General features: G+C 46.0%; 1 protein-coding gene and 1 pseudogene across 1 annotated transcript; both read right to left on the minus strand.

The window, feature by feature from the left end:
• Positions 1 to 1,372: 1,372 nt before the first annotated feature.
• LOC135908807 (U2 spliceosomal RNA) lies at positions 1,373 to 1,552 on the minus strand (annotated as a pseudogene).
• A 22,415-nt stretch (positions 1,553 to 23,967) lies between these two features.
• On the minus strand, positions 23,968 to 41,967 carry LOC135907836 (arylsulfatase J-like). Its single transcript, XM_065439592.2, has 3 exons — positions 41,783 to 41,967; positions 30,888 to 31,018; positions 23,968 to 24,354 (listed from the first exon to the last, which is right to left on the minus strand). Exons 1-3 carry the CDS (start codon positions 41,866 to 41,868, stop codon positions 24,104 to 24,106), a joined length of 468 nt encoding a protein of 155 aa, XP_065295664.2. The 5' UTR covers positions 41,869 to 41,967; the 3' UTR covers positions 23,968 to 24,103.
• Positions 41,968 to 72,089: the final 30,122 nt, after the last annotated feature.

Raw genomic sequence — 72,089 nt, forward strand, 5'->3', positions numbered from 1 at the left:
TGATGCTGCGCACAAGGCTGGAAACGTATCTGTTTTGTGCGTTGTAATACCTTGTAGCAAAGTTGTATTGCCGCTACAACTCGCTTACTGTTGTGGACCGTCGCGAAACATTCAGCTTCGACACTTCGTGCGCTATCGGTGCAGTCCGTCATTTATCGTGCGCATAAATTCAAGTGTTCGCCCAAAACCTTATTGACAAGTTGGAGACAGAGTGGGTGTAAGTTTCCGTGCCAGTACGGGTAATTGTGTGTAGACAACGTGCGGGGAACATACTTTGACAGGACGCGACGCTACGCCCTTTTTCATTGTTTAACGAGTAGTACTCACTCTTGCCGACGTTCCACGGCTGAAGCACTTTTTTTTTTCAAGGTTAGCTATACAACGCTGGCGGGTGAGCAAATTTCTGGATCCTGGAGGAAAGCCGTACATATCGAAGTGCCAGTAACACGTAAGGACAGTTGCAGCAGGGGTCAGCGAACTTCACCCCACAGATTTATTCCATTCCACAATATTCGAGTCACTATTTTTGCAGCCAACTACTGCACACGTCTTCAATCCACATAAGGTAATCAAACAGGATTGGAGCACAGTGCCTTAGCGAAAACTCAATTACATTACCGACAGTTGCTCGAACAGAAGCAAGGTGAAAGCGGTAATGGTTTCGTATTCATGGGCTGTCACTGAGGCGACATGCGGCGCACCGCCGAAAGCGTCATCTCATTTCTCTAGAACATAGTGCTCCACGAAAGGGGTAACTAGGCTGTATAACGATGGCCACTTCGGCTGCTGATGCCAGCGAATCACCTATGGAATTTTTTTTTTTTAGTTTTCGCTAACCCTACCGTAAGTTCCTTCCCCTAGTCCAAGCGACAATGAATTCCTACAATTCAAGGAAGAACCAGACATGAACATCGGGACAATGAGTTACCATAATCGTTCGCACGATGAGTTTGTCTGTTACAACACCACCCTGCCCTCCAGCACGAACATCTATCAAGTTTACAGTGTTGCTGCTGATAAAAGTTTAACAACAACAAAAGAATAACAAAAGTTTCGAAAACAATTGTTAGTAAATAAACAACGAGGAAAGGGCTGTCGGAGACGAACTGAAACAACCATGTCCGCTTGTTTTATTTACTGTATTAGTGCAGTGATAATGAACGTTGAGAAGAAAGCAACTAAAAACAAACGATTACTTTTAGCAATTGCTCCATTACCTTAATGCGACGTTAATTGGCCGCTGTTTTCAATAGCTTCGAATGAAGCAACTCTAATTGTAATCAGCCACTTTTTTACAGTGAAGCTGTATATGACTAGGTTCAGGAAAAAATTGAATGCGTCTATCAAGCCGCGTAGATCGAGAGTTTCTCCCCATATGTGCGCCGACCCCAGGGATAGTGCAATAACGGGCCGACCCGGGGTGGAGGTTAAGCACGCTTTAAGTACTCATCCAACTTGGAAAAATAAGTTTAATATCTTACGTCCAAATACAACCCGTATCAGATGTTAAGCTGATCAGAAGAGATACTACACTTTGACCCGCGTCAGCCATGTCTACGTTCGCACAGCCCTCTCTTTGTCGGCGTTTTAAGCGCTTCCGTATCTCATTTCCTTTCCTTCAGTTTTTCCGTGGTAGCGGTCCCGTAAGCTTACTGCCCGTTAGGATTGCGAGGCGGACAAAAGATGCGAACCGTATATCTGGCCCTATCCAGCAAACTTGGAACGTTTCATCGGAGCAACGGCCAGGTTTGCGATGGAGTTTGCGGTGAACCAACTTAATGTGGACTGTGTTGTGTGTGACGGTTTCTGCTTTTCGAGTGACCTCATACCCATCATTGCACTGCGGGACGTCGACCAACGCACGATCGCCTTGACTACGGTGAAGCTGTGTGTGTCCTCGGAGGCCTGTTCTGTGCAACGGGATTCGTTAGTAAAAATTGTCGTACCATGTTTATCAACAACATATTGGTACGTATACCCCCCGGTGCCCCATGATTTTCTGAGGCTCGACATCGTGAAGGAGCGAGTAGTCGCGCCTTGCTTTCCATTTATGTGCATACGGCGTTTGATGGTGGTGGTGGTGGTGGTGGTGATGTTGAAGCAGGCACGGTTAGCCTGGCATACATAGCCGGCAATTGTTCCGCCTGATCCTCCTTCGAGTTGAGATCAGGGGTGTGTCACCAGCTGTCGATGAGCCCCGTGTCTTGCAGGAAGGCTATCAGCAGTCGTTGCACTCTCTTCCTGAATGCCGCGGGTCCACCGTGGAAAACAACGTCCTCAAAGGTCCTGTGCGTGAGACCACTTTTTTGTAGCTTGTCGACCATCGCTTTTCTCTCTGTGTCAAACTGCGGGCATAGCCAAATGAAATGTTCGATGTCGCCAATGTCACCACAGAAAACACAGAGTGGGGAAGCGCGAAGCCCAGTCTTGAATACCCAAGCTGGGGTGTACGCGGAGTCGGTCCTGATGCGGTATAAAAGCGTCGCTTGTTCGCGTGTAAATCCATGAGTCACGCAGGGTTCGTGTGGATTCTTGTGCATCTCTCTAAAGTGAAGGCGGATTGCACCCTTAGAGTTTTGAAAAGGTTTTGGAGCTTTCACTTTTGGGACACATGTCAGCGCTAGGCGTGCAAGGGCGTCAGCTTCCTCGTTTCCATCAATTCCTACGTGTGATGGAATCCACTGAAACCTTATGTTGAATCCTTTGCTCGTTAGGTCGTCAATCAGTGCCAGAGACTGCCTTGTAAATTTCTCTAGATGTAGGCCCCGATGTAATCTCTGTAATGCTGACTTGGAATCCGTCAGCACCACGACATCACGTGCAGAAAAGGTCCGTAGTTTCCGCAAAGCCGCGGTGATTGCGGCGCTTTCTACTATTGTAGAGGAAACTACGCGATCCAGTCGGCCAGACCATGACACATCAAGGGATGGTATGCAGAATGCCGCTGCACAGCTATCTGTTTGTGCGCACACCGAACCGTCTGTGTATACTTGTAGGTGGCTTTGAAACACAGTGCTCAAGTGGTTCAGCAGAATAAACTTGGCTTCGGCACATGAAATGGTGCGTTTCGTCGGTAAATGGGGTACATTAAGGCTGCAGGTAACGTCCGGAAAAGACCATGGCGGGTCAAGGCGGCTTTATTTAGGCCATTCCAATCCTAAATATCGGAAGGTGTTCAGCGCCGCATGAAAATGTGAGCGAGTTCTTGCTCTTAGCCGCCGGAGAAGCGCCGTGCCTGCGCGTGACTCGCCCAGCCTTAGTAGCTGCGTCAGCAATGCCTGAGATGCCAAGAGGCGGAGTGGGAGAGACTCTGCCTCATTAGTGAATTTCTTGTTTGAAGCCGCCGTTGGAACTCCCATCGCCAAGCAAAGTCCCTTTCTGTGCACTGCCTCCAAGCGCTCGAATTGACTCGATGACGGTGATATCAAAGGGAGCTGATAGAGAATGTGGCTTGTTATCAGTGCAGCGGCGACTTCCAAGAAGGTAGAACAAAGGTCTTGCACTGGTAAGGTGACGTGAGGTATTTCTCGCCTGATGTATCATCGCACTTCCGTTTGCAAATGATGGTATACGCGGATTTCCATGTCTGATGTACCCTGGGATCGTCCTTCCATTTGGGAGACCGGCCTCCGAGAGGGCTAGAATTGGTATAGGTATGTCTCGAAGGAAAAGGCTGAGTTCAGAAAGACGCTGTAGAATGCCGGCGCAGTTCCATTGCATTATTAAGGGCACTTTTGGACGACGGATTGGACCAAGTGGGCGAGAAGCTGCCATTATGCTACTGAGGGTACGGGGAAGTAGAGCAGAGTATTACTGACTCAAGAGCCAGCACTGCTTCCAACATATCCTTCGTTGAGCTAGCAGGCATCTTCGCGACGTGGGAACGTAGTGCCGTGAACAAGGCGCGTATTACATGCTGGCAGTTTTCCTGCTGACTGTTGCCAAGTGGTACTTGAGGTCGGTTTACTGCGGCCGCATAGGTGCGTTTCTCGGACTCTTTTCGAACAGGTTTCCCAGCCGCTGTGACCGTTTGCGTTGGCTCAATAACTTCGTTTATCGGTGTGAGACGCGGGAAATGAGATGCGTACTCTGTTTCCAAACCAGTTAGTTGTGGCGCTCTGGACGTCTTCTTCGTGTTCGATGGTGCGCTTGCACTCTTTGGACCCAGAACAAACAACTTATTTCTCCGCTGAGCAGCTGTCCGCGCAGGACATCGACCGTAGCTAGCAGGATGGTCACCGCCGCAATTTGCACACACAAAGTTGTCTTTACTTGCACAAGTCTTAAAGTCATGAGGTCCCCCACAGGGCTTGCACCTCTGTTCCCCACGACAGTACTTAGCGATATGTCCGAAGCGCTGACACTTAAAACAGCGTGGTGGTGTCTCCACGTAGTCGATAAGCTCGTGTCTGGTGAAACCAAGGTTGATCTCCTCCGCGCGTTCAGAATTTGGAGCAAATGTCGGAATCACCGAGTTAGTGCGCCTTGACTCCCATTCAGATGACGAGGTTTGGACCCGACGGGTGATTCTTCTTGCATGGAATACTCCCTGAGGTCTCAGGTAGGTGAGCAGCTCTTCATCCGAGTACCATTTAGGGACTCCTCTAACAATGCACGTGTTTTTCATATAACTGTGCGGGACACGGGCAGATACGTCTATGCCGCCGATATTCTTGGTCTCTAGAAGGACGCTGGCTTGTCCTTCTGTCTCTACATCTAATAGCAATGCTCCCTGTGCTGTGAAGTGGCTCTTCACTGGTACTCCACCGAGGATCGTTTCAAGCTCAGAATACAGGGCAATAGGGTTTACTTGCCTTAGATCAGCTCTTTCGGATGTTGCAGTGATTAACACTGGAATGCCCTCCGCCCTGTCTTTACGATGGCGCACAATTCGGAAACCACCCTCGTCCATGTCCAGGTCTGAAGGGTTTGCCACGTTGTCGCCCTCGATGATAGTTGACTCGTCTTCAGATTCACCGGTGTCTTGTCGTTTGCAGTCAGGCTGGCTTGTACAAACCAGCTGGCGTTTCTGACCCGGTGTCAGCCCTTGGGAGGTCATGGCGGGGTGCTCGTCGGGGCCAGCTTGGTTCCTTCTAGCACCTTGTGAGGCGGCGGGTGGCGCAGCACCCGTCGGTCTCCGATACGGAAGGTACCTTTTCGAGTCGACCGACGTCTTGAACCGTTCTGACCAGTAATACAAGCAGAAAATAACGAAAATAACGATAAATGTTGACAGAGCTACTCAGACAGGTTAGCAGCAGATTCGTCGTCTTCTTCTTCTACGGCGTTTGACGCACAGCAATCGGCATTTCGCCAATAAGGAGCCCACATACACAGCTTCGCTGGTCATGCACCTTTACAGAGCGGAATGGCATTGAATTTTTTTCTGTAACGTGTAGAAATCTTGTTGCTAAAATCGCTGCACTTGTCAAGTTGCCTTGAATAAGCGTCCGGCGTACGTTATTTTGGTGCTGGCTCAAACAGTGCGGATTGTTACCGGCTAGGCGAGAATGCTCACGAAATGGCCTTCGCCTGAGCATCTTGCTGGCTTTAGAAAACAAAGCATGTTCAATGGCGACACCGAAGCAGGAAAATGAACTGAACAAGAGGTTCAGTAAGACGAAGAACTGGGATATTTAGTGTTCATTCATCTTGAACTATGCTGAATGACACTGGTCACGGTAATGAAAGATAGAAAGAAAACCGAGAGCCCAATTTTTTTATTAGTCATATCTTAAGAAGTCAACAAAAAAAGACGCCAAGGAATAATTATGGTAAATAACTCAAATAGACGCACAACAGAGAAGTGATTCTGTCTGGTGTGTCTGTTTTCTTACTTATCGTGATTAGTACCACTCCACGCAGTTTAAAATGAATGACACAAGACCTTGTAAAAAGAGCGGGGTATTTTGCACAGCATATAAAACCTAAGGATTTTTTTAGACTGGTTGCAGGGTTTTGTGAAAAGTTCCGATGTAGAATAATAAAATGGACAGTGAAAGTGGTATCTTAACTGCGGACTGGAAGAAGACCATGTTTGAGCTTTTAATTCAAGACTGGACAAAACGAAAAGAAAGATTATTGTGCACTTTCATTAACCACAACAATTCTCACCTACAACCTGGTACGTCACCCCGACAGCCAGAATGAATGTTCGTATCCAAGGTGATTGCAACAAAATAAAAACTCAGTGCCCTTCCACTCCGTGAAGAAGGATGCCCAGTGAAGCTGTGTATGTAGGCCACTCAATGTCGAACTGCACCTCCGCCGCGGGTCGGCCTTGTATTGCACCATCTTCGGGATGGGCCAATGTATAGGGAGTGCTTAACGCCTGCTTCACCTCCGCCATGGCTCGACCCTGCATTGCACTATTTTTGGGTTGGGCTCACGTATGGGAAATGCTTAACACCTGCGTCACCTCCACCACGGGTCGGCCCGGCATTGCACTATCCTCGGGATTTTTCGCTACACGTGGACATAGCAGTGACGAAAGTATCCCTTCACAGCCTAGCTGTAAAAAAATCTTTATTGCATCACAAACACAAGAACGCCAAAACCTCCGAAACACTGAGAATATGTATTTTAGGCTCGTATTTAGCATCCTTAATTATCATGTGCTGAAAAATGTGAGCATGCTTGGTTTGTGGTTATCCAGTCACACAAAAATATTTTGTAAAGACTAACGACTTCTTTAAAATTTGAAGTGAAACACGAACTACTGATGCCATACATTACGAAATCTTGAGAAGCCTTGGGAATGTTGAATAGAGCGAAAGCTGGCGTTGCGTAATTAGGAATGACAAGTAATCAGAAATTAGGAAGCGTGCTGTATAATTGGGAATTAAACCACGTAACGTGGGGTGACACTGTCTTAGGATGCGGCAGCAATTTCGTGCATTAGATGTCGCTGATTGTAACAGAGGTATAACGCCAATTCAAAGAAACAATGTGTTCATTGTTTAAGTCACGCGAAGAGGAGGTCCGGACCTAAGAAGTTTGCGAGCAAGAGCTTGGAGTTATTTACCTTCAATCCCTCAGTCATCCGCAGACTGCGAAAATAGAACGCGCCCCAGGTGCTGCAACCTACGCAGTCCTACGCGAGACCCGAGCAGGGCGTCTACAACTTTTGCCGTAAGTTCAAATATTTGGTAAAGCTGAAAGCTTGCTTAATTTGCTCAGGTTAGAAGTGAGCTCGCGAGCATATTTGTTTTTCAACTCGATTCAGTTTGCCGGCTTCTTTGTTACAATTGAGAAAGGACAGGTTTTTTTTTGTTTTGTTTTAGATGCCCTGGTAACCACCTGAAGTTCCAGACTTTCCACGTTAGTGGATAATGTAGCAGTATCTTGTTCCCTGTCGCAAAATTGTATCTTCTTTCTTATTGTTTTGTTTTGCTTAGGTCAAGATATGAAGCTGTGATCTTCCTCGCGCGCTAGATACGCATGTGGCTTCTTCATTTTAGGCTCTCATTTCACCTCGTAGAATTCGGAACGCTCTTCAGAGTTCCTGTAATCCTCTGTAAAGATGCAGCCGTCTATATCTTGCCGGTGTATATTTTTTACGAAAACTGACGTGAATAACTTGCCTAATCTACTTTCTTAGGGTTCCACGAGCATCCAACTTGACATCGGGCATGGATACTTTAAGCAGATGCTTCCGAGGTAATTCTGAAAATGGTTTAAAGCAAGGTACCTAAAACTGGGTGCCTTGAGACTAAGGAGGGTAAAGCAATTTTAAACGACACTTATCTGCGCGTATTTAAAAAGTGCGCATCAGTAATTCAGGTGCGACGACGGTCTGAAAGAGCGAGAAATTGCCGGTGGGCCAATACCATTGCTACATCGCTATCGTGTGAGGAAAATCCAGCTGTCTTTCGAGCGTCGGCAACTAAATGAAGCAGCAGATTTTTCGGCAGGAGACTGACGCCAGTATTCTATAAGTGGGCTTCTTCGATTTTCCCCTTCGCTGCCAGGCCAGCCAGAGCGTCTTCGTTTTTCTCAGGTTGTTCTGCCCGCCGCTCGACGCACTTCCGCCGGGCTGCCAGAACCTGCCAGGACGATTTTAGTCTGGCTGCTCTCTGGATGTTCTCTGGCTAGCAGACGACTAAAAGAGGCGACCGGCGGTCGCCGCCATCTTTGCGGGGACTTCACGGATTGCGACGCAGGCGCTTGAGGACTTAAAATTTACCTCGCTCAGTCAACTGTCTATGGTCATTAGCGTTATCTTTTTAGGTGCTAACGCTCCATTCCGCATTGCGAAGCTGCGTGATAGGAGCCATGGTGAACGGTTTGAAGCTTTGTGTGTTTGTGTGTGTGTATGTGTGTGCATCCCCTTATGGTTTCGTTGTGGCGGTGATCAGCATGCCACGCTGTCATGCGTGTATGTTATCTGTATCGTGTTCCACGCAAGTTGTAGACGCTCATTGACACATTGCGGTTACATTCTGGGTTCGTTTTTTTTTTCTGGTGGCTCTTCTTTTCACATATCTCGCGTATGTATATATCTAGCTCCTTTTTCTGCAGTTAGCGAAGGCTTCCTAGCTAGCCCGTGTTCGCTCCGTCTATCCGTCGTATGCTTAGGTGGCAGCTCAAAACGGATATGTGTTCGAACTGCAGGCCGTTGTTCTAAGAATACACTGATTTCACTCGGTACGTTAGACACACATACATTGGCTTATGGCTCTCATGATCGCGACCAATGTTGTTTTTCGTGTGAAACGTTTCTCTGGTCACAGGCGGCGTGCATTTTCATGCTCCAGGCGCGTCCCCAGCTCCTTAGGGTCAAAATGAGAAGCACCGTCAGCTACAACAAACTTTCTGAAAGCGAAGCCCAAGCAGGTCGGCACAAACTTTTATGCGTACGATAAGTACCTGATAACCTGCTTTTTCATGTCTTGTGATGACACAATGCCAACTCATCAATGTTGCCGGTGAGCGACGTAATCGCTGCGAGCAGGGATCCTCGAGCTATCGCCTTCGAGTATACAATCACTTACGCGCGATTTCGCGTCTTGTCATCCGCCGAGTCTGAGGCCATCTGTTGCGCTGCGCAAGGTGAGGTTGGCCCAGTGCGCGTCCTGCGCCGAGACGCGCGAAATCGCGCAATAAGGATCGTATTCCTGAATGCAGCTATATAATTTCAAGCTGGCAACGCATACATGGGCCGACTACGCCGAGCGCGCCCCGGCCTCGCTCGGCGCTGCCATGCTGGTAGCTTGTTTACATTTGGCCAGCTGTACCGCCGTTCGATTTTTCAAATTTCGGGCAGGTTCAGGTTGTCTTGGGATCCAGCTCACCTGACTTCCTATCAGAACTGGAACTAGCTGGCTGCCATCTGGCTGCCAGTGGGCTGCCAGAACTCCGAAAATCGAAGAGGCCTAGTGTTACTCCAGTCAACACTCCACCTTAACTAACATAAACAGTGTCCCTGCACATAATCCTACAGGCAGCGAAGTTGTACAAAGGTCCACCATTTTGTTACAACGCTATGTGGTAAAGCTACTCCATATGCGCGCGGGAGTTAAACTTAATCCGGTGGCAGAAGAGACTGGCAGCATTCCATTTTAATGCGAAGGATTGTATAAAAAGCGCTAAGCAAGGCCACACAATGTCATGTTCAATTTCGTGGGTCAGCTTAAAAAATAAATTTCGCGCTTACAAATCCGGGAATATAGTGCTGTAGTATTAAACCAGACCAAACACGTATTATCTATATAATTTCTTAATAATACTTATTTCATAATAAATGCCTATTAATTAAACGGAATCTAAATAAATAAATTTAAAGTAAAACAAAATTTCTTGGTTTTGTGTGTAGTAGCTAACTTCTTGGCGGAAATAGCCAATTTGCATTCTTATGTTCAAGAGTACTTCTAGGGGGAGACACGTAACTAATTTGCCGTGACGGAACGATAATTTGGAGATCCTCGGTCCTCTGGGAACGAAGGCCTGGTCAACCGCAACAACGTACAAAGCTCCATTCTCTTGACGCTCTGGAGGCGGAGCTGTCATCCAAATGGCGCACACCTTCCGCTGAGGCGTGAGCTCGTTGCTGCAATGATCGGACATCGTGTGGTGCCACTCGCCAATCTCCACAACTGCTCCAGTTCTTGAACTACAAACGCGTCTCGATCAAAGCATCAAAGCAGGTCAGCGTTGCTTCTACTTCGTGCGACAAACAGCCAGGGACCGGCAGACCTACCCTAATTTAACGAAAGACGAGCAAGAGGCCGGGCAAGAGCGGTGTACCCTCCTACACGGCCGTTGCCTCGGCGTTTAGTGTGCGTGAACTCAAGGCCTGATACAGTTTCGCCGATTTCACTCTGGCGGCATCGCATTCCGGCATGGTTTGCTGCCGCATGCACACCATGCCCACCGCGTCGTGTTCTCCTTCGCGAGGATCGCAGCATGTGGTTCCTGCTGACAGTGTTTCTGTAGCTGCTTCAGAAAGGCTTCCGTTCTCTAATTCGATGCGTCCGATGTAGAGGCGCGCGAAATGTATCGAAGAGGGTCCACTACTGGAAGGGATCACTCGAGAATAACATCCCTGAATACAACTTCGGTTTTCCTGCGCCATCGGGGCTTATATTGCTTATTGTCATCCCGAGAAAGCATTTGCCATGCAGATCTTGCATGGGTGATAGTGGTGCTGAAATGTTGCCTGTGCAGCTTCGTCAACTGCAGTTTACACACTTTGTTTGTGTTGGCTGGTCCACGTCGCACCTGCCTGCTGCACCGCGGTCGACGCATGCGCTCTGAGAGCTGGGACTGGAATAGATGTTTTCGGCCTTCCTCTGCTGAGCGTTGCGTACTGCACAGCCATTGCTCGTATTCGAGTACGTATTCGAGCACACGACGGCCATGAAACGCATTGGCATTCATGGAACAGATCGAATCACATGCACAACAAGAAAGCGCGCCTCAAGAGACGCCCATGAACTTGCGCATGTCGAATGAGCGACGCGCATGGGCGCCTATAGGAGTCATAGGCGCAATTGAGAGATCAGCGGGAGTGTTCTATAAGAGTCCACCTAGTGGACTGTCCATTTCGGCCGCTGCTGATTGGATGCAGCTGTACGAGCAAGGAGGAGACGAGCAGCCCTAGCCAATCAACTGCGGCAGAAATGGGCAGTCCACTAGGTGGACTCTTCCAGAATACCGCCCCAGCAAACGTGCACGGTTCTCCAACGTTCGCCATTTCCCAAACAGTGCCATTTTGCCGTAAGGCGAACGCGTCGTCCGCTTAGGCGCTAATAAAGGGCTGCTAATGAGAAAATTACACAATTACCAGCCCCGCGGCTTGGTCAATACTACACTGATAGTACATGCTAAGCATTTATAGGCAATTTAGCCCAAGTGAAATTTCTTTGCAGTTGGCCTTGAGAAGCATTGTCCAGATCACAGCACGAGAGGGAAAAACAAAAGCACACTTCGAAACTTAGAAATGAAAAAAATTCACCAACCATTGCGACACCCCGTAATGCTAAATTTGAGCGCAACCTTGCACCTGGTTTTTATTTCCCGATACATTGAATGGCGCGTACAATCCGTCTCGTGCGATCCATTGCAAATGGAGCGATGAGTGGCGCGAATGCCTCGCCAATCAGGAGTTCCCGATAGGTGCCGCGTGGGCAATGCGTGGGCGTGACTCACAGCAGCCCCTGCCTGGAACAGTGTGTGACCGGTGCTGCGGCGATCGGTAGCGTCCCGGCGACGTCGAATGGCGAGCCCGTCGAGGTATCCACGTACTTACTGCGACGTAGTCGGCGATCTCACGTCGTCGTTCGCCTTGCATCGGACGCAGTGCTTTGACGGCGAACCCTCGCATACGCCCATCTATCGTGGTTTGGGAATCAGCGGTTGACGTGACCCGCTTCTCCGCAGGGATAGCACAGCAGGTGGTAGCCCGGAGCGCGCCAAATGTCCGTCTTCTATGAGCCGTTGCGATAGCCGACGGGCGGGTGGGCTGGCTGGCTGCCACCGCGCTGGCGTCTGGCCCCATCACCACACAGAAGCCTTGGAAGCGGATGAGGAGCATCCTTGCCGCCGCAGTGGTGGCACTGGCTAACACTTCTAGAGTCAGTTCTGATATCTAAACATAAGCAGTATACGGCGCACGGCAACGTCTTTGTCACCCTTGGACTTAATGCAGAACCTCACGGCGACGGCAAAAATGTATCTGGAGTATGCATATAATTGCTATACGATGACGATGCGTCCCCCTCTTATCTTCTGGGGATAGTGTAGGGAGGGGGCATGTTTTACTCCGGCCGGCCCGGCCCCCTATATCTTGAAAGCGACCTGCGACGGTGACAGAGTCTACAGTGCGCTGTGTTTTCGCGGCCTAGTTCGCGTGGGTCGGAAACGCAGCACGAAGGTCCTATCGTGCGCTGCTGCAGCGAGTTTTCTCGGTCATTGAATGAGGCGTGCTCATGTTTGCTTGTGCGCGTGGCACCGTGCTTGTTAACTTAGTAAGTGTGCCCATGTTTGCAAGTTTGTACAGCTGATAAAGCTACTATCCTTGCTTCGTATAGCTGTCCACTAATCTGCAATCTCAATCGATGCTTATCCTGTCACGGGAACCTGCGATGTTGTTTTTTTTTCGGACCCTTGTGTGCATTGCACGTGCTTCGTTCTTTTTTTTACTATATTTTTTTTCTCAAGTTTGAGTGCCTCGTCCTCGTGTCTACGTTTTGGTTCTCTTCTCTCCTTGTTTTGTTTTTTGACTACCACGTGTATTACGTTTCTTGACTTCATTTTTTATCCTTTTAAAAGTCGTGTATGCGTCGCGTGCAGTCTTTTTTTACGTGTCACAGCTGCGCTGCGCCTTCTGGGTGCAAAAAATAAAGTCAATTTTTTTCCCGAGGAGGATCAAGCTCTGCTCATCGAGTTGGAGTTGGTGTAGACATACGTGGACGCCTTCGGAAGTGATACAACAGATGCGGTGGCTTCCCTAACCTTGTGTGCGCTGTGTGTGTGTTGGCTCTTGGTATTTTTTACGACTCTCTTGCGCCTTGAGCATGTTTTGTTTGTTAACTTTTATGAGCATCGCTTGCGTTGCGCGCGCTTCTTTTCTTTTATTTTGAGTTCCTTACTTTTATTTTTTCCCTAGTTTGGGTGCCTCGTGCTCGCACCTGGATTTTATTGCGATACCAAACACATGGGCACTCCAGGCGCAATTCTGCCGTTGGCGTCGGAGTGAGGTTCCGTATGAAGTCCGTGGGCGATAAATTCGTCGCCGCGCGCCATGTGCGATATGCGCAGGTGAAAGCGTGTGAGGGTGAACCAGTGATCGCGGCTTAATCTCGCGCACGCAATGGCGGAAAGTGGGGAGGAAGCGCGCCGCCTTCCGTCGCGCGCAAGACTTCGGGAAGAAGGTAGGGAGCAGGTAGACGTTCTACTCCGGGCGGGCTAGGCGGCCGCGCGATCCCGGCCGGGCCGGCGTATTTAGATTTGTTACTAGGTAAAACGGGGTGTGGTGTTTCTCGCGGCGCCCGACGTTTCTGCGCAGGCGCGAGTTAGAGTGGGGTCTAGAAATGAAATCTAGGAGTCTTTACTCCTTGAATATGCGACTGCCTAGGCACTACGTGAGAGGTTTTTTTTTGCGCGTGTTGTGTGCGTTTGTCCCCTAGACATGGCGGCATTGCGGAGTGTGATTGAGTTTGTTTACGCTCCGCCGCTGCATGCCCACGCGGTCAGGTAGTGGGCACGGACACTCCATTTGGTGATCGCTGTGTTTGAAGGGGCAATGTTCTGACTGGCGTTGTATAAGCCGCGGCTCGATTTTTTCGTCGCGACGATAGATTGCGTTTTTTACAAGCACTGCTCCAGGAGGGCACATGTAACCGGCAAACGGAGGCCTCAGGGGGGCTATAACCTGAGGTTATAGTAAAGCAGGCGGCACAGAATCTCCAGGGCACCCAAGGTGTAGCGGGGCGATCAAAGCTGAAAGCAGGGCAGCCCGTTCAGAGTGCAATTGATGTTGCAAATTAAGCAGCACCTGTGGTTGCAACCTCGCATGCAGCGCTTCGGAGATGCAGGTTACTGTCAGCCGACAAAAAGCTAACAAATTTATGAGTTTTCAATTTATAGGCAGTGGTATACTATGAGCGGCATGCGTGGCAACTGAACGGCATACACGGCATACCAGAGTGTTGCGCTACTAACAGAGTTCTCAATCATGAGAAAAAGCATGCTGTAAAGGCAGAGTAGCAACTCCCAGCTCAACACCCTTGCCCCAGGCGAAAAGGCAGCGGGAACCGAGTGAACGGTGATCTGGCATAAAATAAAAACAACAGAAATAGTGGGAACTTTGTACTTCAGCACAATAAACTGAACAATTCACAGGAATTCAATAGGCCGGTTAAAAAATGAGGAGGCTGACTGCTCTCTATTTCGATCAACGCTACTGCTCGCGTAAAAGGTTCTCAATTTCCAATAAATGTACCTTTACGGCAAAATTTCGCACCACACATCATACAAGCACATGCCCGAAACGAAGAGACAAATGGGCCATTAGCCGCTACTTAATAAAGCGAACCATAACTAATGTTCTTACCTCAATATTTCAATCGTCCTTGAACAGCAGGCGAGGGACCGCAGCATATTCATTATCCATGTGGAAATGCTGCTCTGGAGCCGTCAGACCGAGGAGGATTCTCTCACGTAAACCCGGCAAAGTGCATAATGTATGCATACACCACCGACGTTGTACGTCACGAATGTATGTAGAAGTGAACACGGGGATACATACCAACTCTGACAACGTGACCGGAAGCTCTGTGCTGCACCGAACGAACGTCGATCGTGGCAGTCCGCCCGAAAATCTACAACCGAAAAGGGCCACGAGCAGTCTTCAATATACCCCGCTCCCCTACAGCCTCCCCAAGAAGAGTTTCGCATCGCCCGCAGGGCAGCGAAAAGAGGCAGACCATTGTTCCGTCTCGTCCACCTACCGCGAAGATGACGTGGTATATCACGGATTCCCTATTCGGATATTTATAAGGGTGATGGAAAGTTCCCGCGCGACCGCTTTGCCGGAGCTTCAGTGTGTGATTTGCGTTTTTCACGCGTACGCGGCTCGCTCATGCTCGCACATGGCAGAACCATGGCAGGCAGTCTTGTCCTCACGCTTACGTGATGGAATGTCATGCTTATTTTCAGTCACGTGGTGCTTGAAACGTCATCCGAGCTTCATTTACATGCGCGTCACGCTTACACTTGAAGTTTAGAGTGAGATTTCGGGTGAAAGTTTTTCGAGTAAACCGCCTCCGCTGCCTCTCAGAAACATGTGCGTGCAAACAGACTGCAAAACACTCCCTCTGCATTAACGTTCCAACGCCTGCTGTAATCAATTGCGTTACGGTTTAAATTTGGCGCTTTTTCACGTCTATGTACCCTCTGCCGGGAAGGTGCAAAACGATTTCCTGCTGACGTGGGACTTCAACGCACATCTCTGACCAGAACACTGCTTGAACGCGCCACCAATGGCCCGACTATAAGTGCAATAATTCATATGTTGTCCTGAGGGATTACCTTCTCGTTGTAGTCAGTTGAAACTTTTTGATGTTCGTCTTGTATTCTGAAATATAATTATTTTTTCCATTGAGTTACATTTGTACATTGCCGTAAAGTTCCGAAAGAGATTGTCCAGGATTGCTTGACGTGGAAACGCAAGGACCAACTACTTTATTTTCTGGAACACAACGTTCGAGAAGTTTCCACCGAGTCACGCATAAAACTGCTCAACTTGCTCCGTATCGGAGGTTACCATCTCGACGCTCGAATGAAAGCAATAATATGCGGAAAATTTACACACTTCTATTTCTTAAAATTTCGTGCCGTTAAAAAATACTACAGGTACATACATGGTGCGATAGAATTCTCATAAAGCAGGTGCGAATGGTTGTTGATGCAATTCAAGTTCATAAACTTAGAACTTATGTACCCAACTGTGCACCTCTTTCTTTACAATGTACTCTCCTACGTTATACTAGAAACACCTCAGCTCCACCGTACACCATAAAAGTTGTGCGGGAACACGGTCTGCATTCCTGGTTAGACTTCTGAGCGATGGTCACATCAGGCTTGGTTTCATAGCATCATCAGGAATGAAAGGAGCGCAGACAGACAGACAGACCGGAAATGGCTGCAGTGTAGGCAAATAAAGCTTTTCTCTCTAATAAGAGCTGCCTTGAAGAAAGCGCTGGATAATTTTTATCAGCAATTCGTAACAGAGGGGGTAGTCCGGGCCCGATTAGATTTGGGTTGGGTGAAAAATACCGAAATGTTAGGGCGACCGCTTTGCGCCAGATAAATTTATTGTTTAAGAGTAATTATAATACATTCTGTGGTTTTGCGAGCAAAAACGAAACTCTGACTATGAGGCACGTCTTAGTGCGGCTGCCGAATATTTTTGACCTCTGGATGTACTTTAAAGTTTGACACAATGCATCGTACACAAGCGCTCTTGCATTTCGCCCCCATCAAAATGCGGCCGCCGCGGCCGACATTCCATCTTCTGCCATCGGGCTTAGATGCACAAGGCCAAAGTGACTGTGTTAGAGTGGCTAGAACTGGGAGGGTGTGAAAACAGACCTCTCCAAGCTTGCCGGGATGCGCAATCCCTTCAATGTGGCACTGTCGTCAGGGGCGCTGGGCGACTGGAAAGCAATGAATTAGGGTTGCGTTTATCCTACATTCGTAATAGACAAATGAAACAAAAGAAGGTACCGGAAATGACTTATACGGACGACATTCTGCTACTAGCGGACAATGCAAGAGGTTTACCGGTACTGGCGAATATTTTTGGCAACACATCGACAAATATAGGCGTTAAGTTTAGCAGAGCTAAATCGGGAATTATGATCTTTAATAAAAAGATTAGTAATTACGTGGTATTAATTCAACAGCAAGTCATAGCCATAGTCAAAGAATGTAAATATCTGTGCATATATATAAACGAAGGACAGACTCAAGCACTCACCAATATAACATGAGAATGAAGGGGAAGTGGAATGCAGCAATAATCAAGCGATGTATTTTGGTGCCACAACAATTATGAGCTAGTGCGTGGAGTCAGGACAGGAATAATGGTGCCAGCATTATTGCTCGCAAATGTCATTCAGTGCTTCAAAGCAGATATCTTGTTCGGGTTGGAAGTTAACCGAAGATCGGTAGTGAGGTTGGCTTTGGAGGGGCCCACGATAAAACCACAAATGGGGCAGTGCAGGGTGGCATGGCTTGAGGCTCCTTTGAAGTCATACAAGAGGACGAGCAGGAGGAGGAATGAACGTTTATTGTGTAAAACAGCGAGAAAGTGAGGAGAAAAAATTTTTTTACAAGAAAGACACAGGAACGTGAATAGAAATAAATGGGCGGCTCAAGTGCACAAGTAACTGTTCTTGAAAAATTGTGGACCCAGAATGGAGGAAGAGGTCTAGAAAGTTGGCAACCAGGTACAAGGTAACTGAAAGTGTACATAGACAACCAGGAGTCATCAGAAAGGAACTACGGGAAACAGAGACAGCGAATTGGATGGAAAGGAATGAAACAAAACAAAAAAAAGACTTTAGAGAACTATAATAACGGCAAGAAAGGAATTAGAAGAGAAAATCTGTACAATAACAGTAAGGGTCATGCTATTTGAGGCTCGAGTTGGTTGCATAAGGACAAAATCATACCGGAGCAAGTATTTCCAACAAGATGATGCATGTATATGCTGTGGCCATATGCCGAGACCATTCAGCACATCCTTATGGAATGCGAAAAAATTCACCCATTCACACTCAAAGGTAACCTACACTCTCCAGAAGAGCTTGGATTTAAAGTGGACAAGCCATCGATATTATCAAGAGACGTCTGAGCATTGATGGAAAAAAAAAGTAGGGATGAGATGGATAGGACCAGATTCGTTACAGGCTTTGGCGGCGATATGATACAGAGAATGTATGGGGGGAAAAGATAAAGGAGATGTATACAAAAATGTTAAAATAAAAAACACGTTCGGTATACCTGATTAAATCAAGCAGGTCATTTGTCTATTTCCCACCAGCCCGTTTCAAAGGGGATGCAAATAAATCATCCTCATCATCATGCCCAAAAAGCGCCAAACATAAACTGTAAATCGATTTATTAAGGCTTGCATTGGAATCGTAATGGCAGAGCAAATGTCATTCAGACTGCTTGCACAACCAGCTTTTTTAGAGCAGGGAGTGAGGTCAGAGAGTTTATATGTGGGTACGTCTTGAAGCGTGCGCGTGTGTATACTTGCATTTGCATGTGCGCGCGTGTTTTTATCTGCATTTGAAACTGCGTAAGCAGGAATGCGTTATGCGTGTGTGAGCGTAGGCACGTTTACGTATGCATGCATTTCCGTGGGCCTGTGTAGATTTTTGCGCCGGTGTGCATGCTTGGGCATGTGTAAATGCGTACAGGGGCGAACGAGTGTCGTATGTGTGTGTGATTGTATGTGTATGTGCATGTGCATGTGCGCGCGTGTGAGCGAGCGAGCATTTCCCTGCTTGCACCTACTCTTCGAGACAAATGAGATATCGAGTTTTTTCAAAGCCTTATTTAAATCCATGAAACAAGAATGAATGAAACTGCATTTATAGCATTATATTTTTTTAATGAGAAACCGACGCAAAAATGCAGCGCAGATGTCAATATCCCCGTCCCAGATTTCGACACGATGCCACCATCACCATCGGCATGGTTCGCCTAGCTCTTCACCTTCTTTATTTTCCTTGCCATGGCCGCAGCGGCTTGTCTTGAGGGCAATGGCGCACTAAATGTTCACCATCATTGAGTTGTGAATCGTTTCTGTGGCCAAGCAAGCTTTCAAAAACTGCTTGTCTTCGAACAAAAAGAAACATAAAAAGATCGCAAGCGGACTGGCCGCAACAAGCATGCTCAATGGTAATATCTGAAAAGGTTACGTGCAGTCAGATCGACCTTGCAGATGTTCTTTTTCTGCATCAGTTATGGTTTAAGGGACCGTTTATTTCGAATCTATTTCTTAACGCATGTTCAATAAAAATTATCTTGCTTGGCTAGATAATCTCGACGACGGGCTCCAAACTGTCGTTTGCTTTAGCAATCTACGGTCAATTATTGTTATGATAACGTTGCTTCATTATTTACCCACGTTAATTACCCGGTGATTCGTTAATTAAGGTGTGCGAGAACATTGTGTGCGCTCCCATTAGATTTCTAAGCGTTGGTGGCATCATGCTCGGTTTCCTGGTGTCATTAAAAATAAAGACAGCTGCCTGGAAGAAAGCATTGGATCAACTTGTTGGTATTTTGTAACAGTAGAGCAGTGCGGATGTGGGCGCTAGAATGAATTGTACTGAAGTTTTAGGTTGAATGCTTTCAGGCATTCTTGGCTGTCTAATGTTAACACCTAAATAAGATAATTAATGGTGACGTACATAGAGTGACGTGAAATATGAGCTCTGACACAGTGGCCGTGATGGACCTGGCCCCTCGACTACAGGGCTACATTGGCACATGAAACGATGGTTTATTAAATGTCAGTAATCAGGAAGTGTTTAGCTTTTTACGTTTGGTGTGTCAGCACCTTTATGCAGTCTTGGGCGCCCCTCCTACCACGTGCACAATGTGTCAGCTAATATTTAAAGCAAGTGTACATTTTTTCTCCGTTTTCGGTGAGCTTTCTTTAGCGTCGAACTACTGGTACAAGTTTTCGCTTGACTCAACATACGCCTACATGTATTTCAAATATTCTAAACGTTGTTACTGATAGAATGGCGAAAACCCGTTACCTCATCACAATGCGTGAGTTAAGTCAATACTGTTGTACATTCTCGACCACATTGAGTGAAAACGATTCTGCTGCAATGTACAAGCATTCAAGTCTCATGAGCCGATGAATTGATCCCTAGAGTAGGTCCTGATGAAGGACGGCTTTGTGAGCAGTCTTCCTTTTTCTTTGAGTATTTTTTTTTTCAACACAAGCTCTCCTAATAATGAGTTGGATCCAAGACTTCCCCTTTTGGAGCTCCCTATTTCTTCACATCACTGCAACGTGACAGTACAGAGGCGCTGCATTTTCATTGAGTGAACACTGGAAAATGGACTAGGACTTCTGTTGCCTGTGCGTTAGTGCTTTTAACGAAATAATTTCCATTCACAATTGACCTTTTAACTGCAGAAGGGCTGCGGATTGAGTGAGTTGGAGTTGCATGCTACCAATAAAATTCAAACAGCGCTAAACGACAGGACCAGAATGAGGAGGAGACAAACACGGCGCTGAACTTACAACTGATTTATTTGAAGTAAGAAGTCAACATTTATACGTACAAAACTGCGCACGCATGCACCCGGTCATACATCGACGATCAGATACAAACTCCGGACAGGCAACATTCGCACGCGTTGTACCTGCCTTGCAATCTACCCTTTATGCAGCAATGCCATTTCTTTCGCTGACAAGATTAAAGATGTTTTGCTAACGCAGCCATTAGATTTTCTGATGATGTGAAATGTTTCAGCGACTTCTCTGGTAGTCTTGTCACTATGAAAAAATAACAGTTTTGTATCGTCAAAGAAAGGTACGCATTTACAAATACCGCAGTGCTTTGCCAGGTTAGTGTCTTTTTTGTCTAATGAATTGGCATGCTCCATTAGTCTAATATTGATGCAACGGCCTGTCTGGCCTATGTAAGTTTGGCCACAAGATAAAGGAATTGGGTATACAGCGCCCTTCTTGCAACTGATGTACTTATTGACATGATTTACCTTGCATGCAGCATTGCGTTTAACGCCTTCCTGCTTCCTCTGAACTGCTGCCCCTAATTTACCCAGCTTCATCGGAGCAGGAAAAACGACCCTCACACCATACTTGGCCCCTACTCCATTAAAACGAAAAAAAAATTAAATTCTGGGGTTTTACGTGCCAAAACCACTTTCTGATTATGAGGCACGCCGTAGTGGAGGACTCCGGAAATCTCGACCACCTGAGGTTCTTTAACGTGCACCCAAATCTAAGTACACGGGTGTTTTCGCATTTCGCCCCCATCGAAATGCGGCCGCCGTGGCCGGGATTCGATCCCGCGACCTCGTGCTCAGCAGCCCAATACCATAGCCACTGAGCAACCACGGCGGGTTCCATTAAAACGATGTGACAACGCGTGCTCATAAGGCATGACAACAACTTTTTTTCCCCGCGACATTTTCTTTGCGCTGTTCCGAACATTTCAGCGTTTTTATAATCTTATTAGCACCAGCCACAATTACAGAATCTGGAAAACCGGCCTCTCTGCATCTCTGGGCTTGGACCATCAGGCTACTGGACATTTGATGAGTACACCATTTTTTTGACAGCCATACCAATACATCCTGTTACAATTCCCAATTTAACAAGCTTGGAGTGGCAAGACGCGTAGTTTACAATAGGTTTTTCACTCCTGGGAGCATATCGCCAGCATACATGGTTAGACAAAAAGATCAAACTCAGATCCAAGAACTGCAGGACGTTGCTCTGTGGGATCTCATGTGTGAAGCTCAGTCCAGACCCATGCTTAGGAAAAACATCGAGTAAGTAATGTGTGCCTGCTTATTGTAGTGTATGACGGATTATTTGCGCGCTTGAATATTTATTTTGTTGATGTTGATGTATCTAATCATCTCTGTACATAGTGTATCGTTTGTTTTTGTATTGTGCTTTGCTGTACCTGTCCGAAGTGCAGCACGAAGATTAAGCCTAGTCAGGAGACATATTGTCTCCTTTTGTCTGTCTTCGTGAGCGTTTCTTGACAATGGCTGAATAAGAGCGAAATCTAAATCTCAAGCTAAAAAACACCGTGGCCCGTAAACGCTGCTGGAAGTAGGTCGCAATGCAAGCGCTACCACCTTACTGGCCTCATAGATGTCCAGGCTTCCAGCCAGCTTGCCTACAATTTAGCTCAATGACAGAACAAAATATACATTATTCTCGTGCATCAAATACACGTGATCAAGAGTGCAATCCCTTTATTAAAAGAAAACTCCGCAACCTTTTCATGTTCACTTTCATAACTTTTCTGTGGGCAAAAAACGTCGAAGAACGAGTGCAAGACACTTCCAAGCCCCATACAACCTTTATTACCCTTATAAGGATCCACATTACCGCCCATGTTGGCTATGAAGTCACTCAAGGACAAAACAAATGATACCTAAAGATGTTGATCGCTAGAAATACAAGTCAAACGCACAATTCATTGAATAAAGCACACCGTTCGAACCTTTCTATGCCTATATGCCATAATCATTAGGTATGCACAGAGCGACAAAATAACATATCGCAGATTTGCTTCATGCTGATTGCGAGACGCACATACATGAGACAGATTTTCGATGTAGCTTGGCATAGAATAATGTGCTAAGAAACGTGGCACAAACTATCGACGATCATTGTCAAAGTAAGCGATAGCTTCCTTGTGTAACCTGCTTCATATGCCCATGTCATTCGTGAATCACGAAACCTTGCGTGCGCGTCGGCAGACACAGGAAACTGTAATCTGGCAGCCAACTACAATGCCAAATGATACACTGGCACACTACATATCATAGTAATTACATCACCTGAGTCGAAACCTTGTAAAAAAAGCACTATATCCCAGTATACTGGTTGCAACTCTGTTTCAATGGCTATCGATCAAGGGGGCTGTGCTTCATGCGGAGCTGTCTGTTGCGAAGGGGGTGCTCAGAGGACAAACGCACCCTCCTAATTTCCCCCTTCCATAGCGCATGGCGTGACCCACGCGCGTGTAAAGCGTTAGGTGCCCGGCGTTCCGCGGCAACTGACGGGAAAAGGCAACACATCAGTATGACATAGGCAGTGCCGAAGTTGTCTGTACGGGAACATACACAGTAATACAAGTCGTTCACCATAGGACAGAAGCCGCCGCCGGTAATACTCTTGTCACACGGGCAGCCTTAACCGCAGTTATACCCAACCGCAGTAACCTGATGTAAACCACAGTTAGCGTAAACCGAACTGCGGCGCTGCTACACGTTTGCAGATATAGGAGTGAGGACGATCACGTTGTTGTGGCGCATTCGTACTTGTTTCACTGGTTTAACAATTTATCGACACCAAAGGTAACCTTTCTTGACCGAAAATTAAGCGGACGGAGGGTAAAGAATACCACTCACCGGTATTGTTTGTGCAGATTCTGAATCTACTGAAGAACTTGCTTGGCATTTTATTAACCTTGCTGCGGCGGCAGGCCGGACTTGACAGTCTCCTCCATGACGTTATATATTCGCGAATTCAATGTCTTGGAACGCAGAGTGGTCAGTTTGCCCTACCAAATGCCTATCAATGCTTCCGTCGTCACTACAGGCCAGCTGACGCGCTTTTGGGCGGGTGTTTCGCTGCGAGCCGATCTGCAGGCCTCGGAGCTAGGTGCCGCCATTTTAACAGTTACAGCTCTGACTGAGGTGGCCAACGTCAGTTTGCGACAACCATGGTTACCGGAATGACTACGGTTAAGTTCGCCGTGCGACTGGGTGTTCTGGCGGCTAGCCTTAACGGCCGTCAAACTCGTATGCGGTTACACTAACCATGTGCTAAGGGTATAAGTTGTCTTTCTGGGCTCGTACATAGTGGTCCATGTTGTCTGCTCGGCATAACCGCAGTTCGCACATACCTATAGTGCCCCAAGTTAACTCTCTTCTTCGTATTTATTGTGCGTGCTCAACCGAGGTCCATTCGAAGTGGGCGAAGTGGCTAGTTAAAACTACCGCTTTAAAATGCGATACTGAAAACGTTTTGTGAGGGAAGCATGGAAACAAATTTAAGACGAGAACGTAGATGTCTCTTTACGAAAATTAAAACCAAGTAAACCACTAACGTCACCCCTTCCTTCGTCCCTGCCCTACCCTACCTCTTCCTCAACAGCCGCTGTAAAAGCATCACACTAGAAGTTGTGCTTGGTCATGTTAATGTGCACTGCCGTAGCAAATTACAGTAGTAAGTATTCTGCAGGTCAGTCTCAGTACGACATCCTGGACAAGTGCCCGAACCCTGCCGTTATTGATATATGAAGAATCGAGACATTCCGAGGTCCCTCTAATGACAAATATGGACACACTTTGTTTAAGTATTCGCTACGTCGCAGTGACAACTGGAACATGGTGTCCCTGTATCAGGCTGGTTCCAGGCGGGGGCCGTGCACCAACCGGGACTGTACGTTCCTTTCGGCTCCTGCTGGCTTGGTATGCCTCTGGGTTCGTCGTCCGGACTTTGCGAAGGCACCATCAGGCGGACCTGTTTCCCCAACTTGGCCTCTAAACGCTTGGCTTCTTTCTTCAACTTTGAGAACAAGTCCACCGTCTCGTTGGGGTCAGCTGCATTCGATGACGTCAAGTTATGCAGAAAATTCCCAATAATCGGCAAAGTTCAAGTGTGCGACGGTTTTATATAGCTATATACTGCGCGTTGAGATATGTGACGCTGCAGCTTCAACCGAAATGTTTACACAGAAGCCATCAATGGCGCAGAAAGATATGGTTGTTGAAGGGCATTTTTCTCTTACGGCGAATTAGTCAGAAATATTTGTGCACCATAAATCAAAAGCATATGTTGTGCATTAACCTGCCACAATATTTAAAAAAATATAGACTGTGTAGATGCCACAGAAGTCATTTCCGGTAGGATGAGTCTCAGCGAAAACAAAAGTACCCAAGTGGCTTATGGAACACACACACACATACACACAAAAAAATGTTCATTTGTAATTTTATGTAGGCATCCAGACGGTTTTTAGCTATGAAATTTTTAGGCTTTACGTCGAGACTAACCCAAGGGTATTATACCGCCACTTACCAGTCCAAGAACTCCTCCACACTGGTACCAACGCTACGCTTATATAGGATGGTCTTTGGCACGAGTCCTAACAGATTTATGGTGTACAGCGCTAAAAACATGCCAAACAAAAAAGTAGGGGCGACGCGAGCGCAATCCTTACACTTAATGCTTAATGAAAACATCTAACAATCATATTACGTGGACATATATGTCGCACTTTACGTCGCTATTACTACATTTGCTAGGATACAAGGGAAAGCATAGACAACCAGATAACTCAAGAGAAAAAAGAGCAAGTTGAAGCAGCCAAAAAGATGGAAGCTACGGAAGGTGCGTGGACGAGGCATGTGCGTAACTATGACTACAGGTTTTCCCGCTCAATTTAATCCAAGCGCCAGTCAATTTAATCCGAGCGCCAGTCAATTTAATCTAAGTGCCACTCAATTTAATCCAAGTGCCAGTGATTTTAATCCGAGCGCCACTCAATTTAATCCAAACGCCACTCAATTTAATCCGAACGCCAGCCGAAATAATCCAAACGCCAGTGAATTAAATCCAGACACAACGGAATTCAAGAACCTTTGGATTTCAAGATTTCTGAAAATTTGTGAACATATTATGAGTTAACACCTTGAAAATGAAAGAGCGGGGTGGTAGACCAGTAGCTATCCTGCCACGGGACTAACGGCAACATTTGGAGGTTTTGAAGCGAAAAGCTTCAGCCGGCGTATGTCTGAATTGGCTCCGTAAGCATGTTCGGAGTCGAATTGGCTCCGTGAACAAGTTCGGAGTAGAATGGGCTCCGTAAGCGTGTTCGGAGGCGGCGCAGGTGGCCACTGCCGCGCGCTTGGCGTCATCGTTTGACGTTCGCCGCAAGCGCGTGTTTATCGCAGAGGCCGACTCATAACCGCTTGCCGGAGAATAGACGTGCGCTTTCAACATGGAAGAAAAAGAGAGTGATACTACCGATACAGAAAGCTGTGTTTATGGCTTTACAGAAATCGCAAGACAATGTGCCCAACAATGATGAATAAAGAAGTTTAATATACCTGCATAACTTATGGTATATATCATTGATAAGCAATTCGCATGACTAAACAAGGCACATGTATAGCATAAACATAAGCTAACCAAAGCATATCCATAAGTGAAACCGTGAGCATAACCATAAGCTAATCCGTAAGCATATCCATAACTTAAACCATAAGCATATTCATAAGTTATACCGTAAGCATATCCATAGGCTAAATCATAAAGCATAACCATAAGCTAAACCTTTAGCATAAAGGCTAAATCACAAAGCATAACTGTAAGCTAAATCATTCGCATCACCGAACCTTTTCCCTTTGAGATATCCAGGCTTAACCTTAGCTAAGCCCCAGCCAATTTTTTGTGTATTTTCTACTTAGTTATGAGAGCGACACAGCAGATGACAATTGTCGAAATTAATTGAGAGGAAACGTCAGCATGAGCACGTCGAGTTAATAGTACACATGCGATTTGGTCATGGCTATCAAACGAAACAATAAAGGTTGATTCAATGATAATCACTAGGCCCTCGCCAGGGGGCTTCGGTCGCTAGCGAATACGATTAACTATTCTACTGCCATATCCGCAGCCTCCAATCAAAGACCTAGTCATCAGTACCGTTAAAACAGTCATGAATACCATTTAATTGCATAACTGATATGGTCGAGTCACTAGTGATCGCAAGTGAAATACAATGTGCAGTTCGTGGTTCTTGGTGTTTCGCGCAACATAACGTCATATACATGCAATGAAATACCATGAAACGAGTGACTCACTATGCCTATATAAACTCGTATTCTTAAGTCACTGGTGAATATTATTCGCCTATTTTACTATGCCTGAGACAGCTTTCCCTCGTGAGTGCCGTTAGTAGTATCAATGAAGCTGCAGAAAGACGAGCATTTTTGCGTTACCACTGCCAATTGATACCGCCGAGTTTTTATCATAACTAAGTGATGCGCTCATTGCGATGTTCTAGAATTTTCATGCCGAATAGCGTCATAGATAAAAAAAAAATGTCATTCAGACGGCTATTCACTAACCATAATTTATTAACTATAGGAGATACTAAGATTGATTCACTCTAGAGATAAATAATTTGTGTAGTTTGATGGTCACAGCCATCATATATGCACGCCGTCAATAGTATAAATTAAAGTGTCAATAAATGATAGTTTTAATGAGTCAATATTGCTAACTGACATTGCAGAGCCATTAATGATAACTAGCGATAAGCTCTGCTCGGTGTTCTCGCACTTTTATGATGCATAGCGTCATGCATGTCAAAGGAAAGTTTTAAACAATAATCCAATTATGATCATTTACGATCAGTGAGCATTTGGTCTCCTACCGTTGCTACCTGATAGTGAAAAGTGCTTTGTGATCACTAGTGAAACAATGTTGTGCCACTAGTTATCACTAGCGACTAGTGACGTTATGTTGCGCAAAACACCAAGAACCACGATCTGCACATTGTATTTCACTTGTGATCACTAGTGACTCGACCATATCAGTTATGCAATTAAATGGTATTCATGACTGTTTTAACGGTACTGATGACAAGGTCTTTGATTGCAGGCTGCGGACACCGCAGTAGAATAGTGAATCGTATTCGCTAGCGACCGAAGCCTCCTGGCGACGGCCTAGTGATTATCATTGAATCAACCTTTATTGTTTCGTTTGATAGCCATGACCAAATCGCATGTGTACCCTTAACTCGACGTACTCATGCTGACGTTTCCTCTCAATTAATTTCGACAATTGTCATCTGCTGTGTCGCTCTCATAACAAAGTAGAAAATACAAAAAAAATTGGCTGGGGCTTAGCTATGGTTAAGCCTGGATATCTCGAAGGGAAAAGGTTCGCTGATGCTTATGGTTTAGCTTATGGTTACGCTTTATGATTTAGCCTAAGGTTATGCTCACGGTTTCACTTATGGATATGCTTTGGTTAGCTTATGTTTATGCTATACATGTGCCTTGTTTAGTTATGCAAATTGCTTATCAATGATATAAACCATAATTTATGCAGGATTAATAAACTTCTTTATTCATCATTGTTGGGCACATTTTCTTGCGATTTCTGTACAGCCATAAACACAGCTTTCTGTATCGGTAGTATCACTCTCTTTTTCTTCCATGTTGAAAGCGCACGTATATTCTCCGGCAAGCGGTTATAAGTCCGCCTCTGCGATAAACACGCGCTTGCGGCGAACGTCAAACGATGACGCCAAGCGCGCGGCAGTGGCCGCCTGCGCCGCCTCCGAACATGCTTACGGAGCCAATTCTACTCCGAACATGCTTACGGAGCCAATTCTACTCCGAACATGCTTACGGAGCCAATTCGACTCCGAACATGCTTACGGAGCCAATTCAGACATACGCCGGCTGAAGCTTTTCGCTTCAAAACCTCCAAATGTTGCCGTTAGTCCCGTGGCAGGATAGCTACTGGTCTACCACCCCGCTCTTTCATTTTCAAGGTGTTAACTCATAATATGTTCACAAATTTTCAGAAATCTTGAAATCTAAAGGTTCTTGAATTCCGTTGTGTCTGGATTAAATTCACTGGCACTTGGATTATTTCGGCTGGCGTTTGGATTAAATTGAGTGGCGTTTGGATTAAATTGAGTGGCGCTCGGATTAAAATCACTGGCACTTGGATTAAGTTGACTGGCGCTTAGATTAAATTGACTGGCGCTCGGATTAAATTGACTGGCGCTTGGATTAAATTGAGCGGGAAAACCTGTAGTATCACGTGAGTTTTAAATAACGTCATACGCCTCAATACCAATCACATATGTGCCTTTTACCACGCAACCTGTCATTCACATAAAATGTCTCACCAATAGTAACATAATATTCCTCATAACATGCAGCTTCTGAATTCGAAGCCACATCAGACGAAGCGTAGGAAAAACTGCAATCCGTACAATGTGAATGTTGATACACATGGAGCACCTTACCCTGATTTATACGGTGTTGCCTCGTACTACATTGCTTTCGGTTTTTCACCGCTTTTTGGCTGTTTTAACCAACACCTTTTTTATTTTTTACTTATCCGCATTTTACCCGGTATAAATATTCTAAAATAACCTTTCTTCGGGTAAAGGACGGAACTCGCGTAATCCTCGTTCTCACATTTGTGCGTGCGCGCGTGCGCTTGTGTGTGTGTGTGTGTGTGTGTGTGTGTGTGTGTGTGTGTGTGTGTGTGTGTGTGTGTGTGTGTGTGTGTGCACTAAAAAAACGGTCAAAACGCAAGAGAGAACATGGTTTCTTAACATAATGGACGTACATTTTTGCTCGTCACCATCACCAAGGTTACATGTGCCGCTGACTGTACCGAACTAGATTGTATTCAGCTCATAGGTAGTGAGTCATCAGTCATCTTCAGGAATAAAGTTTACCGTGCAAGGGTATCCTTAATTAGGAACTCAATTTCCCTAATTGTTTCGGCCCTACCTATCCTTCGGCATTCTTAAAACCCATATGGGCACTTCTTAGACTTCCCTATAAGGTTATGAAAAAGATAAGAATGTCCATTTGACTTTACAACGTAAAACTATTCCAATCTGTTCGCATTTCAATCTCCTGTCATCAAGTTTACGTAACCACCAACGTAGGCATCGGGCGGGGACCCACAGCGTTGTTTGAACTGCGCAATCAAACGTTCTCCTTGTTTATAGGAGGTCACTTTAGTTCGATTTCAACGCGAATAGCATTGTCTACTTCAACGGTTTTATTTTTTCATTCAAATTGGCTGAGAAGAGGCGAGGACCACTCAAAAATTAAAAGCTTTCAGTAACGCTGAGCTAGCGCACTGTAATAGATAAACGAATGGGGAGGGTGGTGCTGGTGCCTGGAATTCGCCTGCTTGTCCTTGCTCAGCTTGCGGCGGCTCGTCAAAACCACGGCGGCAAGCAGGGGAACGTTAAAAATTCCGCTAAGGACCGATTCCCAGTGAAGAACAGTTGGAAGAGCAAGGTCGAATACGTACCGAAAGAGCTCGACAACCTTGTACTGCAACGTAATTTTTTTTATGTTACGCAAATTGTTTTCCTCGGCAGCACAGAGCAGCCAGTTCAACGGCGATCCTAGGGCGACAAGTTCTTTTCCTTTCGCAATCGAGCAGTTTTCGGCTATTCAGAAAAGTAGTTCAGTTTTGTTCGGCAGGGTAATGCGTCTTTAATCCGTGCGCGTCACTTTGACGTGGTAAGTTTTCGTAGTTTTGTGAAGTCGCATGACTAAAAGGCGAAGTGGACGCAACCCACAAAGCTTTTGACCCATAATGTAGGGCTGATGGCGAAAATGTGTGGTGTCCGAAATACTGGCTTTTCTTTTCCTCGCTCTAATCTCGCATAATCAACGTGCCCAAATCATGTTAGACGGGAAGTTTTCACAGTTTCCGTGACGTCGCGTGACAGGAAGGCGAAGCGAGGACAGCCCGAAAAATTCTGGACCGATCTTGGAGGGCTGATTGCCTAAATGGAATAAAAAACAGTTTGAAATAGCTTTACATTATGACACTTCTTATTTTTCTGAGCCATCGGTTTAAATTGAGCGTGTACCAGGGTTGCAGAATACCTGCGCGGATACACTCACGACTAATAAAAACATAGAAGGTACGCGGCACGACGACAAACATTCGCACGTGCATTCGCGTGTTCTTTTATTTACCAGTGAGTGCAATTTTAAATAGGCATATTTGTTAACTTTTTCACTAATTAGAGACCTATATACAAAAAATTAAAATTAAATTATGGGGTTTTACGTGCCAAAACCACTTTCTGATTATGAGGCACGCCGTAGTGGGGGACTCCGGAAATTTCGACCACCTGGGGTTCTTTAACGTGCACCTAAATCTAAGTACACGGGTGTTTTCGCATTTCGCCCCCACCGAAATGCGGCCGCCGTGGCCGGGATTCGATCCCGCGACCTCGTGCTCAGCAGCCTAACACCATAGCCACTGAGCAACCACGGCGGGCAGACCTATATACAGTAGTTCCTAGTGCATCTCATTAGTGACTGCAATAAGGAAGAACGCTTACCGGTGATATTGTAGAGCGCCGGGGACGACACATTTCCCATCGTTTCCACCCTGTCATAATTAGCCTCGGGCTCTGGATACCAGCCGCTAAATGCCGACGACGGTCTGAGAAATAGCTTGAGGTCTCCTTCTCTAAAAGAGAAATATAAATTGTATTTCATCAGGAGTTATTGTGGCCCCCCTTGTTGTTTGTTACAGTCTCCTCATTAAGAGAAACATTTCACTGACTTTGTGGTACACGCCTAATTCTTTAGCGTCATTTTTGCTTCCTTCTTTCACAGTTACGATGGTGCCTGATGTGATGATAAGATAAGAGATCTGGTAATAATACAACTGCTAGAAAGCAAATCATCTGCGGTTACATTTGTGGTGTAAAGGTTATAAACAAAGAGATTGTGCCTGAGAAAGTATCGCCAACGTTTTGATAGGAGGACCTATCTTTGTCAAAGTCGGATTTGTCGTCCTCGGCAGGTTAGTTCTAGCGTATTAGTAGTGACGACATGTGCGGTCGTTCTTGGTGGTGGCTGGCTGTAAAGGGAGGAACTGCAAAGAAAATTAGCGCTGTCGGCTGATGTCTCTAGGCGTTGTTTCTAAGACAAGGGGACAAGAGCGGCAGAGTGGGAAGGCGAGGAAAGAACTGCAAGAGAAAAAAAAACAAGAAAAAGAAAGGCGTAGGAGTGTGTTGGCACAGTTAGAGGATAGGGAGCCTAGGTGGGCGTCGTTGGCGCTATGTATGCTTTTGCGACTTTAGATGAGTCATCAAGAGCTTGGGAACTTCCAAAAACTGTCAACCAAAGCATATCCACATTATTATTTATAAGAAACTACGGGTAAATACGTAATAAACGCTTGTTCACTTAAGTACTGTAAGAGCCCATTTTTGGTTTCATGTCCCCTTTCATTTGATGCCTCCGAGAATGATGCGCGTCATCAGGTCGGCAGTGTTACGTTTCGCCTACGACGCGCGGTAAAGCCAGCGCGGATGCAACGTACGCCGGGGCTTCGTTCAAAGCGGCGGACATTTTGGCCCGTTCGGAGCGGCCGCGACGCATCCCCGGCGAGCGCGTCCCGGCATGTTCAGTGCCACGTGTCTTTGTGTGTGCGTGTGTGTGTGTGTGCCCACGCTTGTCAAAGCGCGGCAGCCGGGGAGAGGAGCTCCCCCAGTGTGAAGCGAGGAGGTCTGACCGGCGCCGGCCCGTCTGATGCGTCACCTCCTTGTTCCAACGTGTCTCTCAGTCCGTCCGTCGCCGCTGTCACGTGGTGTCATCTCGTGACCTTCCTTCTTGCCCGCGACCCCAAGAGTATAAGAGCAGCTGCCCCCGGACGCCAGAAGAGAGGCTCCGATTTCTGCTCTTGAGTAACGTGCTCTCCCGTCTCTCTACTTCGGTCGACCTGACCGCCCGCTCTTTGCGATGCTAGAATAAACAAGTTGTTCTGTTAGCAGTCGCCTCATGCTTTGCTGGGACCTTCGGATGCTTCCAGTGTGCCCCAGGCCGCCAGGCCAACGCTACCCTTGGGGCTTGCGACCCAGTTGCAATAACGGGCGTCAGCACTGAGGTTCCAACAGCTGGTGGCCGCGCTGAGATTCCAACAGCCGGTGCCATCGGTGCGGTTCAAACATCTGGTTGCCAGCGGTGAGATCGCGACAACGGAGGCCAGCAGCGAAGATAGGCGGTTGCCTGTATGCTGAGCAGCACAACGACCATCCGGGAGCAGTGCAACGAGCCCTGTGTGATGACTGGTTGCCTGCAGCGGAACGACTGCGCTGAAATCTTGGCTGCGAGGTTTGGTGAGTGCGGGACTTTCTTCTTCTGAGTTTTGCCAGGCTTTTGTTAGTGTCAGAAACAGAGCTGGTAATTGTGGTTGTCGTTGCTGCCGGGTTAGTTGCGGCAAGACAATAGTAGGCAGTAGAGAAAGCAGCATTCAGAGCAGCCATGGATTTGAAGTCGTTGCGCAAACCGAAATTGTTGGAGCTTGCAAGAGAGTTGGGTCTGGATGTCTCAGACAAACTCAGAAAACCAGAACTGCTAAGTGCTATTCTTGAGTTAGGAGCTGAGGATGACGAGCTGTCGGAATGCCTTGAGACCATTGAGGAAAGGGCAAAAAGACAGGAGCGTGAACGTAAAGAACAGATAGAACGAGAGCAACAAGAGAAAGAAAAAGAGCGAGAGCAACAAGAGAAAAAAGAAGAGCGCGACCGTCAACACGCTTTAGAAATGAAGCGTCTCGAGGTAGAGATGGAACGCGCTCGTAATGGAAATCAGGCACACGGTGCAGGAGAACGAGTATTGTTCAAAATGACTGACCTGATGCGGCCGTTTAAGCTTGGAGAGGACATTGGTTTGTTCCTGGTTAACTTTGAGCGAACGTGCGAGAAGCAGGGGTTCTCTCGGGAAACGTGGCCACAGCGCTTGCTCACTTTGTTACCCGGCGAGGCGGCCGACGTAGTCGCTCGCTTGGATAGAGAGGAGGCAGAGGATTTCGACAAAGTGAAATCGAGTCTGCTAAAAAAGTACAGGCTGTCCGCGGAGGCGTTCCGTCGGAAGTTTCGAGAAAATGAGAAAGGCAAAAGTGAGTCATATACAGAGTTTGCCTACAGGCTAATGTCAAACATGCAGGAGTGGCTCAAAGAAGAGAAAGCGTTTGGTGACCACGAGAAAGTTCTGCAGTGTTTCGGGCTAGAACAGTTTTATAGTCGGTTACCTGAGAACGTGCGGTACTGGGTCTTGGATAGGCCAGACGTTAGTACGGTGGCTAGAGCCGCTGAGCTAGCCGAAGAGTTTGTGACGCGTCGGGCTCGCGGAGCTAAGGACGGTCAAAAGGGTGAATTTGGCTCCAAGTTTGAGAGGCCGAAGTTCACGCCCATGAGAGCAAAGGGGGACACACGTAGTGCGGATGCGAGTGAAAGCAGTCCGACCGAACGTAAGGAGACGGCGGCAACCGAAGCCGAACGCAGAAAGCGGTTCGAGGCGAGGCAAGCGCGCGTGTGTTATACGTGCCAGAAGCCGGGTCACTTTTCGGCGCAGTGTCCGGAAACAAAAGCAAAAGTAGTGTTTTTGTCATTATGCAGCACTGACGAGAACATGAAGCTTCTCGAGCCTTACATGCGAGACCTCCTCGTGAACGGGAAGGAGTGCCGAGTGCTTCGCGATTCCGCAGCTACGATGGATGTAGTTCACCCTTCTTACGTAGAACCCGATATGTTCACGGGCGAGTGCGCATGGATCAAGCAAGCCGTGGAAGCTCATAGCGTGTGTCTGCCCGTAGCAAAAGTGCTTATTGAAGGACCTTTCGGAGCGCTTGAGACGGAGGCCGCAGTGTCATCTATGCTGCCGCCCCAGTACCCGTACCTATTTTCGAACAGGTCCGATCACCTCCTGCGCGAGAAGGGGCTTTTGTTTGGTGAGGCTAGCGTTCAGGCCTTAACCAGATCGAAGGTTCGGGAGCTCGCTGCAAAGGCGGTAGTTGCGGGGCCGACGTTGTCGAACGGTGAGAAAGGGTCAGAGGCGCAGCAAGCTGATATTCAGAGCACGCCCGAACTGAATAAAATTGAGTCTGTAGCGTTAAACGCACCAGATACTGGAGAGGAAATTCCCGATGCGGGAAAGTTAGAAGAGCTATCTGAAGATTTGCTCATCGCGCCTACGTCAGACGGACTTAATAGGTTGCTAAAAGTCAGCCGGTCGGCTTTGATAGCCGAGCAAAAGAAGGATGGCAGCCTAGAAAACATACGCTGCATTGTCAAGGAAGGTGTCGCCAAGAAAAATGCTCGCTTTGTGGAAAGAGGTGGGGTCCTGTACCGGAAGTATATAGACCGCAGGGGAGTGGAGTTCGATCAGCTGATCGTGCCTCAGTGCTATCGTCAGGATCTGTTGCGCTTGTCGCATGGGGGTTCGTGGTCCGGACACCTAGGAGTTAAGAAAACTAAGGACCGTCTCTTGCAAGAGTACTATTGGCCAGGGTGTTTTCGGGACGCAGACCACTTTGTGAAGACATGCGACACCTGTCAGCGGGTCGGCAAACCAGGGGACAAATCGAGGGCGCCGTTGAAGTTGGTACCTATCATTACGGAGCCTTTTAGACGGCTCGTTATTGATACAGTGGGACCTCTGCCGGTAACAGCCACGGGGTACAGACACATTTTGACTGTGATCTGCCCAGCGACAAAGTTCCCTGAAGCAGTGCCGCTTAAAGAACTCAGCTCAGTTGAGATAGTCAATGCACTACTGTCCATATTTGCGCGAGTTGGTTTTCCTGCGGAAATCCAATCAGATCAGGGCACCGTGTTAACTAGCGCTTTGACGACAGCTTTTCTCGAAAGGTGTGGGGTAAAGCTGTTACATAGCTCAGTGTACCACCCACAGTTGAATTCCGTTGAGAAGCTCCACTCCGTCGTGAAGCGCGTGTGGAGAGCATTGTGGTTTGAACAGCAAACTGACTGGGAGCTGTTTCTGCCTGGGGTGACGTTTGCATGGAGGACCGCGCCGCATGCGGCTACGGGGTTTTCGCCAGCTGAGCTAGTGTACGGTCGCTCGCTGCGATCTCCGCTTCGCATGCTTCGAAACGGATCACTGCCCTCTCCAAAGGCTGCAGACTATCTGTTTCACAAATGGCCGCCTCCTGCACTGGAGCCTCGCTTTGCAACATTTTTTTGAGGTGCGTTACAAAAAGGGGAGTCTCAACGGTAACGCCGATGGCTTAAGTCGAAGCCCCTAACGCGGGAATCAGCCTCAAAATTGTTTGTTATTGATGTTTTTCTTCCTGAGGCAGGATTTTTAACATATTGCTTTTGTGTAGTGTTTCAAAGTGATAATGTGCTTTCTAGTGCAATTTTCCGATTTGTGGACGCGTTCTGAGTGCTGCTAGACTACTGTAAGGAACTAGGCAGTAGTATTAAAGGGGAAAGAGCCTGGCATGGCTTAGTGAGGGTTGTGCCGTGCTTGCTGACTGAGCGGCTGAGTTTCGGCGTAGTTCTAACGCTTGCTGGGAACCAGAGAAAAATGAGAACTCTCCCGAAGTCACTTTGCAGTGTCCTCTGTGAACCTGAACGTGAGAACGAGGCCTTCTCGGTGCGCTGCGCTCAAGAAACGCCGAGGGACGACCGACTTCGGTTATGAGCATCATCGAGCGACATCCCTCCGGACAGCGGATGCAGTCCCCTGACCATCGGGATCTCCCTCCCCCGGCGGGGCGGTCTGTTACGTTTCGCCTACGACGCGCGGTAAAGCCAGCGCGGATGCAACGTACGCCGGGGCTTCGTTCAAAGCGGCGGACATTTTGGCCCGTTCGGAGCGGCCGCGACGCATCCCCGGCGAGCGCGTCCCGGCATGTTCAGTGCCACGTGTCTTTGTGTGTGCGTGTGTGTGTGTGTGCCCACGCTTGTCAAAGCGCGGCAGCCGGGGAGAGGAGCTCCCCCAGTGTGAAGCGAGGAGGTCTGACCGGCGCCGGCCCGTCTGATGCGTCACCTCCTTGTTCCAACGTGTCTCTCAGTCCGTCCGTCGCCGCTGTCACGTGGTGTCATCTCGTGACCTCCCTTCTTGCCCGCGACCCCAAGAGTATAAGAGCAGCTGCCCCCGGACGCCAGGAGAGAGGCTCCGATTTCTGCTCTTGAGTAACGTGCTCTCCCGTCTCTCTACTTCGGTCGACCTGACCGCCCGCTCTTTGCGATGCTAGAATAAACAAGTTGTTCTGTTAGCAGTCGCCTCATGCTTTGCTGGGACCTTCGGATGCTTCCAGTGTGCCCCAGGCCGCCAGGCCAACGCTACCCTTGGGGCTTGCGACCCAGTTGCAATAACGGGCGTCAGCACTGAGGTTCCAACAGCTGGTGGCCGCGCTGAGATTCCAACAGCCGGTGCCATCGGTGCGGTTCAAACAGCAGAAAGGGGCGGCTGTTGTCGCTTGAAAACATCTTGGACCATTGTCAAATGAAGCGATTGTTACCTACAACTGTGACTTTCATACACTGGTTCCCTACATCAAAACTCTCATGACACTTTTGCGACACCGGACACTTTGCTGTCAAAATCGCTGTCCAATCAAAAAGCTCGCTCGTGCATTTTTTTTAATCCTTGGATATCCTTTCGTACGGAATTCTGAAGAGGCGTACTGCTCTGAGAGCGAAACGCTTGCCGAGCCTCTTTTCACGGCGTTCGCCTCAAACTTGAGCTAAGTAGTACAAACAATTGCTCGTACACCCAACAGTTTTCGGTTGAAGCCATTAAAAGATCACGTTGCATTACGGCACCCGAATTCGTTGAGTAAACAAGGAAATCCGTCTCAAGCGAGGAATCGTAGCTCCTCTACTGTTATAGTGCTGTTGGTCGATACTGACGAAGTTTCCGTGCATGCTACTAATGATATCTGTGATTGATGATTCTGTCTTAGAAAACATTTTTCACAGCACTCTAAAATTTAAGCCGATCTAAATGTTTTCGCTGTGTTCTATATAAAACTGTCATGCCTTAACCTAGAAAATGTTCGTAATACATAGAAAGAACAGGCGTTTGTTTTCACAAGCAATATTTCGCACAGAAGCAAGCGTTTTCCTTGAGCCCTAACTACACTAAGCTGGCGCTGTGAAAAAAACAACAGCGAGTTAATCTTCGTTTTAAAAGGCATAGATGCGGGGCGTTCATAGACGTTGCACTAAATAAACAGTCACAAGGGAGCAAGATGGGAAGCGTCGTCTGCGTTGCCCACTGTTTAGCGTGGGCATCTTATTTGACTGGTTTAAGCAGTGGCCATTGCAGAATAAACAAGCCTAGCTTGTAGTCTGCGTTGCCACAAATTATAGGAATCGCAGATAGAAGCAATGGACAGTGGGATGATACCACAGAAAACGAGCGAAAGCAGCCGCTATGCATTTATCTATGCTGTCGTGTTAGCAGTTTCCCTTTGCTATGCCTGCGCCAAGATGGCGGATGGCGCTTTGCTGCAAGCCAATGGACAGCAGTTCATATCGTAAATATCATTGGATGCGGGAACTGTATAAATTAGCTGAACATTTCTTGAAGGGCCCCTCACCAAGCCGCATTGCAAATTTTGTTGATATGCTGGAAATTGTTACCTGCCCTCTATAGGGAGCGTTCTGCCGCAAGTATTTTGCAAATGGGCTCATTCACAGCCGAAATAAAAATATTTCAGCGCCGCAAACCCTTGATTTAAGGAGGCGAGCGCCACTACCAGGTAGACACTCTCTCCACTAGCTCTGTCTAGCCTCAGCAAGCGAAATTCATTACCTACTTTCTCTTACATCGGGTCTCGAAGATGGCGTGACGCATTGGTTACGGGGCCCCACCTTCATTCTATTCCTCACTTCTCTACTGGACAGCGCATGTCCGCTGACGGCGTGGCGCGCTAGTTGCATTTGTCTCGTTTCGCTCATGCAGCGCACGATTTTTCGCGCTGTGCACGAGAACACCCTACTCGCAGTATAAGTCAGTGCTACACGAATACTGAGGCAGACATAAGCGGATCACAGAGCATGATCGCGCGCTGGAACGCGCTAGAAATTAGCATGATTTCGTTGTCTCAAGGCGTGACTGCACGACGCGAAAACAAGCAGATAAAACGAAAGTATACCTCCATGGGCGGATGAGATTAAGAAGTTTGCAGGGACGGCATGGCCACAATTAGTACATGACCGGGGTTGTTGGAGAAGTATGGGAGAGGCCTTTGCCCTGCAGTGGGCGTAACCAGGCTGATGATGATGATAATGATGATGATGATGATGATGATTATGATAATACCTCTCTTGCTGCGGTGCGAAGTACAACAAGAACACGCAGACTTTCGGTGTGTGTGTTTTATTTTTTCCCTAAACTTTAATTCGTCTGTTGAAGCAAAATGTTGCGCATGTAACTGATGTTGCCTCGAATAATTCGCGAAACCACGTGCTACTATGAGTGATGTCACACAGCTGCCATGTATGGAGGCGCACTTCTTTATTATGCGTCCATCTGCGGTTGGAAGCGCAGCAGCCGCGAGGAGAAAGGCAAACGCCGTTCGGTTTGAAATTTCAGCTCTTTCCGCGGCGGGTATGGATGAATTACTTAGCACACACAATCCTTACCGGGCATTATGTGCGCGGCACTTGTCAGCTCAAAATGGTCAGACCTGGTGAGGGGCCCTTTCTTGCGAATAGCATTCTTTGCCAACTAAAGCCCGTGCTGAGCGCATTTATCTATCTAGCCGCTTACGCCAACCCAGTGTGCTAATTTGTCTGTCTGGTTTGGCCACTAGATATGTGTTTCTAGTCGTGATGCCGTCATGGTAGTTCCATTGTCTTAATTCAAGCTTCGCAATCTCACTGTCGTCACGTTGTCGTCATCTCGCCTTTGACACCGACGCAGCGGCCCAAGTTGTCTGATGGCTTGGGCCACTAGGTATGTGCTCATGGTCGATGCCGTTGTGGTCGTTGTATCGCCGTTATTCCACCTTTGTCATCGGGTACTCTTCATGCCGTCATCATCACGCCATCGTCGTCATACGGCAGTCGTATAATTTTACCACAACGCGGCAGTGATGCGGTTACCTTCGTTCATCATCGCCAGTACAGCTTCGCAAATCTGACTCTCGTCATGCTGTCGTCGCCATGCCTTCTGCTCCCACCAAGTAGTCCAAGCTGTCTAACAGCTTGGATCACCAATTACGTGTTTGGTATGGTGAGGCCGTCGTGATCGTTGCCTCGTCATCATTCCAGCTTTGTCATCACTCTCGTCTTGCTATCGTCAACCCGCCATCGGCACCGCATGGCCGTTTTATCAATGTCGTCACTTCAGTATTGTCATCCCACTGTCATCATGCCATCGTCGTCATACCACGCTCGTCGATCCGTCGAAGTCATTCCTTGTTCTTCATTTTATCGTAATCATATTGCCACCATTAAATTGTGATTATGCCGCTGTTGTCACGCTATTGTCGTCAACGAGTCAGCATTACAAAGACGCTATAATCACATTCGTTGTCATGGCTTCATCGTCATGCCGCCTTTTTTACGCCATCGTCGTCGTCCCCACTTCTTCATCCGGTTGTCGGCATACTCTCGTCGTCACGCCATCTTCCTTATACAGGGGTTGTCATCTCAAATTTTCTCATTTTGTCGCCATCACGCTGTCGTCGCTATGCCATCTTCATAATGTAATAATTTTATCCCAGTTGCTCTGAACCATTTGACACGCTACGCCGGAATTGCTGGTCTACCAAATGTTCGAGTGAGGGACGTAGCCTCTTTGTCGTAGATCGTTTCATCCTTCGACATAGCGCCCCTCAAGAACTCCTTACGGATAGTGGTCGCGCCTTCCTCTCTGAAGTCGCCGAACCTTTGCTTTCAGAATGTCACATTATTCATCGAACGAGCGCGGCACACGATCCGCAAGCCAGCAGGCTCACAGGAAGGTTTAATCGCACTTTCGGTGGCATGGTCGTGATGCACTTGGCATCTGACCTGCTAACTGAGACGGCGTTCTTCCTATCGCTACGTTTGCATACAACAACGCGATACAAAGTATTAAAAGATTTTCACCTTTCTTCCTCTTGTATGGACGCGAGCCTTCGTATACAATCGACACTATCCTTCCATACCGTCCTGACGCTTCCGAGTGCCCAGCTGAGTTGCCGACAGTTGGCCGACAAGCCGAAGAATGCCGCCAGCTCGCCCGCACTTTTACATCGCAAGAACAACAGCACCAGAAGGAAAACCACGCCAACTGATTTCCAAATACCACCTATAGCCGAGGTTCTCTTGCATAGCTGGCTGTTCCTCATTCAACTCCACGGCATTCCCCGAAACTTCTCGCAAAGTACGAAGAGCCTTACCGCGTCTTGGAGCGGACGTCCTCGATGAATTTTCTCATTGATCTAATTTCTCCATCTGACTACATGCGCCGGCGAGAATATGACCTCGTCGAGGTGGCAGGTCTCAAGCTCTACCATAACCCTCTGCCTCCAACCTCTTAGGTAGCCAGAATGGCTCTTTTCCTACGGGGGCGTTTGTGAAAACACGCGCCTCTGTCCAGGAGGATCGGTGACGCTTGGATCGCTCTGTTCGCGCTGCTGGTCGCTGGTGTCTTTTGAGACAGCGCCTCGCGCTAGCTCACCATTCTTACTTGTAGCGTCCTTGAAGGAATGCAACGCCAATAAACATTTACCAGAATGGACATCTCACTGTTGTTAAATCATTGTCGTTATACGTCTTTCTCCATCGATATGACGGACAAAGACGTATTCATCATTCCATCTTCACTGCGGCTGCGTCATAAGGACTTCGTAATGCATCTATGCTTTTCTGTGACCTTGGCAAGCGAGTACGTCAGCAAAGTAAGATGATATAGTAGTGTGTGGCACATAGCCGAATCAGCGAAAGTATCATAATTGCCACTATAGGTTAAACTTGAAATAAGGAATATAGTCCGTCGTTGCATTCCTCGATTGCCGTTCGCTTTACTGTCGACAGTCATCGTGGGATGAATTCTGCCCTAATCTTGTTGATTTAATTTTTTTATCCGACATTTTATAATAATCCGTCAACTAAATAAAAGCACGTAAACAATGTGGCAGATTATTTTGGTTTTTATACTGCTTACTTACACATAGGCTATTTCGCGCATGCCCGATGGAATGTGCTAGTTGTTAAGCACGATCAATATTTAGAGCATGTGCTTGTTTTAGAAGAGCGCAACAACATGCCTAAACAAGTCAGAAAAGAAAAGAAAGATTCTTCTTGTTCGCGTGTTGCAAATTTATTTTTCGCCTTGTCTCGATTGTGACAATGCTTGAGCAACCAATTAGCCGCATAAGCACAAGCGTAAGCATGTTGGCAGCCGAAACATTTGTTCGACCCTTTTATTTTGGGTATATATTAGTTTTCTCATATGTCACTTCATGACAGACTCTCACCTTATTGCTCCGACAAGCTTCCCGTTCTTGCAGTCCAAGTTGTAAATAAAGTCCGATCTTGGTCCTGTCTCTGCTCCGTCCCTCATGGCTGACCACTGGTCGATACCATCAATTTCCTCCAAAGCGCTGTTCTCCAATGCACCAGCCACACTCAGAAGCGTCGGGAACCAATCGACGATGTGCACAATACTGTAAAGATATCGACCCGTAATTATGTATTATTGGCCAGCACGAGAGCATTCCTTTGCGTGAGAAGCGTGTGAACAAGAAAAAGTGAGTGTAATATGATCATTGAAATACAGCTCTTCAGAATAATCACGAAACTACGCCTGTTAATTTGGTATTGTTTTTTGGCTTACATCTCTCAACATCACTGGGCTGTCTACTTTATGCTAGTTCGCTGCGCCGTTCTAATTTTAATTTTGGTAGTAAGAGGGAACAAATTGCTTCAGGGTGATACAATACAGCTGTTTGCACAGTGCACCTTAGATAAAATTTACCACCTTTATCTTCATAGCTACAATTTTCAAAGTTCCAATAGATATCGAATCGAATTTTTATTTCAAACTGCTATGGTGGTTGCTTTACATAATGCTTCCAGAGGGCTCTCATACAAGTTACCTGCTACAGGCAAATTAGGCTAACATGTCTAAGCCGTTACATGTTCTGCGAAATTGTGAAGTTGGTTATCAATTGCTGGTGAATAGTACATGTGCACTACTGCCTTGCAGGATCAGTCACAGAATTTTGTCCACTTTTGAATAAAGAAAGTAATCGTAGCGTTGCGCTAAACCTCTACAATGAAGATTGTCTCACCCATGCACTGGTTTAAACGCTTTCACCTCCGGCATTACCCTGCAATACTTTCGCGTGCACCACACCGGCTTTCGTTGCCTCTAGATATAATATTGCTTTTAATGTTCGCAATTATTGGATGTTTTAATGGTCATAGGAAATGCGGAAAGCTAGAGTAATTCTCACGGTGGCGACGCTGTCTCTGTGTCGAGGCTGTCTCTTCATTTAGGGCAAAGAAAAATATGCTTACCTTAACTTTGCTTATCGATAATAGAAATTATAAAGATGATTTTGCGAAAGCGGCACGATTTCCTTGTTACGATGAATTTCTATGAGGTGGACATTACCAGTACTAGAAATCAACATCGCATCGCTAAACTACTCTTAAACTATTTACTTTACGTACATATTGCAAGTAACGATTGGTTGCCGTTGACATCGAAAGTGATAAATCCAAATGAATTCTGTATCTGACATCAGCATCGACATTGGCGGCGAGGAGTTACGGAGCCGCCATTTATCGGAAGGGCCTCGCTGGCGTAGTATGAGGGATCACGTGGCGCGCTCTTCATAGGTTTTGCTGTCAGCGCTCACTGAAAACACCACGCGCGAGCTCTCCCGGACATTTCTGTAAGTACTTTAGAAACGAGAGAAGTTTTTTACTGTCTAAATAATAATCTTGGGCAAACTGAAAGCACACAATCGTTTACAGACGCTTTCTCTTTACAGAATACGTACAGTGAACGCCACTGCGCGCGGTCGCCGCGATGAAGTATCCCGAACCAGCTTCTTGCGTGAAAGGTAGGTAAACGCTGAGAGAAAACTATGTGAAATATGTTCTTATAGTGTTTGTATAACTAAATGGAGCGTAATAGAACGAAGCCTCAATGCAGCGATCGCGCAGATTCGCAGCGACCGATTGCGCGTCTGCATGCTTGTCCGCGCACTGTTTCGCTTTCTCCGCGCGCGCGTTTTCGTACCGTGCCATGAGCTTTAGGCCGCAGAATATGAGCATTTCACAGTATACAAGCAACCATTGTTGCGTGGGCGCTATCAGAGCTGTTCAAAAATAATTTCATTGTAGAGACTTCGACGCCTACGGGACTATGACGTGCCGTCGCGAAGATTCAATATTTTTTTTCTTCTAAATTCTTTGAACTTTCAATATTATTTCTCGAGTTGCGTCGCACTGCATGTTTATCGGTGTTCTCAGCGTGCAATTTCCCGCTGCTCCTTTTTTTGTAATCCAGTGCATTAATTCATAACGTAAACATGACCAAATGCCATGCTTTTTTTAAATGTGCTTCTTACCGCTGCCTTTCCACTCCACTGAACTTGCCAGTATCTATAGCATCGACAAGTTCATAGACCAAGCCATCATGACATTAGTCGGGCAGCGGAATGGGGCGAGCGTCTCAGTGCGCGTTTTCAGAACATCGCAGACCGGGCGCCGTAGCAGAAATCTTCCTCGCGTCTGTGCTTTCTGCATACCCGAGTTGTAGCCGATGACTGTTTGCCGGTTTTATGTTTCGCGAGCCAAGCTTCACGCAGCTTCTTGTCCTGCGGCTACGTGTGAATAAGGCTGACACCGGCCTCCGTTACGTGCATCCGGCCCTGCGGTACCGAGCAGTAGCCTACCATGTTGCGCGCCTTCAAAGGCAGCCGCTACCTATTGTAGTGCTTTCAAGCGTTGTAAAGGAGACACTCGAAGCGGGAAAATTTCGCCACTAAATGAGGACCGCAGCGTACGAGGGAATTGAAACTCGTGTTCAGCTCGCTTCGGCGCTCCCGAAGCAGCCGACGCGGCCGCTATGTCCACGTGATCCCTCCTAGCACGTCACGCCGACGGTGGCGCCAGCTTTTCCAGTGGTGGAGCTCGAGGCCAATACGCGTTCCCAAAGATTGTGACGAAATGCATTGGTGTTGCAGTAATTCCTGAGCTATAATGCATAAAACGACGTTTTGTTCAAAAAGTAAGTGAAAGAACCATGTATTTTTACTGCAAGTTCAACAGCGCTGGTCTAAAAACTTGTTAGTTTCAAAATTTGTTCCAATAGAATGTGCCCTGTAAAATCATGGATTCAATTCGTATATTGTAAAGAATGAGCTAAATTTTTTTAAAAGTTTATTAGTAATGCTGCTCGATGAGTATCGTAATATTCAAAAGGGAGATTTTGAAATTTTATTCATGGTAAAGAAAACAATCTGTTTGTAATGAAGCTGTTTGTGATATAACATTATTCTCAAAATCTAAGCCCTAAGCGAACCGACCCATCACCAGCTGGTTGATTTCACAATGTAAGCATACAATGCGCAGATATTCTTCAGGGCAAGATATAATGTGAAAAATACAAAATCTATGAACACATCTGCAACATAAAAAGTGCACTCATACGCAAAACTTTACCGATGTCCTGCCTGCGTTGCTCTTATCCAACACGACTATTGGGGCTAGCAGTTCTCTATATGTCATTTACATTGCTCACCAAATACTTTTGAGCTTTCCTAAATTACTAAACAGTCCGAAGTGGTACACTACATCAGTGCGCTGCCCGGCCTCACCCTAAAGCCCGGGGTGGGCTCGGGCCGCGTAAGCAGTTCTTGGCTTGCGCCCGGTCCGGCCTCTGCCTTCGGAGTTTCGGGCTCAGGTTAGGCTAGGGCCTCAGTCAGACCCTGATTAGGCCTGGACATGCTATTTGCAACTCCGCAAAACTGAAGGCTGTGCCTGAAGGATTCGCCTCATGCAAATCTTAGGACAGTGGTATCTGTCCGTTTATGGGAAAGTCAAGGCAGGCAGGCCACTGCACCATAGCTGTACGCTGCACAGATTACTGTACATTAGCGCTGCTCTAGGCCAGGGAGAACGCGGTACCAGTGATCACGCGAAGCATGCCCACTGCACGGCCCGGTTTTTAATGAAATCAGCATTATTTGGCTTCTTCAGGCACCTTCTATCTATCTATCTATCTATCTATCTATCTATCTATCTATCTATCTATCTATCTATCTATCTATCTATCTATCTATCTATCTATCTATCTGTCTGTCTGTCTGTCTGTCTGTCTGTCTGTCTGTCTGTCTGTCTGTCTGTCTGTCTGTCTGTCTGTCTGTCCGTCCGTCCGTCCGTCCGTCCGTCCGTCCGTCCGTCCGTCCGTCCATCCATCTTACGCCATGTGACCCAATCGACTGCTAACTTAAGCCCCACTACGTAAGTTTTTGGGGCTACGGCAGTTCCATCGTCGTCACATTGTCATGGTCATCCCATTCTAGTAATGCAGTTCAGGTAACGCTGTCATGCCGTAATTATAATTTCAGAAACGTCGTCATACCCTCACTGTCATACCGCATTCGCTGTTCCATCGACGTCATTCCATCGTAATCGAGCAGTCATCATTTAATCGTGATTATGCCGTGGTTGTCATGCCACCGTCCTCATTGCGTCGTCGATGTATGGTTATTGTCAGGCATTTGTTCTCACATCGTGGTCATTCTATGGTCGTCATTCCAGCTTCACGATCTAATTTTCGTCATACTGTCGTCGTCCCGACATTTTCGTCATAGAGTCGTCGTCACGCTCTCATGGTCCCGCCATACACATCGTCACAAAGGCAGCCGCCGTACACTTGCCATTCCATTGTCACCATGCCACCGTTTTCATGCTGTTGTCGCACCGTCGCCTTCATATGTCATTCAATTGTTGTCATGCCATCGTCCTCATACCGCCTTCGTTGTACCGCTTCCGTTTTTGCACTAACATAATTTCTCCTTCATTCCGTTATAATTTGGCACCGTCATTCGAGCGGGCTTAAGCAACCGCCATCATGGCATTGTACTTGAGTCGTGATTATTTACCGTGATCAATTCAGAATTCTCGCACGATCGTCATGCCATCCTCCTCATCATGCTGTCGTCGTTCTACCGAGATCATTCCTTCTTCGTAATACCATCGTTTTCCCTGCACACGCCGTCAGCGCACGGCCCTCGTTCTTCCACCGTCAGATAACCTTGGCGAGCGATGGATGACCATTTCAGATTCCAAATAAAAGGATCCAGTCAATACGGTGTTTCCCTACATGGTCGCTATATTGCGTAAGATCTAATCGAAATAACTTCGATTGTCATCTTAAGATTGCTTCTGCCAGAATGATTTCGCCTTTGCGGCACTAAAAATGTGTTCTACATTATCCTCAAGCCATTAAGACTTTATTTGCTCGAATTGGTTAGAACTTAGCCATGATAGATGTGGTCGGCCGTCTTCACGGTCTTATTCCCCATCTGCGCATGGCCGACGCCCCTATTCCAGGGCACCACTGAGGGTGGCTACTCGGTGAGCGTGCCTTACTAGTCCACGCTGGACTTTCGGGTCGCTGCTGGAGAGCACCCTCTCCCACTGCTCCGCACTCGGATCTTTTATTTGAAGGAACTGTTGATTCTGAACGCATTCCCATGTAATGTGATATAAGGTGGGCTTGGCGCCGCACCATGGGCAAATGTCTCTATACTGGGTGGGAAACGTCTCGCTTAGTGTGTTTAGATTTGGGTATGTTTCTGTTTGCAGCCTCCTCCAAGAGGTTGCTTCATGCTGATTTAGGCTGTTGTGGGGTGGAGGGTATTTGATTATTGAGAATGTTTGAGTAGCTTGGGTTGACTGGTATGGGTACCTCAGGGTCGGTGCTTGTGGCCGCTCGGTTTGTGTGCTCTCGAGCTGCCTTGTCCGCCCTTAGGTGCCCTTCTATTCCAGCGTGTCCCGGTACCCAGAAAATTGTATGCCTGACTTTGTTGTTAGCCCTGCCGGAGCGGAGGATGTGAAGCGCTCTGCGTCCTATTCTGCCATTCATGTAATTCCGACACGTAGCTTCTGTCTTTACTATGTTTGTGCCTCTTTGCTTGGCGTATACTGCAGCATCTGTGCATACTGTTGTGTTTTTTGTGGCCAGGTACTTTTCTACGTATTTTGCCCTTGCGTCCCTTCGCACTGTGTGGAGGTTTGGGTCCATGTTTTGGGGCAGGGGGCTAACAGTGTATGTTTTCCGATATTCATCAGGAATCCCCTCTTGGAATTCTTACAGGTGAGCATGCTCAAGCGCAAGACGGACGATGTAGGTAGCGCCGTGAGTTTGACAGCGGCCCGCCCGCCAACAAGCGGAAGTGCATTGGGTTTGTTGGAAGTGGCGGCGAAAGGCAAACTTCAAGAGCTGCTAGACACCACAGAGTGGCATAAAAATGATGAAGAGTTAGAAAGATAATTTACATCGAAATAGCGCTAAAGAGATTAGAAACTTCTTCATTGGTGCGAGACTCGCTGCAAAAAAAAAGGGAAATTCACTAGACTGTTTTGAGGTACGTAAGCCATATTTCGTATAGCAACCACAAGATCAATGAATGAGAGGAGTTTCGGTACAGCTGGTTACATTTTTCATGAGCACAAGACGTTCCTAGAGGCAGAGTCGTCTGCAATATTTTGTTGCTGGAGATACGCTCTTTGTGTGGCCCTTGTGCGATCACTTTAATGGAAAAACAAAAATATATTTTCAACGAGCTTTTAGAACACCTAAAAAGTAGTATTATATATGTTTTAGAAAGTTAATTCAAAACTCTATTGTGTTTTAAGGCACAGTGCAATTCGCACCCGGTTCCCATTATTTTTCTCCATTATTTGTTCAAGCGAGTTGAATCTCCTCTGTAGTTTATCGCACAATTAGACCAACAAATGAAATTTACACTGTCAACTGTCCATTATTCTTAGATGAATACTTAGACCATCTTAGATAAATGCTGCACAATTTCTCATCGTTTCCGTTAGGGCGAAAGGGATGTAAAAATAAAACAGAACGCAGAAAATGTTATTGCCTCAGTGAATTTTTCTTGTGAATGCTATTTTCACACGTTAATTGTCTCAACCTTCATGTTCCAGCATTGTATGTCTACTTCTAGCACTAGGTGGTTTTTTTGCGAATTTACGAGAACAAACAAGCAGTTCATATTCCAATCAGACGGGGAAAAAACTATGGTATCTAGGTTGCAAATGCAGTGTACTGAAACAAAAGCAGAGAGAGTCTAACTTTGCATATATTGCTAAACAAGGATGCCTAATGTATCGACTGGAAAACTGACAGCAATATAATGAAGCCTAATAAAACAATAAAACAATACAGTGGGCTCGTTCCCTGTGACAATGGGATTGCACATGATAGTTAGCCTTGCGGATCACCAATTTCTATATAATGAAGCAAGGTTGTAGTGATCGCGTATTTTAGTATTCCTGAAAGCCAACAGAGCAGCGTATTAAAATTTGAATTCGCGCCAAGTTTATTCACTCGAGCTTCATCACTCTACATCACTCTATGGGATTGGAAATGGGAGAATGTAAATAGGAAATAAAGAAGAAAGAAAGAAAGTGAGATAAATGGCTGGTGGTGTGTACAGAAGTGTTCATCTATGCCTTCGCTATAGTATATTGGCGCACAATTATTTATACAATGTAGAACGGCCGTTCATATCACACTTTAAAGGACGAGCATGGTGATCGACGGAAGTACTTTTCGATACATTCCTCCGTAATTGTAAGCAAGCGTTGTGCGACTCCCAGTGGCTATTGCCAGCCTGATCCTTCCATGTTTACCTAACAATCCATTGTATGTGTCTGCTTTCGTACCAAATATTTGAATTGTAATCTGTGCTTGTTCTGCTTCCAATGAAATGAAAGGTGGGTTTCTCTCAAATTTAATGTAGCCAGAGAAAAGGGACGCATGGCAAAACGCTGCTTTGAGGCAACTTGAAGACCACTCGGTGCCCATTGATCACATGACAGTATCTTCACAATAACCGAGAAATCGACCTAGATTCGTATAGGGGCAAGAGCCAATGGGTCGAGCAGAATCAGGACGTACCGTGTTTGACCGGGGGCGGGGATCTGTTAAGCCTGGGCCGGGTACGGGCCAGCTTTAACATCACCGCGCCAGGCCTTGGGCAGGCCAATGCATGGTAATTTCAGGCTTCAGCCGGCTCCATGCTTGAAAAACCGGTCCTTGCAAGCTCTATGGTGCACCATTTTATAAACATACCACTACGTTTGCAAAGGTTGGCAAGCGTGACTAAATGAGGTGTTATTCAGGGGAATCTTCAAATTTATTACACCTATATGAGTGCAGGCCTGTCGAAAGCCGATACACATGAGCGGTAATATGCAACTTAACATAAACTGGGATGTGTGGAGTGGACAGGCTAAGAGAACACGTCGCTATGATTAACACAAATGGTGGTGCAAATTTTTCGTGTTTTACGCAGCGGAAGACTACAACAACAAATGTTGCAGGCAGCCGAACTACAAAAGCTAGGTTTTGAGACATGTGTAAGTGCACCTTTACTGATTCTGAAGGAACAAAGGTTGGCCATCTTGTAATGTGGTAGATACCTAGCGTGCTGTGGTCTTACTTAGCTTTGATATCTGGTCTCTTATCTGCAAGATATTACTGCTGAAAAAGCACACAATAAAACGCTTCGATATATTGTCAGTCCCCATTCGCTGAATTTGTGTAACTGGAGATAATCTGCTATGACCGAAATAGTGACCTTTACTGTGTTACAATGACAGAAAGAAAATCTGTACAAAAGAGAGTGATGTATGCTAGCGTGACGATTGTACAAAGCCGTTACTTTGCACTGTACGTTTTGCTGCAAATTAGCACACGTTTTATCTCGTCTTGCTCTGAGTCTTCTCTGTTGCGCTGCATTGTCCCTCACATTTGTTCACATCATCACCGCTTATAACGTTGTTTATTTCTCGTTGCCTTTAACGCGACATAATTTAGCAGGTTAGTGGAGTAAACCTGAGGCCGACATTGCCGCTATGTCATCAATACAAGGCCGCGTTTCTCTCTTGGTTACTATGCGACTGAATAGGGTTTGCTCGCGCAATAATTGCGTTAGTAGTTATATTATAAGTCTGACAACGCGGTGAAAATGAAGTACAGCAGCAGGAATATTTTCTCTGCGGGTTGAATAGTTAAAAGGCGGTAACCATAAAATCAGCATAAAGGCTTCTTGTGCAGGTAAAGATACATTTAGTTTAAACGCATAGTCATTTTCAGATATCACATTTTAGATTTCAGCGTCATCATGCATGTTCGTCCGACAATTATTCAATACCTCTTGCACAGCTCCTAGCTTCTCCTTTTTATTTATTTTTATTAGTAACAGTTCCAAGTTCCCTTGTTGGGGACTATACACCGCTAACAAAACGACAGAAGTTGTGTGCATCAGATATGAGTTGAACAGCCGGTATCATTTAGAACATATATGAAGTTGGTGCTGTTGGTGATGAGCGCGGTATGCCTAGGAAGGTCATTCCAGTCGCGTGCTGTACGCACAAAATAAGAGCTGCCGAAATGGTAAGGTGGCAGCGCATTCCCAACTCATAAGCTAGTTTTCTAATTGCACTCAGAGCTATTTCTGCCGACTTTATGGTTCCTGGAAAATCTAAGCATAGCAGACAAGACACACGCCGCTACAAATGACAGTGTCTTTTACATCTTCGGCGTGCTCCTGCTCTGTTTATTCCATTGGGATCAAGTGAAAGTTCGAGTGCCACCTGTCCATCACTAAAGCCCCCAGCCCGCTTTTACAATTTCAATACATACTTTTCAACATTTTAGCCCTCCTTGGGCCAGTCCTCAGCTTACTCTTCTCAATATTCAAGCGCATATTTCCGGGTTACGAGGATCAACGTAAGGCCTGCCAATGAAATCAGCTGTTACCCTGCTAGAGACAATTATGCTTTGAGCAACGGTCAATCCAGACAGAAGTTTGTTTTGATTTTTCAATAATAATCGTTTATGTATCCATAATCTTGTGAATGCACCCGCCTTTAGAAAGGAGGGCAGTCTGACAGCACAAAGTACATCGCATGTGTGAATTAGAAATGAGCCTGGAGCTTCAATGCCAAACAAGTCAAGCTATCCGCGATGCAGCTTTGCTGCGCCGCGTTGAGATACCACATGCTGCAAGAAATTTTATTTATCTTATATGTTGGCGTACCAGTTTTTATTCAATCTACGCAATCATCAGAACACCCGCGTTGTGCAATTTCGGTAAACACTATAGCTGAATCCGAATATGAGGACACCGTATTAAACCAATTGTCCTCTATATCAAACAGACGAAATATGGACCGATGTCCATGCAGAAACACGCCCTCATAACGAAATTTATAGGCGATGTATCGATCTCGCGGCATCCGCTTGCAGTGTCCAGGTGTTACCGATGTTTTTGGAAGCCATTTCTTCAGGTAAAGTGTGAGGCCGGTACTGTGACAAAACAGAGGGACGTGAACCGAAATAGGCATGCATAATGTAGAGTAGAGTTTCGAGAACGCCCTACATTGTGACGCCGAGGAACAGGTCAAAGCAAAGGAAACAAATTTCTCGTAGTTATGCTTTTTTACGCGAAGTTCTCTTTTCTATGATTCTTCCCGTGCTTAATTTCTCCGCTAGATCGAGACAGCGAATTCGTACATAACTAATGCGCCTAGAAATGTTCCGGTTCATTAGAGGCAAGTTAGGGCCCATCGGATTGCCTGATATATTAAACTATTTTAGCTAATTAGCCACTCTGGTGCTACCAGATTATATTGCTTATGTATTTATTTACACAATTCCCGCATAAACGTTGTGGCATTTCTGCAACATGTGGCGGGGATGTATGCAGTCAACCTACTCTGAATACGTAGCTGCACAACTTAAGTACCGGTAAGTCGTAATACGGAACGCAATGTCTATCGTGTATCCTATACAGGATCAATGCATAACACAAATACAATATCAAACGGCACAACTAATACAAATTCTAAGTACACATGAATTAGTTCGTCGTAAGTTACAATGATGAAAAAAGACGATATTTTCGCTTACATTTACTATGTATTGCGGGTGTTGATTCAATTTCGTAATTGTTTTTTGAAGAATGAAGTTGGCAAAGCTATGTTATAGGTATTTTACATGCATAGCTCTGGAAGGTCACGTCTGCATTTCCTGCCTTTCTGAAAAAAAAAATTGCTCAGTGCCTCCAGCGTCCTAAACTTTTGTTTAAGTCATTCAATGTCTTTCCATATTTCTTCAGAAAGGAACAAACGCATTGTTCTTTAATAAGTGTGAAACATATTGACCTTATGTAAAGCATGCTTTCAGTATCTATACATGCCTTGAGCTTTTATAGCCGTTTCTCTTGAGCAGAGGTCCCGCAACGAATGCCGGTACTCTTGTTCCTCCTTCATATAGCGTGTTCTTGTTCCCACGAAGAGGCCAGTTGTTACCACCGTAGAGCACTTGGCCGCCATTCTGTAGATCATAAAAAAATTATTGTTCGTTTAACTTCGATCCTAAATAATGCGGACAAAGTAGTTTGACACAGTGCCTGAAAACAAACGCACTTAAAGTGCCCTATCTCTGGATGTTCAGCAATATTTTGCATATTTGGCGTGTTGTCTTCGCTTCAGGAAATTTACCGAGTATGGCCCGAGACAAGAAATCAAAGCGGTCTGCGAAGCGTGGCCTAATCGCAGTCAAAGTACCTAGTCGGCTAAAATGATAAAATATCTAAAATGGCTTCTTTATTAACACTGCTATTAGAAGTGCCGATTATATTAGCCAATGCGAACGCAACACTCAATACGATGCGTACATTTTCTTCAATTCCGCGTTGGCTGTTTCTGTCTGTATGTAGTGTGTAGGTGTCTTAAGAGGCATCACTTTCTTTGAAAAAGAAGTAAAAATTCGGAACACTCAGGTAATGTAATTGAAATGCCCGTTAACGGTGACCACAAAATATTGATAATATAGCTTGTTTCCACGTTGCCAATCTTAATGCAGAGTCCAATCCTGCAGATTTTCCACGCTGTCCGGGTGGTGTTCTTAGTGGCACGGTCGTCCATAGTGTCGCCCCATATATGTCCAAGTATTTGCGGAACTCAGTTCCAAGCACTGTGCAAATGCCTCCCAGTTGGCACAACAAAATTCTTTGTACGGTCGAGGCCGGTTTTAAACTTTGGTGTTTGACTCACAAGGTACGAGTGCGCAGCCTGAAACACACATCCTTGAGCCGAAAGTTACAGCTTGTTATGAAGAGATGCCGCGTATTAAAGTGCCCCCAAAGGCTGAAGTCCCGTAACTCTTGATTGAGATGATCCGAATTGGCACCGCACTAACTAAAGATGCGCTTGGAAACAGTACTAATTCCATAGCAAGACCTGCCCAAGGAATAACAGCTGACGTCGGCACTACATCAACTATACCACAAGTCGAGCGCGCATGCACCGCTGGCGTCAGAACTGATCGCGTCATGACATGCATGCATGACATCATCGTCTATGAGAATGTACCGGCCTGCAACGGGCATTATGGCACTGTACTGGCTCTTCTATAGGACTGTATTGCAATATCTCCTGTGCGATTGTGTTGGGCCCTCGTATCAGTTGGGCCCTCGTATCATTTCTTTACAAGACAGAACCTACTTTATTAGTAGTATATGTGCGAAATACACGATCGTCTCCTTCGGGTAGATAACGCGTTCAGTTGAAGAGAACTGCCATATTGCTAGTTTGTGTGCGGGTGTTTATATGCGCTTCCCTTTTTTTTTCTTTTCGCCTTGCAAACACAGGTCAGCGTGCCATCATTACTTAAACTGAAGGTAATCAACAAGAAGTATTGTTCATAGTTTGGTCTAAGCCTAAAGAGACACGGAAGCTGAAACACAAGCTAGTTATATGCTATTGTTTTGGGATATAAAAAGGCGACCTCAGCTGGCTGCGAATCAAGGTACGCACGGAAACAGAGCCTAAAAAAGAACGCGTAGTGATGCCAAGTTAAAATTCCTGCATCAGATCCACGCCACATCAGCGTGTCCACGCTGAATAATAATGAGTGTACTTTGTATTCTTTTAACAAAAAGAGGTATAATGTACTCTATAAATTAAAGATCCAAAACATACCAATATATTTATACTTTTGTTCAAAAAAATAATCTACCCTGGCCAAAATCATTCATGCTGGGAACAATAGGTAATATAAAGATTTAGAAAAGAAGGCAAGATCCGCAACGTCACACTGTTGCAAGCATTGTCACGCTTAAAACACCAAATAAGGTTGTGTATGTTCAGTACATTTTGTTCTAGCTGCAAAGTGTCACTTTCGGTTAGAGAAAAGCAGGGGTAGATAGCAAAGAGTTTTTACACGTGTGTAACTCTTCATTGCTTCGCTTCAGACTTCTAATATTTCAATAATGAACCATGCCTGCGATCTGAGGTGCCATAAAGCGACAGGCCACATTTGAATCCCAGAAGATGTCTACTCCGTCAAGAAAAGCTATCTATGACGGAATTTTGATGACTTGTCATGGGTTGTTAAGTTATAGTGCCGAAAATATTTGCGTGTTGTTAATGCTCTGAGGTGAAGTTGAAGACGGTATTCATTCTATAGAGGGTGTGCCAGGCATCATACAAGAAACTTTACAAATAAAGTTCGAATAGCCACCTCGAAGAAGACAAACCTAACGGTGTGGAAAGTCCAGTTGTGAAATCTGCAGTATTATTTTAGTCGCTGTCATCCTATTCGTTCATTAAATGCAATTCTCTAACACTACGGTTGTTCTAATTGTCAAATTTTCTGTTCGATAGTTCTAGAGAAGCGTAATGGATGATAAACTGAGTTGTTTGCTGCAAGATACACATCGCATCTTTATTTTTACTAGCCCAAAGAGCAACTCACCAAACACTCTCTGACTTTATCCAAGTTGTTCATCTCCTCCAAAATGAGAGATAGTTACAAGCCTCAACGATATGCTGTAAATATAAGCCAGGTTGATCACCTAGCTAACACGTTCTTTGGCTAGATAACAGATGCCAATATATTTTCCGGATGTTGATGCGAAACATTCGCCGGGAGTTTTTGGCGCGCCGTGAAAAAAAACACGCGTGATGTTTTTCTCGCTGTTCAGCCCATCATCGAATAAAAAATTTGCTTCGTCATGGAGGCTGTTTGCTGACGCTGCTATCCTGGGTGGAAGGGTGCTCTGCCACATGGTATTTTTTCATCTTTTACAACCATCCTCTATTCGCAGGAAAGAAAGAAGCACCCATTTTTTTTCCGTCTAATTTGTCAGGATTTGTCAGGTCTAATTATTACGTCTAATTTGGTCAGGTATTACAAATATTTGGAGCTAATTGCCTTCTTGAATATGAGAACATAAATGAGAAGCAACAGCCAGTAAATTTTATATGAATGAATAAATACCTCAGCCTAAAAAAAATACTAGGGGTATTTCCAGTGGAATACCAAGCACATTACTCTCTCTTATTCGCTTAGAATGATCCGTACTGTTTCGAAGCTTTGCGCATGATAGCTAAGTCTCCAAACAGAAGCGTTTTTCAGACAGAGCAAGATACGGACAATTCACTCATTATTTAAATGAGGCAGAGTGTCGGCATAGCTTCAACGATGTCAGCATGCTCAGTTCTGTTTGGTAGATGAACAATAATTAAAAAGCTAGGGTTCCTTACAAAAATGGAAACATCCTTTTTTAGTCTTACGAGCAAGAGAATGGCGAAGTGAGAAGGTCTACGCTGCAATCGTAAAACCACATATTCGTTATAGGCATGGTTTCTTACATCACTCATGAAGACGAGAAGGGAGTTCCTCCACATTTTCACTTCCTTCAGCTTTTTAACGATGAGTCCCACGGCATGGTCCATGATGGCCAACATTTCTGGAAAATCGCAGAAATATAGATGTATGTCATGATTACTAGAAGACTAATGCATCATTTCTGACAGAAATCTACGACGTAATGGGCCCACACGTTCCAAATTTACGTTGAAAGCATCAGCTTAATCGTACTCACTAACGCACCACATATCTTCACTCGCTTCTTGTTTGCGTGGCTTGAGCACATGGTGCGGTAATCACTTGGCGCCTGCAATGGAGCGTGCACAGCCTGGAAGGCCACGTAGAGAAACATGGAACTGTTTCGTTTGAAGTTATCGTCGATCGTTTCCAGAACGTGATTTGCTATGAGCGTCTGGAAGGAAACGTCAGAGGTAAAGAAACATTGTACGAAAGTAATACTCTCCAAAATGCATCCGACGCGAATAAACACATTATATTGATGATGATAATGAAAATTACGTTGATGATGTTTATTGGCGTCTTCTCTGAAACTGCGTGGAGACATGTAGTCACCTATCTTGCTTGAACTTGTAGCGCACTACAACGTACCACAATGGTCCGGTCACAAAAAAAGACGACGACACGCCCAGCACGTTCACAGTGCGCGAGCAGTGGAATCGGCGGAATCAGGCTTCCGCTTTATTGGGCGGTACCGGCTAAAAAATATAATTTGTGGTGAACGGGCACCAGCATATGTTTGGTTTTTCTTCACCCACAACTTGCTGACCCCGGGCTTGGCGTCATTGGTCTCAGCTCCGGGTGCCGAAACCGCTACGCTGGGCCTATCGCCGCAAACAGTTCGAGCCCCGCCGTCTTCGCAGTTTGCCTTCTATCCTGTCAGCGATGGCCTCGGATTTTGGCCCATCAAGTACTACCGTTAGCGCCACTACCCCACCATCACGAGGTCCCCACTCTCAAGCTCCTGTATTTCAGCTTGCCAGACTCGGAGCTAACCATTGAATCCTTGTTCCGTCGCCACCGCGCCAATTTGCAGTCGACCGTGTTCGACCACGTCGTTCGAGCGCTTCCACCTACTACGGCTGCGATTGTTCGCGGTGTTCATGCTCCCCGCCCATCGACCGCCCCTATGGCCACCTTAAAGCGACGCTCATCCATCGCACCACTGAAACGGAGCAGCATCGATTACAACTTCTAACATTGGAAGTGCTTGGTGGCCGCAGCCCTATCGACTTATTGCGTCGCATGCAAGCCTTGGCTGGAGACCTGGCTCCTTCAACTTACAGCGCACTTCTCCGGGAGCTTTTCCTGGAGCATCTTCCACGGCCGGTGCGTATGATCCTGAGCGCGTCCTAATTCTCGACATTTGAATCTCTGGCCCAGTTGGCCAACAAAACTATGGATGACAGTTTTCCCTCTGTGGCGACAGTTCATCACTCTTCTTACCCTCCGTACCACGGCGCATCCGTTGGGAACAGCTATTCTCGTCTATTCGAAGCTAACAAGGAGCTCACACGGCAGGTAGCCCGACTGACAGCGGAGGTCGCTGCCATCCTAACACGCTGGCCGCGTTCTTCGTCACGACCTAGCCGCCCCAGCCCCAGTCATTCTGGACGCCGTTCTCCTCCTCCCGTGACGCTTTGGTGCTACCACCATCGCTATGGCTCTCGCGCAAACCAGTGCCGCCATCCCTGCTCCTACGCGGTAAACTGTTGGGCCGAACTTTGACGGCGACTGCTGCCCCCACCCACGGATCCAGTCGCCCTTTCCAAGTCACTGACGGCGCTCACGAAAGTCCGCTATCTCGTTGACACTAGTGCCGAGATTTGCGTCCTTCTTCCTACGCTGGCTGAGAGCCGCCATCCTCCCAGCTCGCCTCCTCTCACCGCTGTTAACGGATCGACCATATCGATTTAGGGACAAAACTTTGTGACTATTGACATCGGCCTCAGACGTACCTTTCGCTGGATCTTTGTCATCCCGGCCATGCGCCAGCCCATCATCGGAGCCTACTTTCTTTTGCACTACAAGCTCGTCGTTCTTTCGTGCTTATCAATCTATCAATTTTGCTAGAGCTGCTTAAAGTGTCGTTTCTTTCTTAAACGCACACACTTCCCTGCTTTTTGTTTTGCCAATACTCTAAATATCAGTTGGTTATCTCGGCTGCTGACCAGTTAGGGCTTCCATCTACTCTGAATCCAAGCTCTTCTGGAACGTCAACGTTCCCTGCGAGTCTCGCTGGGTGAATATCTTGCCATTCCGTTACAATGGGCTGAGCTAATTCAATAATTTTTTGCGTTAGACACATGCCACATCTTGAGGGGACTATTTGCACCGGTATGTTTTTTTCCTCAGGCAGCCAGCCAGGCCATCAAACAGCGAGGCATGCCCTTTGTACATATAAGATAAATTTTCCCTCCTGATTTCTTTATTGCCGTACATTTGTAGATCTGCATCGTAACTTTCACTTAGATCTTGTGTGTTCAAGTTACTCTGTGTGTTTCTCTCGATTTATTTCTATGACTCCTGGATGTGTATTAACACTTTCATGTACTTGGTGGGTAACATTGTGGACCTCCTTCCATGTACACGCTTTTGAGGTCTGCAAACATTGTACTGCCAAAGTGATGTACGTCCATATGGCCTTTGTATTCAGCTTTTAGTGAAGCTGGTTCACAAGGAACCGGCGACTGTAACCCACACGAACAGGCTCTTAATTTCACTGCATTCGCTTTAGCCAGCTCATATAGCATTGTCACTTAGCAAGTCATTTCGCAAGGGTCCAATTGACATTATAATCGTTAGCGCAGTATATGACAAATTTCGTGACACGCATACGTGTCAATTGAACCTAACATGATGTTTGCGGCCGAATTCCCTGAAAGATTTTGGTTGGATTTAAATCTGCAACTTTCTGAAATGTTCGTGTCATTTCACGCGTATTTTCGCAATTCCATGCTTAGGAATGCTTCGTTAATGTATGAAATAGTAAAGAACATTGTTCCACGCTCCTGTAAATAAAATAGGTGCTGCGTGTTTTTTGAACTGACACTTTAATTCAGTCTGATGAAACAAGCCACTTCAGCTACAGTAATACTTGCAGCTTCATCATCATCAGCCTAGTTTGATGTACGCTGCCCACAACGATGACATCTCCCTCCAATAGCCAATTACCCCTCTCTTGCGCTAGCTGATTCCAACTTGCGCCTGAAAATTTCCTAAATTCATCACTCCACCTAGTTTTCTGCCATCCTGGACTGCATTTCCCATCCACTTTCCCTTGGCATTTGAGAAAGCAAATGGGGATACTTTATATTCTAGTTCACATTGAGAGAATAAAATGGATCTGGGCAAGTAATCTGATGCGTAGGGGTAGATAAACTGTGGACCGTTGGAGTTACAGAATGGATGCTACTTCGACACAATTATCTTGTGTTTAACGGTTTGAAACGGTAGTTGAAAACCAAACTTGGTGCCCTGCGCTTGGCACATACAGTACATGGAGGAATTTGTAAGAGTATTTTGCCATTCATTGGTAGCAGTTAGTGATGTTTCGAGGGTTTCGCTGCATCAGGCAACCACCAGAGCCTGGTTCGATTGACGTTCGCATTTTGCGGAAACCGACTGGCGCCATAAAATAATAGTGCAATAAGGAATTATGTCTATTCGAACCTCATTCACTAATACCACACTGCTGTGCTTATGATGCAAACACACCTAGACAAGGTACTGTGAATTACCGATGGACTCGCCTCATCATTGTGCTCTTACCGCTCTCATTGCAGCTGATGGTACTCACCGTGGAGTAGATGCCCTTAGCCGAGTAGTCTACGTTGTCGCAGTCCCGGTAATCGTATCCATTTGCCTGTGGGCTAGTCTTGCCTCCGGACACCGTGTGGTTGAAGTAATCTTGTGCACCCACGTAAAAACCTCGGAAAGTCTCGAAGCCACGACGAGTCGGGGTCAGTGACCAGTCACAGTAACCCAAGTGCCACCTGGTCCACATGTGGGTAAAACGAATCTTACTTAAAGTAACATCGACTAAAGACGCGTGCCTTTGTAGCTATAAGCAGGCCTGAACAGCTGAATCCCCTTACTTCATAAATTACATACTGTTTTATGTATCTACGTTATCATACCATAAGACATAATTTTCCACAGCTAATGGGACAACGCTAAAAGGCGACTCGGAATCTGTTTACCCTGATGAAATATTCTTTGGAGGTTCCATGTGGGTTTATTTGACGGTAAGGTATCATCACTAGCAGAGAAACTAAAAAAAGGCAAGATTTGTTTTGCTGAATGGCATGGCCTAAGTGCTTGACGATATAGTCAGCGTGGCGTTATTATAATTAATATCTTTTCGCATGCATATTGCAGTTCACGAACAGAGTCGTCAAAACGTAGTACACCTAGTTACGCGTTTGTTTAGAAGGTGAGTTAGCCTCTGGTAATTTGGAAACTCCCTAAAAAGGTAAGACAGATGCGGTCAAAATCTATGACTTCATGGTGCACCAGTGCGTTAATTCCATCATGGCGCTGGCATCCGTCTTCAATTCCTGCGTCTTTTATGAATTACCGAACCAACCTGCAAGCTCTTGGGGAAGCTCATGCTGCTGCAAGAAATGTACTGTTTAATCCAGCCAGAAAATTCTTCCTCTACCTCCTATTATATCTAAAACATTATGTTTGAAGTTACGTTGTGCAGTTGCAGAACTGCCTACTAAATAACATACAGATATACGCACCGTCTAACTGTCTGGTAAAGTCAGAAATTTACAGCTGCTTATTTATTCCTTTCCTATGAGACCAGGAAACTTGTTTTGGTTTGCTGCAATAATAGTTATCTCTAGAACGCAGTTCTCGCGCACTCGCTAATTTTAACTGGCACGGGAAGACGTGGCCTTCTTTAAGCAATTTGTTTTCTAGGGCTGTCTTTTACTTCGGTATCCTGGTATGCATGTATTGCAATAAGACGACACACTAGGTGCCGAGTGAAAGAGTGAGCCTTTGTGCAAATTTTTTGCTATAACAAACTTCAATATATGCTTGCGCTTTCAGCATACCTTCCAAATAGCTGTCAGTTCACCACTCAACTAGGGTTCAAAAAATTTTTTTTCTCACGAACATACGTTTGTCACGCATTGGACTCTCCGCAAGGCATGTGATGCCCATTATTTCTTGCCAGGACAGTGTTTCATTGTAAAAACACACTCGCAGTCGAACTAAAGAAGCACTCACATAAAGATTGAGAAGCAAGGCTCGTATTCAGAGTATCAATCGTCACTTACAGCACATACATTCCGACATGAGTATGCATTCAAAATTCATGACCTAAGACGAACGAGAGCGCATGTGCGACCTCAGTAAAACCAGTTGTTTTTCTGTTAATGCAAATGATGGCGTGCTAACTGAGTCACCATCGGCAATAGCTGCAGCTTCAATGATAAATCGGGTGCATTCATTAGAGTGCCTAGCTAAGATAGTGGTTTCTTCAAAAAGCGGGATACAACCGCATTGTGCGCAATGAACACCTAGAAACCCTTCCCGCCCTTTGCGCACTTTATTGCTGTGTTCTTGTAACCTAACGTTAAGACATCTACCTGTCTGCCCTACATAAGGCCGACCGCATGTCAAAGGTATCTGATACACAACACCTTTCGAACAAGCTGTATACTTTTTTCTGTGATTGATACTGCAAATCCTACGTTCCTTAGCAACAGGATTGGTTCTGACACAAAGCTGGGCAAGTTTTTTTGGAGCAGAGAATACAACGTCGATACCTGCTATTTGTCCTATTTCTTTATGTTCGTGGCAAATTCCATAAATGTACGGGATAACAGCTGTTTTTTTCTTCGATCATGTACACCCGGCCACAAAAGTTTACGGACGACGGGATCTCATAAAATCTTCCATTACCTACAAGCCTGTAGCAGTAGCCAGTAAAGCTGTATACAATAATGTTGTTAGCATATTCTAGTCTAGACCCGAAATGCAAATACCAGGCTGCGTTGTGAGGCTGCGGAGATATTCAGCTTTTTCTCGGATTTCATGGTCCGTAATATTTTGTGGCCGGGTGTACCTGAGGCTCAAAGCTGTCAGGATCGGTGCTAAACTTACTACGAAAGTTCTCCAAGACTGAGACAAGAAGGTTTCTCGGGTATCCTGCCGCCCTCAGCCGAGCTATCTGCGAACTGAAACTAGGTTCTGTCAAATGATAACAGGATTTCGTTAGGGCGTTATGCAAACAAGCGTGAACGATACCTGTCTTAAAGAGTTTTCAATAAGCAGATGCATAGGATGACAGAGGCTTGTTGGGTCGCGGCTCGTACATACAGCATACATGTTGCTGGGTAAAAGATAACTTCAAATATAAAAACCTGAGTGACCCATTCACCATTCACCCATTCAAAGCTTTTCAGTCAATCCTTATGCTTGACATAGCATTAGCGAAGGCGGCGAGCCAAGGTCAAAGAGAAGTTACGAACAAAAATATCCGAGAATTTGGCCGTAAATTTGCCCCTGGTCATCCTGCCATATGAGTATAACAGATTACCCTGTAGTCGATAGGCAGCCGGTCACGATTTCGCGACATATTGAATCTTGACCCTGAAATCCTAACAGGGCACTTAGGCGAGGAAAATCGTGATATTGGCGCTATAGCTAGATACCCACCGAATTTTTGTAAGCGTGTTGCCATCTCTGCCTCCTAAAACGGTGGTCTTTACGCGCTGATTCAAGCGCCGGGGAACATTCTAAGAAACTACCGTGAATGCAGTCATTCAGGTGTCAAAAATAACCGCCATCATCATCTCGAAAATACTGGGCTCGTATTCACAAAAACCGCTTATACTAGAATTGCTTGTGTTTTGCGAACTCGGCCCTTGCTTTACTGGCTGCCATACTGGGCAAGATTGCTTAACCGCTGAGTGAGAGTTTCTAGAGTGCGAAAATATGTTAATATAAAGGCACTTGTTCATACTAGACACGCATTTGCATTTTTCATAACAAGCGCACAAATTTTCCTGATGTGTGGCAGATGTAATATTAACGGCAGATCTGCTAACCCAGCATAAAGTGTTACTAGCTGCGACCGCAATTTTTTGCTGTTGTAGCGAAAAATTCCCTTTCTAACATATTCGCCGACACTGAAGCCTGACCCACATAAATTTTCGGTTCACTGCGAACTTAAATATTGGTGCCTTCACCAACGAACGTTTTCTCTCCGTTAGTCTTGCGCTGTAGTATGAATAAAGACAGCTTATTAATGGAGCAACAGACAACAGAGGGTCGAAAATTCGCCTCCATGATTTTTTTTCTCTCGGAGCATCCTGCAAATCCACGAGAATGTACGCTGAGGTTCTAGTAAAATGATAACGCGCTTTCTTCATCAGTGTCCATGCCCTCCCAAAAGAGCATATGGCATCGACGGTCATACAGACTTTCCGAAGGCGTGGGTGCTGTACTGTCGACGTTTCAGTTCCTCGGCCAATGTCGTCACCCCGAGTGGCAAGCCATTCGGCTCGAGAGGGCGAATTCCGTGTCCCTGCGGACAGGGATTCAAAAGAAAGATCGCATAACTGCACTACGTCTTAACAAAGTAGTCCGTGTTTCGCCAGCTGTAGAAGTTGTTTGTTCATGTAAGCCTTTTTTTTCAGTATAAATAAAGGTAATGAAATTATTGTCATCCGTAGTGACACGCAGCCGTGATGGTGACGGTCTATAGATGGTGACGCGTATAATTGTGGCATGGGAAATGCAGCTTTTCATCATGCATTATGTTATTTGGCTGCAAAGGCATTGTTATTCTGGTAATTGGTATTGGTAATACGAATTACCATGAGTGGAATGAGTGGAACAGCGGCGCAGTGGGGTGGGTTAGCTGCTGAAAGTAACAATCAAGTGAATGTGGGGACAGCTTCTGGTAATATGTAAATATGTACGAGACAGAATTCCTGCTTTTAGGACATCTGTTTACAATGTAGTCATTGAAGAGCCATAGCCATTGTTATATTTTTTTGGAGTGGTGAGTACCAGATAACAGTCTCAAAGCTGGTACAGCAATTTCTATTGGCGCATTTTACGAAAGAGAATGTGATGCTGGCGTTATCTTCGCTTGCAGGTTAACATAAAAACAATCGTGCCGAATTTCTTATATATCTGTATATACAGCAGCTACGTGAAACATTTGCTGGTGATGTGGAAATTTCGACATCTGCAAAATTTTTTCCTTTTCTTCCGACAGTACGCATCTCAAGATGAGCAATTAAAACTGGCTGCTGCCCGTAGGGTACTCCTTCTTCTTCAATATTTATTTATGTGCCTGCCCTTTAGGCCGTCTTCGAAAGTATCTGCGTTCTTCTGAATAGAATAAAAGTAGAAGTTTTAGCGCACCAGAGCAGCAAGCTCGATGTGCAGGAAAAGTTGTGCGGGGAGTGGGGAGGGGGTGCAAGTTAGTGTTGTCTATAATACAATTACGATATTGAAAAGTTATTTACTTTGTAAAAAAATGAAGTTATCATTTATATTGCGAAGGTACTCTGCATTATGTCATGGCTAAGCAGATCCAGTGTTACAGTGTTAATGTCGAAGCGGTAATGAAATGAACATGCCTAGCATTGCCGGAGAAACTGCTGCAATTCGTGTCACTTGTCGTCACACACAGTTCCCAATTTCATATTCATATGTGATGGTATCAACTAACCTGAATCCCGAGCTTGAAAGGGTAGCGGCCTGTAAGAAGTGCAGCCCTCGTCCTGGAAGTGAATATCACATATTCCGGCGTTCAATGATTCGGATCGGTTTGAGCGTCGACCTAAATGTTCCTAGAGCCTCTCCCATGCGCATGCAGGAACAGCCGACAGCTTCCACTTTTCTTTATTTTCAATAGAAACAATCCTGCTGCTTCTCCTCCTTTTTCTTTCACCAAACTAAAGTTCCTTACAGTGACTATGGCAGAAATCCCCAATTCTGCACCTTTCTACGGATGTAAAAAACCAAGTGTTGTAGTTTTATTTTCGTATCCGGTAGACCCAGTCAGCACCGGCTCACTCGTGGCAGGGTATGTAGCGCCCTTGCGCCCAGAATAATCTCTTCTTATCAGTGATGCACAAGAAATGTTTCTAATTCACGGTTGCAGGTTCGCAACTTTTCTTATTTACTATGGTTTAATGAGGAGTTTTCGCCTGTGAAAATCTGCATCTGTTGTGGTGAATCTTGTTGCAGCTGCATGACCACAGTGTTTAAACTCCATCATAAATTGGGCTTGTGCTCCTCGTGCACGCATTGTTTTGTGTCTATTGCACTCACAACAATTACGTAGCTCTCAATTTGCAACCCCATGCGGTTTAGACTGTTAAATGGAATATTTTTTATTTACCTTCATCTGCAACCCTACTCTGAAAAGAGCTAAATTTAGCTTCATAGTAAGCAGTTTCGGAGGAAATTGTAGCCGCTCAAGCATTTGAATTGGCCTACCTAAAAGTGAACCATTCCCACCATCATATGAATCATTCGTGTATAAACCGTGAGCCAGAGTCTTAAGTTTCTTCAGGGTATCTCGCCAGATAATAAACGTGCCGACTTTTCAAGCATTACCGAATAGGCCCAAGGCCATAGCACAGGCTGCTTTTGATTATATTCAGGTGGTGCTGGCGATTTGATCATAGCGTTACATGTGTCATGGTTCATCTCTTTAAAACAGTAATTGTAGATGGTTACGTGAAGTCATAATCAATCATGAGCTTATCTGCTTATGAGAGGACTGCAAGCGCAAGTAGAATCAGGTTGTTTGTTGTCACGGCCTTGGAAGGCCAATTGGTTTTAGAATCAGTAAAACGGTACCTCTCGCAGATATCTCCATTTAAATTGTTGAGCATAGCTACGTACTCTAACAAAAATTTCAAAAGATATTACCCGGTTTGCAGCACATTTTCAATAAGAGTCGGCTGTGTACTCTATATACGTACTAAATATATTCATAGAAACTACACTGCGTGCACGTAGACTACTTCTTAATGAATGCTACTGCCAACTATTTTGATGTGTTTTGCAAGTGTTCTGTGCAGTAGATATAGTATCGTCCCTATACAGGACTCTTCAGAGCCTAGACGACACTGAGCTAATTATCTAGCCGTTCGAGGGTTGTGTAGCCGGTGTGCTCCGGCAATGCCGGCAGTCTGAGAGACGAGGAAGGCTTGTTATTTTTCGGGGCAGTAGACTGCCACCAAAGCAGCACGAATGCAATCATGCTATCTCTAGAAACACTTGGTCCACACGCGTTGTGTCACCTAAAGCATTGAAAGAAATGTCACACACGTTGCAAAGCTAAACGACAGCCACAAACTAACTATATGTTAAATGCGCACTTACGGGGTACAAGTAGGAAGGACGTAGTGCTGGTCCAGAATAACCCCTTCTCGAGCCAACTTCTCCAGGTTTGGCGTGTGCATCTTCTTGTTGTTCCAAGAGACATCATTCCAGCCTGGTAAGAGTAGCGGTGACTATTTCAAATCGCTCTTCGTTATTTGTAGACAAAGGCTAAATTTACTTAATCTGCGGTTTCCGGTTGGGTACTTGAGTAAATGGGAACCTATTTTCCCAAAAGATATTTTATGAAAACGAAAAAAAATTGCCATCCACCTGAACTGTAGCACGAAGCTACAAAGGAAGTAATTAATGGTTTCTCAGAAAGAAAGTCTCGCAATTGAGGAAAAATCCTTTCTGGTTTGAGATTCAACTGCGAGACTTTCTTGCGGAGAAACCAGTATGGGTTTGCTTTGTCACTTCATGCTACGATTCAGGTGGATGCCGATCTTTCCCTTTCAGGTACTTTTCTCCAACTTGCTGACTTCCGCTGAAAATCTTGCCAAAAGATATTTTATCTTAGTGCTGTGCGTGATTGAGCAACACCGGAGTGACTGCGTGCTCATCGCGCCAATAGCATCAGTGGCGAAGCACCGAATGCCGGACAAAACAATTAGGCAAAACGGTTTTCTGAGTAAGTGCCGAAGTTAAAATTCGACAGCATGTTACACTCCTGTAACGCGTGAAGGCGAAAACCTGCTGCCCACGTGCTAAAGTATTGTCATTTCATCCGAGGGGTCCGTCTTCTTACAAGACATAACCAGTCACAGTGTGAAGCAAATGTAACGCGCTGTAGGTCTACCTCCCCAATCACACATGCAAGCACCTAATGCACTACCTAAAGGTTATTTCGGTATTTCTCTTGTTCTCTCTTTCTTTCTTTCTTTCTGTCTTATTTGCTTGCTTTCGTTCTTTCTTTCCTTCTTTGCCTCTTTTCATTCTTTCTTTCGTTCCTTCATTAGTTTTTTCTTTCGTTCCTTCTTTCTTTCATTCGTTCCTTCATTCATATTCAGCCATTTCATCTTTGCTTGCTCTCGCAGGTGTGAGCCAATCCAGACGATGATATCTTTTGCATCACTAATAGTTTGCAACACTGAATTCGACGCCGCTTTTTTCGGGTATGAGTCATTGCAACGAGCCACTTAAGGTTTTCGTCTTAAAAAGGACAAATTTGAAGCTTATTGACACTTTATAAAGAAACGCAGGTGTCTTAGTATAAAGCTGTTTCAGGAAGAGGTCCCAAAGTGAGAACTGTCAGGGGGACCTCCTATCGGTACGCCATTGGTTGATTGCAGGGCAGGTAAGCCTAAAGCAGTTCGCTTAAAATTAAAAAAAAAGTATTTTCAGAAAGCAAGCAAGCATGTGTGCCTGATAAGTCTCTTTGATTTTTTAGTTGTCCCTGCGGCCTTTTATCTGCCGGCGTGATTTCTTTGCCAGATGTATCTATTCTCACTAACTTGAGATAATGCCAGTTCATTATGTACTAACATTATATTTAATTATACACTTCAAGAATATAGCGTAGTGCGTCCGAGACTGTAACCTATAAGTACATGAAAAAAAGGCATCGACTTCTGCATCAGCTGGACTTAACTGCTATATATTCACTTGCATATGGCCACCCAAAGAAAATTGCGCAACCACTCTTTCCTACTCATAAGGACTTGTATTGTGCAATATACCTGTTCTCCGTGTTACGAACGGGTTCGCCATCCTAGTATATATATATATTTTTTTTTATTTTTCAGACCCCGAGTTGAACCGAAACGGAAGTGAAACGCGTTAAAAGCGAATTATTAACGCTATTTGCTTGGGGTTCGTCATCCTGGTTTGTTCAATGTCATTCTCACTTCGAGCTACACCTTGTGCTACACCTATAAATGAAACCCTCATTTTTGTTATTACCTAAGTATAGAAATTTCTAACAGCTTTTCGGTGTGCGAACTGCAATACCTGCGACTATTGCATGAACGCTGCGATTATTTGCTGACTGGCCGCCCCGTTATACAATTGTAAGTGAAAAACAGCTGTGTCGCAAAGAAAAAGAATCGCGTAGGCTATATTAAGAACGCAGCCGTAGTGAAGTACGTGGAACATCTTGTGCGCCCTGCCGAGGCTGTGTGTACCAAATGACGTAACAAAATATGCAAGTTACATTTACTCATGCATTAGAATCCTTACATGCCTGACCTCTGCTGCAGCAAGTATTGGTCTGACGGCCTCATTTTCCAGTCGCCGCCCATTGCTATTTGCTGTGGGTCAATTGTTTTGCAGAGGATGTTTGAGCGCTAGAGCAAAGGAACCACCTAGCTTGTGGCGACACCCGAGGCGGTCCTGAACCGCTAGAGCCCACCGCACCCGTACATGGTTTGGGCGCCTATGCTTGCATTCCCTCTGAAGGTGGGCGTGTTCGGAAGTAGTCAAAGGGGTGAGGGATCCCTCTGTCTTGCTTCCCGAGTCTCTTCACGCCAATTCTGGGCCGTACCTGTCGAACACCTTGAAACCATTGCCGGACAAGCGTGAAAATCACACTGCCAATGCTGGACTTGTAAATTCTGATGAACACAGGTTTCAGTTTCATGCATTTTGCCTAGTATAACTGAGAGGCAAACTCGACCACTCTCGCTCGAATGAATAGATGTACTTCCGAGGCATGTCTCTGAACGCCGACCGGCAGACTAAATATAGCTCCAATAGCATCATGCATTACGTGAACACGGCGCCATCTGTGCACGTGAACCATTCATGATAGAGTGGCGACTTCTTTTCTCTAAACAACGAAATAAAGTGCGTGGTAGCACGGTTACAAAGAGATAAGCAATATTATTATAGATGTTATCGTTAAACCAGGCTTCAGCAAGCGGCCGAACTGAAAGGCACCTCCAGTAGCAAGAGGCCGTCAAGTACGGTCGTCCAACTCAATGCGGGATTTTCTTTCTTTGCATGTTTAAATGGGCGCTAGGTTCGAGGTTTTGTATGCAGTAGAAACTGACACTTGTTTCCTGTTACTGGTAGACGGCGCTTATTTCCCGCGCTTTTAGATAAACTGTTATTCAATATGGCGGACAACAGTGTGAACGTCTACGTGGAGCAGCATGTTGTGACGAAGTTTTTAGTGAACGAGGGCATAAAACCTGCTGAAGTTTACAGAAGACTTCAGGCTCAGTACGGTGATGAGACACTCAGTCGCAGTAAGAAATTTGAATGGTGTAAGCTCTTCAAAGATGGCCGAATTTTTATTACTGACGATTCCGGTCGTGGTGGAGCACTGCCCATGGTAGTCATTCCTGAAAACATTCAGCGCGTGGAGCAGCTGATCGTGGACAATCGTCGCATAACCTGTCACGAAACCACAAGGCTGCGTAAGCTGTCGTTAGGAACAGTGAACAAAATAATTCATGGTCATTCGTTGTTCCGCAAAGTGAGTGCACGCTGGGTCCCAAACAGCTGTCTGCTTTTGACAGACACAGAAGAGTTGAAGTCTACAGAGAACTGAAGGAACGCTATGATAGGGAAGGACCAGGATGTTCTGAATCGCATGACGACATGTGACGAAACGTGCGTTCTCTATTTCACCCCAGAATTCAAAAGTGTATCAAAGCAGCGGAAGCATACGAAATCACCACCTCCCAAGAAATTTGAGACAGTTGCGCCTGCTGGTAAAGTGATGGCAAGTGTATACTGGGATAAACGGGGAATTATTAAGGTTGATTTTTTACCCCATGGTGTCACTATCAACAGTGAATATTACTGCCGTGTACTGTACGATGTGCACAAGAGTTTACAGAAGAAACATCCGGGTTTGGTCACAAAGGGTGTCTTTTTGCAAGGCAATGCACGACCGCATACTGTTCAACGCACATTCCAAACAATCCAGGAACTTGGCTGGGATATATTACCCCTCACTCTATAGCCCTGACTTAGCACCAAGTGATTTCCACCTATTTGGGCCCCTGAAGGAATTCCTTGGACGAAAATATTTCCACTGTTGACTAAGTGAAAAATGGTGTCCTACAATGATTCCGTTGTAATAATATATCTTTCTATGTCGAAGCATTCCAGGCGTTAGTTAAACACCGGGATAAGTGTATAAATGTAGCTCCAGGTTATGTGGGAAAATAAATTCCACACTTTAACATTTATTCTTGTATTTGTTCTTTAAAGAAACTCCCGGATTTACATCAGCGACTTCGTATAATGAATGCTATTATCACTGCTCGGGGACGGCCCTGCGACGACGAGCCCGTTCCCGAGCCCATTCTCCCTGACGTTCGCAGTAGGTAGCTTCTTCCTCTGAAGTACGCGCTACTTGTGGTCTTCCCAAAGTTGTAGCTAGGATAAAATGTGCCGAACCACTAATCTAAAGCGCCATATATGGGGCGCTGCCATCATTTGGCGATTGGTTGGATTGGTTTGACAACTGACGTCTTGATGTTTCTTAATGACGTACACGCACGTTCGGATGTGACGGAGAGAAGGACGTCAGTGACGGTATGCCCACAGTCTGCCGGTGCCGCTTGCGTTCGATGTCTCGAGTTTGCCCGGTGGCGTGGTTTGCAGCAACTGCCCGGCATTGCCACTTGCTATTCTTCCCAATTGAATTGCTTCAAAATCAATTATGTCCATCACCTAAGAAAATGAGTGGCTCAGACCCCAATAATGGCTCATACCCCCGTAAACACGGCCTCCCCAGTGCGACGACAAAATATAGGTGAAATTCTACGCTGGAATGACAAGCGGAAATGGAGCCAGCTGTGCAAAAGGACAACGACGCCGACGAATGCGGGAGCAGGGGCATGAGGGCGTTCGCGCAGTAGCGCCGAGGGGCGCCAACGAGCCAGTTGTGGAAGAAGACGGCGACACTCGAGTCATTGCTGACAATTATAGCTTTAGCAACATGTGACAACGATGGCACAGTGTCCGCATAAACAGCTTCGCTGTAAAAAAGGTGTTAGCTTCGGAAGTAGTTCCATTGAGCGGCAACTGCTTCTTCGGTGAGATATTATTTTTCTGTTTTCTTCGAAGAACCAGTGCGGTTTTAAGACATTGTGCGGTTTTTCAGAGAGAACAGACATCCCGTGGGATATCTATGTGTTAAATATCGCACACAGTATCGTGTGGTTTGGTTGTTGTATACATCGCACCTATAACAGACACATACCCCACGCAAAACAGGCACCATTACATGCCTGAGCTCTACGACAAGTCTTATTGCAAAAATTGCAATGAATCCCTTAACGTCTATCATTTACTCTGGGCGTGCTCGCAAGCTCACATAAACTGCGAACAGGACAAGCGCAAGTTTGAGGAAGCAATCCGGAGCGAAGAACTAGCTCCCCAACTCTGGACCGTCCAGCGGGTCCACGACGCCACCAGGAAACTCAACCTCCCGGTTCCATCGTGGGAGACGCCCACTGCATGAGAGCCCAAAGCTATCGTGGCCAGCAGGACCTCGAATAAAGTTAATTTCCTTC

Source organism: Dermacentor albipictus, chromosome 7, assembly GCF_038994185.2.
Source record: "Dermacentor albipictus isolate Rhodes 1998 colony chromosome 7, USDA_Dalb.pri_finalv2, whole genome shotgun sequence".
NCBI classification, from domain to species: Eukaryota; Metazoa; Arthropoda; class Arachnida; order Ixodida; family Ixodidae; genus Dermacentor; species Dermacentor albipictus.

Excerpts from the sequence above, each read along its gene's own strand:
- LOC135907836 (XM_065439592.2), bottom strand. The coding sequence starts at position 41,868 with ATGAGGGACGGAGCAGAGACAGGACCAAGATCGGACTTTATTTACAAC. Across the intron at positions 31,019-41,782 it reads AAGCTTGTCGGAGCAATAAG|AGAAGGAGACCTCAAGCTAT; the intron begins GTGAGAGTCTGT and ends TTTCTCTTTTAG. Across the intron at positions 24,355-30,887 it reads GGCGCTCTACAATATCACCG|CTGACCCCAACGAGACGGTG; the intron begins GTAAGCGTTCTT and ends CATCGAATGCAG.